Source organism: Dicentrarchus labrax, unplaced genomic scaffold (genome assembly GCF_905237075.1).
Source record: "Dicentrarchus labrax unplaced genomic scaffold, dlabrax2021, whole genome shotgun sequence".
In the NCBI taxonomy this organism is placed as follows: Eukaryota; Metazoa; Chordata; class Actinopteri; family Moronidae; genus Dicentrarchus; species Dicentrarchus labrax.
In genome coordinates this window covers 3,667,137-3,728,970 of record NW_026136710.1, presented here as the reverse complement: position 1 = coordinate 3,728,970, position 61,834 = coordinate 3,667,137, and the positions used below count along the sequence as shown (strand labels likewise).

At 39.0% G+C, this 61,834-nt stretch overlaps 7 protein-coding genes across 7 annotated transcripts; 3 read left to right on the top strand and 4 right to left on the bottom strand.

The window, feature by feature from the left end:
* Positions 1-6,648: 6,648 nt before the first annotated feature.
* crhbp (corticotropin releasing hormone binding protein) lies at positions 6,649-11,652 on the top strand. Its single transcript, XM_051412531.1, has 7 exons — positions 6,649-6,786; positions 6,896-6,989; positions 7,600-7,757; positions 8,387-8,597; positions 9,265-9,410; positions 10,783-10,900; positions 10,985-11,652. Exons 1-7 carry the CDS (start codon positions 6,697-6,699, stop codon positions 11,137-11,139), a joined length of 972 nt encoding a protein of 323 aa, XP_051268491.1. The 5' UTR covers positions 6,649-6,696; the 3' UTR covers positions 11,140-11,652.
* An 8,350-nt stretch (positions 11,653-20,002) lies between these two features.
* On the bottom strand, positions 20,003-23,484 carry s100z (S100 calcium binding protein Z). The gene is made up of 3 exons (XM_051413143.1): positions 23,375-23,484; positions 23,102-23,275; positions 20,003-21,096 (listed from the first exon to the last, which is right to left on the bottom strand). Exons 2-3 carry the CDS (start codon positions 23,240-23,242, stop codon positions 20,941-20,943), a joined length of 297 nt encoding a protein of 98 aa, XP_051269103.1. The 5' UTR covers positions 23,243-23,275; positions 23,375-23,484; the 3' UTR covers positions 20,003-20,940.
* Positions 23,485-32,579: 9,095 nt separating this feature from the next.
* On the top strand, positions 32,580-33,994 carry ch25hl2 (cholesterol 25-hydroxylase like 2). The gene has a single exon (XM_051412570.1). The coding sequence runs from the start codon at positions 32,721-32,723 to the stop codon at positions 33,618-33,620; it is 900 nt and encodes a 299-aa protein (XP_051268530.1). The 5' UTR covers positions 32,580-32,720; the 3' UTR covers positions 33,621-33,994.
* A 2,748-nt stretch (positions 33,995-36,742) lies between these two features.
* On the bottom strand, positions 36,743-39,601 carry LOC127370730 (proteinase-activated receptor 2). The gene is made up of 2 exons (XM_051413070.1): positions 39,192-39,601; positions 36,743-38,526 (listed from the first exon to the last, which is right to left on the bottom strand). Exons 1-2 carry the CDS (start codon positions 39,256-39,258, stop codon positions 37,436-37,438), a joined length of 1,158 nt encoding a protein of 385 aa, XP_051269030.1. The 5' UTR covers positions 39,259-39,601; the 3' UTR covers positions 36,743-37,435.
* A 1,311-nt stretch (positions 39,602-40,912) lies between these two features.
* On the bottom strand, positions 40,913-43,545 carry LOC127370745 (proteinase-activated receptor 2). Its single transcript, XM_051413096.1, has 2 exons — positions 43,343-43,545; positions 40,913-42,929 (listed from the first exon to the last, which is right to left on the bottom strand). Exons 1-2 carry the CDS (start codon positions 43,413-43,415, stop codon positions 41,866-41,868), a joined length of 1,137 nt encoding a protein of 378 aa, XP_051269056.1. The 5' UTR covers positions 43,416-43,545; the 3' UTR covers positions 40,913-41,865.
* Positions 43,546-44,810: 1,265 nt separating this feature from the next.
* Positions 44,811-48,411, bottom strand: LOC127370706 (proteinase-activated receptor 1). Its single transcript, XM_051412989.1, has 2 exons — positions 48,192-48,411; positions 44,811-47,394 (listed from the first exon to the last, which is right to left on the bottom strand). Exons 1-2 carry the CDS (start codon positions 48,271-48,273, stop codon positions 46,151-46,153), a joined length of 1,326 nt encoding a protein of 441 aa, XP_051268949.1. The 5' UTR covers positions 48,274-48,411; the 3' UTR covers positions 44,811-46,150.
* Positions 48,412-56,563: 8,152 nt separating this feature from the next.
* LOC127370654 (proteinase-activated receptor 3) lies at positions 56,564-58,917 on the top strand. Its single transcript, XM_051412892.1, has 2 exons — positions 56,564-56,832; positions 57,483-58,917. The coding sequence occupies exons 1-2, from the start codon at positions 56,769-56,771 to the stop codon at positions 58,496-58,498; spliced, it is 1,080 nt and encodes a 359-aa protein (XP_051268852.1). The 5' UTR covers positions 56,564-56,768; the 3' UTR covers positions 58,499-58,917.
* The last annotated feature ends 2,917 nt before the right edge of the window (positions 58,918-61,834 follow it).

Below are 61,834 nucleotides of genomic sequence, written 5' to 3'. Positions count from 1 at the left end.
CTTCTGCTCAACTTGCAAAAATGTGTAGCTTACCCTGTTATGACATAAGCAGGCCTTTGTTTCCCTAAATCTGAATTATGCATGGCTGAACTGAATCCGTCTTACACACACACACACACACACACACACACACACACACACACACACACACACACACACACAAACACGGTACGGACTGCTTATGTTACACTTTGATGCATGAAGGAGACTTTCACACTTGTTTGTGCATGTATGTGTTTGTCCATGCGTGCATGTGTGTATACATACAGAGTCTGTCTGGGGTCATGAGGCTGAATATAACTTCATGTGACACTCATTTGCAAATATTGTCCTTTTCATTTCCAGCAGGCTTGACTGGCTGCCACTCGGCCTAAAACAACAAAATAATAATTTTGCAAAGCATTTGCATTTTGTGTATGTTTTATGCTAAGCTTTTAAAGGCTTAGCTTTAAACCAACTCTATATACAATATAATTAAACGGTAACATGAATTAGTGAATAAAACAACAAATGAATGACAACAAGGATGAAGGCATGAATATGTAGACTAAAATTAATAGTTATCGAGGTGCCCCTATGCTTACCTTCGTGTTCCTACAGTTGGATGTTTCAGCTTCACTGTGCAGAATGATGTGTATGTACAGAGTCTGAGTTTCTCTGTGCTCACTGAAAATTTGAAATCACAAATAGTTTGGAGGTCAATCCTGGTCCAGCATGTGTGCGTCTCCAGTGCACATGAGTCAGAATAAGTAGATACTTCTTTAAGGATTTTAATTTAATTTAACTCTTTTTTTTGCGGAAACAGACACACATTATCACATTGTCACACATTATTGTTCCAAGCAGATATCTAAATTCATGTCTGGAGGAGGTCTGTGTGTTTGAGTGTAAAGAATTTTTTAAAATGCTGAACTAAGATCAAATAACCTTTTTCTCATCCACCAGAACAGCTAGATGTCAGGACAAAGATTGCTCTTTCTGGCCTCCTGCACGTCTAACACGTTAGCATTGATGGAAGGCAATGGCACCAGAGCTTACGAGTAAACTCAGAATGATATGATCAAACCTGGACCAGTTTTCTGTCTTCTTACCCCTCTCACCTTTCATATTAGTCTGAGCATCATAATGTATCGACAGGAGACCATCCATAAGGCGTGACAGTTTGTTGTGTGATAAGAAATGCAATTTTCTTATTACTGAAACACCTGAAGAATTGAAATTTGACAAAAGATTTAAGTTTTCATTATTTGTGCTGAATGTGAGGGCTGTTTATCAGTGTCATGGGGGAGCAGATACAAGGCAACCTCACAGTCAAGTCACAGCCTCTCAGTCACAGTGTTTGGCTCCCGACCCTGCGAGGCAGCATGTTCAGAATTTATATTGGCATGTGTGGTGCTGTTATCTGTTGTCTGCATTTATTTGTTTCAAATTTTAACAAACTTTTGACAAAAAAGCATTGGAATCTAAAATGTAACATTTTGTTGCTTGTTGTTTTTCCCAATACATTTCTCAGGTTTTAGTCTCAACAAATGTCAGATGGAGGACACGTCAAACAGAAGACATTGGTGAAATGTCAGTGGCACAAAGCTCCAGGCTTTCTGTTTGATCTTATATCAAAAAAGGCAAGGGTTAGATGTAATGTCAACACGTGGAGGGTAGGTGCGTCAAAAAGCTACAGTATAACTGATGAATCAATATTATCTGCTCATCCATCGCTTTGGTCCAGACTGAAATATCTCAGCAATTATTGGATGGATTGCCATTTAAATGTATACAGATACAGTATTCATGATCCCCAGAGGATGGCCTCTGCAGCAAGGACTCATGGGGGGGCCAGCTCCAGCAGGTGAGCTACTGGGTGCCCCAAGTTAAAACCTTTTCAACCGGAGGCATTTTCTCTTTAATTTGCACCACTCTGAGCGAATCAGCGTCCCCTGCTTCATTCCTTTGACTGTATATGCATCTAAAATATCCCTCCCTTATGAACACATGGATAGTTTTGTTTTGAAAATTGTTTCAAAGAGGCCACTGTTTTTAGAGAAATGGTGCTGAAAGAAAATACATAATCTGAAGCTGCCTAATTGAGAGTACAGCCGAGCGTCAGTGGCACTCATGGCCATATGGAGGTATTTTTGTCCAATTTTTGTCCAGGCAGATGTGAATACTTCCTCATGCAATGGTAAAAGCATATTTGAGGAATCTAATTTGCTAAAGTGGACATTAATTATGTGACAGTCCGCTCCACTAAAAGATAATGTACATAACTTCCAGAAAGGACACAATGGGGAGCATCTGATTCAATGGAGCCTAATGAAGCTCCATCACTGGCACTTAATGGCTTCTGCTATTCAACCAGACCTCTCAGGGCTAAATGAAAAGCTACAGAATCTCTCAAGTGACCGACATCTCTGCAGATTCACTCAGGGGCCGAATAAAACTCCCTACGCACATTGCTTCAAAGAGGCAGGAAATACTTTTAATGAGCGTTCAAACGGAAAGGTCTGTATTCAAATGTCAAAATAGCTCAAATTAGGGAGCATAATGAAAAGTGTATGCATAATTTAAAGAATATATGTTGCTCATGTTTGAAATAATACTATAAAACTGCCATATTTGCTGTGAAATAGTTAGGTTCCTGCCAATCTCAGAGAATGGATTAAATAAAATAAGCAAACTGCCTGTTTACAAAAAAGAACATTAAAGCATGCACAGAGCAATTGTTAGGTTTACTTTTTTCTGTTTAGGGCACATTACGCCTCTAACCTGGTGAGTAGTTTCTACATCCTATACTGTTTAGAAACAATAATACATGAGGATGTTCATTATCCATATGCACCTACTGTATGACTGAATGAAACTGTTTTAATTTGGATGCATTTTAGAGTGCCATATAAAACACATTTTCACTTTAAGTATGGAGAGTACCACAGCCAATTCTGTTTCACTGACAGTGCTGCAGTAAATTAAATTACATGTGAGTCATCAGCTTTAATTACAAACTGCATCCAGTGAAATCTCAATGCAAGTAAGACTTAAAGAGCTCTGGAACAACATTTACACAAGCTCAAAATGACTGTCAGCCTCTGAAACTCATGTTGGATATTTGTCCTTTTGACAGTTTTTAAATACTGACTATGCAAAAACACAGAGCCAACAGGGGAGACTCTAGTTCAGATTTCTTAGACAGCATAAATATCTGAGATCAAGCTTTTATTTGGCCAACATGGGGATCCAGAAAGGTCAGTTTGCAAATACCACTTGGAGAAAATAAGCATCTGATTAGGCATTTATATTTCAATTTTAACACAAATAGCAATGTGCTACTTTTGCAAAAATATAAGGTTTTATTATTCTCCTGGGAGTGTTTGTTAAGGAGAGAAAGCTTTGATGATATTTGCCAAATTTAAAGGAATACTAAACTGACAATCCATGTTTTTAGTATCAAACTAAAAGTGTCAAACGAGTGAGCAGAGCACTGATGTCTCGAAACTCCAGTGTGTAACATTTATGAGGATTTATTGGCAGAAATCATTGACATATAAAAGAAAGGCATGTTGTGTCTCCACTTCCTTCCACTGTATAAAAATGAAGCCAAAACATCACCGGATGCAGCCGCTGCCATCTTTCGCTATTCTGAACCAGAGTCAGCTGTCAATCGTGACATGAAATATGCATTTTTGTAGCTTCAAGTAACCAATTAAAACCAAACTTATCAAAAAAATTTAAACTTGAACACACGACAGTGTGATAAGAACCTAAATGACTGAAAGGGTGCGTTGGATACATGTTGCTGTGAGAGGAGTATGCCGTGTGAATGTAGCGGCAGACTCAAGTAAGCTCAAATACACACATGTACAGTAACATATATCTATTTAGCCTATAGTTTTAAATTTGTCACGTCAAGGCCAGTGAAAGAAAGCCTCTGTCGCGTAATAAATGGGGAATTTAATCTAACCTGCAGGACTTTGCTAAAGGACTCATGAGAAGTTCAGACTTCTTTTACACCAAACTTAAAACTTGTGTCTGACTTTCCATTTGCCTCCTGGGTGTAATATTAAAATATTGTAATGTGTTTTCTTAAGCTTTGGTTGGTCAAGTTTATGCAGGTATATACACTGCTGTTTATCTTGGAGACACAAACATGTTGTTTTGTACCACTCACCACCAGGAGTGTGGATAACACAGAGGCCCAGTTTTTCTGCATTAGAATGGATTGACCTTTCCGACAGCCCGAGGCACCCGCAGACCTCGGGGACAGAGCTCAGACAGGTGGACGATGAGTACTCTGTGTCCTTGACTCTCTGTAAAGTCTGCGTATGTAACTTAAAACTTTTCAACAATCAAGTATTTCACTGGTAGTTCATTTAATGTAACTGTTAATTTGTTTTAATGCCCATAAACAAACAAATTATGCTTTACAGATGCTGCAGAAACACAATCACAATATCCCATTTTGCATGATGAGAGAAATTACTGTTGGTGTTGTCCAGGTCATAATCAACGACTGATTATGTGTACAATTTAGCAGGTAGTTTGTTTAGCATTATGGCTTCATTTGGATTTTGCAGCTTACCCTCTCCTGGGTATAAAAGCCTGGGACTATCTTTCAGAAACTGTGTTTGTTTGACGTCCACCCAGGTTTCCCTGGAGTTTTCCCACCCTCCCTGAAATGAGCCAGACTACAGCGCCGAAGGCTCCGGGGTTTGTTAGGATCGTGTCCCACAAGGCAGGCGTGAAGGCAGCTTAGTGAATGTGGGTGTGAGGTGAATGCTGTATAAATCACAGCAGGTTGTCACATGAGTTAGACGTCGCTGCTGTGTGAATACGAACCTCCCATCATCAGACAGTCAAACAGATACAAGGGAATCCCATAGATGAGGAAACTGACCCCGACCCAAACACAAACCTCCATCTGCGCCTCCTCTTCCTCGTCCTGTATCATGTATGTTCTCCACATGGATTTACTCCTGGTGGTGCTGGAGAGAAAGTGTTTTTCAGTTTCTGGCCTTTCCTTCTCTCCTTCTGGCCTTGTTTGTGTGTTCACTAATCGAACAAACCACTGAGAAGTACAGATTATATGCAACGCTGATTTACCGTACTCACTTATTTAAATATCAAAGATTACACATTAAAATGATGTATTAAACTGTGGTTGCTACATAGTTTTAAATTGCTATATTGACTCATTGAAATTTCAGAAATTGAATGGTAGCGTAGGATTTGTGTAGCCAAATGCATTTGCATTAAATGCACTTACATTCAGTGTTACACATCAAAACACATTTTCAAGTGTATTGCCGTTGAATGTATTTCCTTCCTTTCTATAAGAAAACATTAGGTGATTTTAAAGTATTTTAAATCCAGCATTTTGTGGTTGTGTTACCACCACATGTAGCTCAGTGGCATTAGCTGGAATATGTATTGCATCACCCTCGTGCACGAGATAAACAGGGTCTCGCTCACAGAAACAACAAGTAGAGGTCAAAAACTCACCAGGGAACCTTTAATGTATCAGTCAATCATATTCATTTATTTGTAGAGCACCTTTCATACAGGTTAATGCAATTCAAAGACTGACAAACTCATAATAAGACCCTTTTTTAAATGATTTTCTAATCATATACTATATATTTCTATTGATCAGTTTATTCTACACAATCTCTAATCACAAACTAAATCTTACATTTAGTATTTTACCCTATTTAGGTAACTGCCCTGTGTACCTGTTTCTTTGTTTTTTGTATACACTATGCATTCCACTGTGTACTGAGTAAGCCATGCTTATTTAATTCATAGAAATTGTGACAGAATACTAAAAACACTGTGTTTCTTACCAGACTTGCTGTTGTCATTATGGATCTGTGAAGGTGTAAACTTCAATAAATCCACATTTTCTCCTATGGATAATCAATTTGGCTGCACATTTTATATCTTCTGATCACATGATGACATTTGCCTGTTTTCATCAGTCCGGAATAAAATATGAGTTTAGCTCCAAAGTTAATTCTGGACTTTCAGCAGTTGTCAAAACAATTTTACCTAAAGATCCATTCACCAGATGTTCTGGAGCTTTCCATCATATCTCTTAACCTTCATTCAGCTTCGTTCAGTTTAAATTTACATTAAAAAATCTCTTAGTTTTTCCTTACCCAGATAAAAGGTGTAGGGACAGAGGTTGTCTGTAGTGTCCAGATTGTAACAGTTACTTGATTTATGATACAAATGCTTAACATGAGCATGAACATGAGCATGCTCCAATGGATTGAGTCAATAATCTGTACATTTTTACCTGCAAATAACAAAAAAAAAGTGGCAGTTCAGACTTAAAATAGAGTAAATAAGTTTCCATCATGGGTCAGCTGTTTAATGATCAGCAGGACTGAAGCTACCTGAGACAATCTGAGGGAAGATCCTGACGTCTGATTTATGTTTGCTGAGCATCTTTTGGCATCAGCTGCCAGTCTCTCTCTCTCTCTCTCTCTCTCTCTCTCTTTCTCTCTCTCTCTGTCTGTCTCTCAACTGTCCATCCTTGCTCTCGTCACAACCACGCAATTGGTTGGGTAAGGGGAGGGGGGTCCACGGTGGGTGACAGCGACCCTGTCAGCTGGTCGTTACAGTTACTTGGTCCTATAAAACGCGGCGCTGGTCGCAGAGCAGCTCACACTTTCTCCGCTCAGGTGAGACTTGCAGACAGAGATGCGCGTTATGGAGCGCACTTTCCGAGAGCAGCTCTTCTTTCTGGTGTTGTGTCTGTCTGTCCTCAAGGGAGACTCCAGATATATTGAGGTAAGTGTCAGGATGTACTTCAACTTTGTTGTTATTCACTTCTGTGCAGATTTACACATAAGTTCCTGTTAAACTTTGTGCATACTTTTTTTTTTTTTTTTTCCCCCAGAACAACGAGATCTCAAAAGATGAATTATTTTCATTTTTCAACTCGGAGCTGAAGAGAGAAATACCTGAGGAATTAATGTACCGTCGCCCTTTACGTAAGTTATATGAAATCTACATATATAACCTATTTCTTATCAAAAATCTGTTTATGCAGCTTATGTTTGTGTATGAGAGCAAGATAAAAAGCTTTTATGTATCTGTCACATAAACTGTCTTTACTGCAAAATTATAAACTGTCAATTCTGAACAAGAAATGTAATATATTTCTTTTATGTTTTTGATTTTTGAATAATTTTCAGATTTTATTTTATTTATAGCATCTCCACCTTCTGATCATTGTCCTTCATTTATGTATTTTTCAATAACCAGGTTAACATGTTGTGTTGAAAATTTTAAGTTTTAAGTTTAAAATTTGTATCAAGGTACAAAATATGTGATATATTGTGAGATATTGGCTATTTGAGAGAAAATTTAATAGGAAATATCAGGTTTTTCAGTTTTAATTTGTTTTATCGGCATAACAGAACATTTATTTGAGTAACAGAGGAGCAAAATATTAGATAAAGTAGGAACAATAAAGGGAAACAAATGGTAATTACAGTATTAATTAAAATAAAAAAACATCCCATACACTCTGTTTGTAGTGGTTGTGTTGAATGCACATCTATTATAAATCGTATAAATGTATGTGTGATTGTCTCTCAGGTTGTCTGGACATGGTTGCAGTGGAGGGTCAGTTCACCTTCACAGCGGAGCGCCCTCAGCTCAGCTGTGCTGCTTTCTTCATGGCAGAGCCCAACGAGGTGATCAGTGTGGAATATGACAATGTTGACATCGACTGCAAGGCAGGGGACTTCATCACGGTAAACTAACATCTTGTCATCGTTTTCCTCCTCTTACATGTAACAAAACCTTCCTCAGGTGTGAAATGACGTCTAGATCTTGGAAGTGGAGCCAAAATATCAACTTAAAATGATTCCTTTATTTACAGACCTTCAGCTCTAATTGCAACATCCTCCACTCCTGTAAACAGCTTCTTAGGTGCATTATATAATTCTGTATGTATTTAGTAATCACTGGTGATGACATGTGAACACGTTTTTGTTGTTGTAGTACAGCCTGTCTTTGTTTTCATGCCACCAAACTGGGGTCAGTGAACCTGTTAAGCTTAGAAACACTTCCTGATTAGACAAAAAGCTCCTTTAACGTAAGGCAATTGTACATAACCTGCTTACTTTAGGTGAGCTGCCCTCCAATCTCCTCCTCTGTGGTTACTCCCTCCACGCTAAATGTACCACCATAGTCTAAACCTTTTAAGTTCAATGTGTTTCCCACAGCAAGATCAACCACAACGCACTCTTTTTTAAAAATATTTTTTCATTCTACCATTCTATTTTACAATTACTTTAAACAAAACCCTGCAGAAATCATCTTTGACTGAATATGAATAGCCATACTTTCAGCTTCTCCCCTCTTAATGTGTCCCATGAAGGTGTTTGACGGCTGGGTGATGAAAGGAGAGAAATTTCCCAGCTCCCAGGATCACCTGCTGCCTCTGTACGAGCGATATGTGGATTACTGCGACTCAGGATCAGTGAGGAGAAGCGTGCGCTCCTCTCAGAACGTGGCCATGGTCTTCTTCCGCATTCACAACGCTGGCAGCAGCTTCACCCTGACATTCAGGAAACACATCAATCCTTTCCGTAAGTTTGACCGTAAATAAACTATACAATGCACACATGCATGCAAATGTAGCTTTCAGCCCATTTGTGCAGCAATTAATGTGTGAGTCTGGGGTGTTAATACAAGCCTGGCAGGGTGCTTTAGTCATCAATTGCACCAACAGGGAACAGTTTGTCATCACTATGTTTCTGGATCAGGGCCAGGATCACATGGCAAATGATGTCCTACAGTGACATGTGAGGACAAGAAAAAAAAGGGCCAAATTAGTTGATTTCTCTGTTAAACCTGTGCAATGATTTAATCCCTGACAATTTCCATAGTTTTTAAAAGACCACTTCATTTGCTTTCATGGCATTAGACTTGAATTCTATCAAAAGCAACATTTATTTCACTCTATGAAGCGTTAGCGCCTGTACATTTGGTTTCACCAACCAGCTCAAATAATCAGAAATAAAAGGAGCACTTTGTAAATATGAGTTTGGTTCCATCTGCTTTGACAGAACAGGTGCTCAAATATTAAATCACCTTTACATTTTTTAATTGCGTTTTTCTTTCCGTTCAAACTATATCACTACTATCACTATTGTCACTGTGCCTGTGCTTCTGTGTGTTCACCTTGACAATCCATCTAGGAAATCCTTGTTGCCACATCCCTCCCTCCTTTCACCATTTCTTGTCTCCTTGCAGCCTGTAATGTCATCTCCCAGTCACCAGAGGGCAGTTACACAATGGTGATCCCGCAGCAGCACAGGAACTGCAGCTTCTCCATCATATACCCAGTGGAGATCGACGTCTCTGAGTTCACACTGGGACACTTCAACAACTTTCCCAAGGTGAACAACTCCAGTACAATGGAGATTCATTCAAATTTGTGCAGTGCTCAAAACTTACACCTCAGCAATAAGTCTTTCCAGAGACTTCAGCTTCAGTTACATGCTATTACCCACTTAAGAGTGATTTTTGCATTGAACACTATATATCTACATACATATCTACATACTTTGCCTGAAGCTTATGCCTGCTAGCAGATCTTCTGACTTTTAATACACAAGTTCCTTTTGCAAAAAACTTTTAGTCTTTAGAAGTAAACAGCAACAAGCAAATTTCTCCAGTGTGACATCAATAAAGTCTATCTTATCTTATCCTAAGTCCTCATATGGCAGAACAGGTATAAAATCAATATTTTATATTAACAATGGATCAAAGGTGGTAGCTCATACTAAAGAACTCTGCAGTTCCCCTCAGCTCTTTGGAGTATCTTAGCACCTTTCAGCTTGTTCTTTTAGTTTTACAGCCCACACATTTACTTTCTTTTACAGCTCATACCAGTGAAGCTGACAGCCAGCTGTTATGTAGTTAAAAAGCTCTAAATCTAACAGTACACTACCTGCTCACTAACAAACAACAGACAAAGTTAGAGACTATAACTGGTAAACATAATTGAGCATTTAGAAGCTAAAGAGACAGATACTGCCTCCAGGAGTTGGTGGAGACCAAAACAGAGGTACAAGGAGAGTGAATATTGGACCTATATTCACCAGGTGGCCAGAAACTTGATTCCAAATGAATGATAATATTTGTATCTGCTGAATGTGTAAATAGGCAACTGTTAACAACAAGTTTACCATATCAACTTAAAGCTGTCAGTGTTGTAGTTACAGCTAGTTTCTGCTGCCTCCAAGTAGCCAAAAAGCTCCGTCCGAACTGCGATTGGTTTTAAATTCACATGCTTTGTACAGCTCCTCCCCAACACTCTTATGATGTTTAAAGGACATCAGGCAACCTGGTGTTTAGCTCCTGAACTCAAGCACAGGGTGTAATGACCTATCATTTCATTTTTCTGGAGAGCACAGTCATTATTCGAATAAAGGCATAAGATTGCTTGTCAAGAAAGTATAAAGAAGAGGGCTCTAAAAATAAAAAAGACACACAAAATGACATCTTACAGGATACAAACACACAAAACCACTGCGTCTGTAGCCCTCGGTTTTAAAAAAAATATGCATGATCTTTTCTATAATGCCTTTTATTGCCTTGACTTTCGTCATTTCATCATTATATTTTACCTTCAGTGGACTTCGGTGTTTGTATGCTGGCATATCCTACCTTGTCAGTGCACTGTGATAAATTGCATGTCACTCCACTGAATCCTGCTGATGGATAGTATTTGCCACATCTCATAAACCCATGTGTTGATGTCCACAGAGGTCCATGCCTGCTTGTGCAGAATCAGGAGATTTTGTGCAGTTGCTTGGAGGAAATGGCATCGACACGTCAAAGCTGCTGCCCATCACAGACCTCTGCATCTCCTTCACCGGACCCAGTGAGTACACACTGATCTGCTTTCCTTCCACATGATCAAACCCTGCTGGTTGGACTAAGACTTTCCTCTTCTTTCCCCCTGCAGCCCACATGAAGATCGGCTGTGACAACACAGTGGTGAGGATGGTGTCCAGCGGGAGGTTTGTGAGCCGTGTGTCTTTCAGCTACAGGCTATTGGACAGCCAGGAACTGCAGACCATCAAGCTCAACAATGTGGAGGATTTCTGTTTCAATAACTGATCCCAGCTGGATCATAAAGTGACAAATGTATCATTTGACTGCAAACATTTTTAAAATTATTTTACTAAAAGCAAGAGATCCACCTGCTTGGTCCCTCTGATTAGATGAAATGTCTTAAAAATAAGATATATACATTCACAGTTATATTATGATATTTTAAACTCCAGACTTTCCTTACTTTGTTTATTTTTTTATTATTTCTTTCCATCTTTTTTCATTCATTCTGGTTGTTGCTGAATAAAGCTTAATCAAGTGTCCTTTGTGTTTGGTGGAACTGCAATTGTTTTTATTTTTGCTTTGTGTACAATACGTGTATTTATGAAGATGAGACTTATTCTATTGTTATTACGTTGCATATGGGTTCATGGCCAACATTCTTGAAAAGGAATGGTGCTAAAATGAATGTTACCTTCTGTTTATTTTGCTGAATGATACATGATGTGTTCATCGCCATTATGCAGTTAAATTTGTATAAAACCTTTTTGTAATAAAATTATACCGCATGACAAAGCACTCAACTGTGGTTTTGGTTTTTCAATCGTATCATTCTGCGCTCAAAAGCTTTCTGTGATCAGGCTCAATTTAATGCTTTTACTCAAGATGCAAAAAGCGTCTTTTAATTCATAAACTTACATTTAGCTCACATTTATTTCCATGATCTGAGCCATTTGTCTGATAAATATAAGTTATACGTTTATATGCTTTTTCTATACATTTCTATAAAGGGTATTCACCACTCTTTGTGCTCATTGTGTTTACAGACAATTCCTGCAACTGTTCCTGTCTGTTCTGTGCACTGCTCCATTAAATTACTTTCAATTCATTAGTTTCAGTGGAGGAACACATATGGGAGGTGTTTACTGCTCCACCTTTCCAGACAGCACTGTTTCTGTCTGTCCAGTAGTCTGCTAAAGTAGTGTGACAAAACTTTGAAGACGTTCTCTTGTCTAATTTGGAAAGGTTTGAATGATAAAGCCATTGCTTGCTTGTAACTCTAACCTGATCCCATAACCCTCCATCCATGATGAATTAGCCTGTATGCTATGTTATGGTAATGTCATGGCTACAGGGATGGCAATGTTGGTTGGTCCACCACAGTGGTCCAGACTTAAATATATTATATCAACTACTGGATAGAGTGCCATGAAAGTTTGTACAGACATTAATGGGGCCCAGAGGATGAATCCTACTGACATTGGTGTTCCTCTGACTTTACCTTTAGCGCCACCAGCAGTTTTAATTTGTTCATCACCAAATACCTGCAAAATGAACGCCATTCCCATCAGTCCCAGCTGAACTTTGTATTTAGTGCTAACTGGCAAAATGTTAGCATGCTGTAGTGTTGTGTCGTCCATGCACCTTTCACTCTAAAGAATAAATCTTTTGGATGAACAAACTGCACTAAATAACTTTCTGAAATGATCCATTATCAGTCAGTTGTGAGTGAACGTGCATTGCATTTAATGAACAACTACAGTGATACAGTACACTGAAAAGAACTGCCGTGCCCATCACTAGGGCGCTAACACACTGAGGAGGTAAACATGGTACACATTAAACCTACATGTGTCGCCATTGTCAGTGAACATACTAGCATGCTCACATTAGCATTTAGCTCAAAGCGTTGCTATGTCAGGCATAGGGAGTTAGTCCCATATTATGTTTTTGTAGGTATTTCAGGCATTTCATTCACTTTATATGTTAAACAGATAAACAGGACGATGATGATTTCACATTGGAATTATCTCTGTGGCAGTTATTATACAAATAAACATGCATCCTCTATTAAATTTCAATACATTTCAGCTGTTTTGTATCGCTTATAAGCAATCATTCAGAATTCCTCTCACCCATAACTCGGTAAACAACCATGAGACCTTTCAGGCTGTCAGGGGAGTATTTTCCACTTCATTATCCCTTCCGATGGGCGATGATGTCAGTATCTTTGATGACTGTCTCTGCTATATAACCACGCCCCTCACTGTCACTATGGTAAGAACAGCAGGCGATATCTCTAAAAATAATGACTTGAATGGTACAAACCAATGGGGCGACCAGTGATTAAAGGCCTGCAGGTGTTTTATCACTGACAGACACCTGCAGCCACAGCCGGTGATGAACGAGTGTGTGATCATGAACCAAATCAGAAATCAGTGTGTGTGTGTGTGTGTACATCTTGTGGTGACGAGCACAATTAGTGGTCTTTCACTAATTTAAATTAGAATATTCTGTCTAAAAGGACATTTCTATATTTAAACCTGGTGTTTTTCTATATTTATCCTATGTTGATGAATCCCATGTAAAGACAGAAACCAATCTGTTAGTCTGTCTGTTTAAACATTCAGACTATCTGTGGCTCTGAAGACGTAAATCTTTAAAAACCAACAAGTCCGCCGAAATAAAAGAGAAGATAAAAAAGTGTTTTCTATTGTCAGCAGGATGACATAATTTTTCTGTGCCTTCCAAAAGGAGTTTAACGTTGTGACAAATGCTCAAGTTAAGCTTTAGGCATAAAAATGACTGATACAATGACAAGTTCATTAAGGTTAGAGGAGTTTGTCATCATGGTTACAGTAATAAACCCTTAAAGTTCAAGATTGTGGTCATGCAAAAAAATGACTGTTGACTGTCGGTTGGAAACTGTCTCCTCTGTTAACATCCAATATTTTGTTGATCCACTCCGACCTCCTCCCTATGCGATGTCAATCTACGACATTGTTACTTCCTCCTTTGCTCCTGTCATATTTACAGAGACCACTAGAGGTCTTCGTCATTTGAACACATTTCGTTTCGGTGCACTTACTGAAATAAGTGATGCTCTTGGGAGGAAAGCGCCTTAAAAATTGATCACTAATATTTACCTTTATTTTCAAAAGCATCTCCTAAAACAACTGGGAACTGTAGTTTTTAGTGAATGTTACTCAGGAAGAGTAAACAGTACATTTGTTGGGGTCTATTTGCAGCTGCTTTTTTGGTGCACTAGTAAGTATTTAAAGCAGCAGGTTGTGGGATTGAGTCAAAGTAAAATACAACACCCACATTTATCATAATAAAGGAATATGTCACAGAGAACAGCGTGGCTCATTGATGTGTTTTAATAGTTTTTTGAATACAATAAAGCTCAATGGCACAAGGACGAAGATATATCAGGCAAATAGCTGTTAGTAGGGTTGAGTCATTGTTGCATGTGCATATGTTTTATTTAATAAATGTAGATTATATTTCTATTACATTCTCATATTCTTTCTCGGACTATGTTACTATCTCAGGCAGCTTCCTGTGTGTCCCCTCTGTGCTCAGTGATGAAATTAATGAACAAGCCTTATGATGCATTCACTCCTTGATATGAATGATAAGACAATATGGTGTATGTGTACATTTTTAAGGACTATTATATGCAATACATTATACAATATATATGTTTTATATAAAGTGTCAGTAGAGACCTGGTCCCACACTGTGCAGCAGTCACTTCACATACTTTTTGATATTGCGAAACAGTTGAAATGTTTCTCAGAGGAAGTGTGCTTTTGACTGACGGTATGATTGAACTCAACAGATTGAGAAAATCAAGTGTGACATTTGAATTTGGCCTTTCTGAGAGACAAAATCATCAATACTTTGTCAATCACTCAGCAGGGGCTCAGAGGGAATACAGACACTCGATATTTTGTGTGCTGTGCCTCTCATGTTCATGATATGATTCTTAAGCGTGGCTTTAATAATATACAGTACGTGTGTATATTTTTTTTAAAAAGTCATTCTTAATATGTCTTAATATTTTACTTTTCCTTCACAATTATTTCTGTAAATTACTTACTTGCTGTTTTTTTTTATTGCAGATACATTCTAATAGCCTCCGTTTTCAGTCATGCTAGGTCTAGAAATGACAATGGAATATTGAACAGACATTCATGGTGCAAAGAGGATGAATCTTTGGCTATTCCAAAGTTTTCCTCTAGTGTCACCATGAGTTTAAATGTGTCTATTAGATGCATTGCCATGAAATTTGTTACAGACATTCATGTCCCGCTCAGGACGAATTATAATCACTTTGGCGATCCATATTCACCTAATTATTTCAATCAGATCTTAATATTTCCACTTGGATCAGATTAAAATGAAAGGAATACCATACTATATTTTACTGACCTGTTATCTATAAAATAGAGACTATTACAAAATCAGATGAAACAATCATTGTTACAGTTTGTGCCCAAATGTAAGTAATTTAAAAAAGAAAAAGTTATAAATATTATCAAACCACTAGAGTTCATTTTATCGTCAGGGTCTGCAGCAGCAAACAGACATCATACATGTGAGTATGGTATAAATCCCAGGAGACATTATAAATGATGAAAGCCCACCTACATCTTTTTCCGGTGCGGGAGACTTCAGGCCGTATGTTCCCCAACAGGGGCTCCAGGTCTGCATTTTTTGTTGTCGTCATCCCCTTAGGGATGACCACACCACTTTCCAGGCTAAAGAAAGCTGCTGTGGAAAATCTGGCTCCTCACGTGCTGTGCTTCATAATAGGATCATCCTCCATCTGTTACTAAGCAGCACTAAAGATGTTCAGACATATAATGATAAATCATAAAGTGTTTCATCGTGGTCGTGGTGTTTCTTAAATGTCTTATTCAACAACTGTTCTTAATGCCTAAAACTACCTTCAAGGATCTGACTTTTCTTCCTTTTGAAATTAAGAACTAATATGATGAATGACATCATGGAAATGGAAAACCCCTACAAGTTCCTGAACTAAATTAATTAGTAAATAAACAAATTAAATTCTTATTTATTGCCTAGCAGATCATTCATGGATCTTAGAGTAAGTGGACTTTATACATACTGGAAAGGATGTACATTATTAAAACATAAGTATATATAACTACTATAGATTTATGATTTCTACCCTTAATCTTAATATTTTTCACTGACTGACTTTGTACTTAGTGTGTTAATGATATGCAAATAGTACAACTTGACTACACTCAGGTGCACTTACTGTGCCATTTTAAGACCACCATTAGGTTATAAGTAATTGTATTTAAATATACTTTTTTGCCCTTAATATCTTCAATATAACTTCCATTTACTAAAGAAGATACTAATCCAGGGAATATATTTACACATTTAAAGTATTTATAATATATTAAATGTATTCTAGTTGTTGTCTGAAGCATTTTAGGAGAAATATCTGAAATATAAAAGTACATGGTAAAAGAATTCCCATAATTTGTACAGTATAGTTTACACTTTAAATGGTTGTTCAACATAGCCCTTAACATTAAAATATATGTTAAGTAATTCTAATTATATATAATTTGAATGTCAAAAACTAGCACACTTTAAGTAGGCTACATAACTCATGAGTGCAAATGGTAGTATATTTGTGAAACTACTATCTTTTACAAGGGTAGTGCGTTGCCTCCCGAGTTAAAATAAAGTTGTTGTCTCCCATTTTGCTCAAGTATCCTCTAAACATCTTTATAATTATCCCTGTGAGATTCATCAGTGAGGTCCTGGATGCTATTAGCCCTGCGTGGCTAACAACTGTCCCCTCTGTCTGCACCCACAGCTATTTTAAGATGTCCAGTGTCCTGTTCTCCTTATGAAAACTGACCCTCTTCCTCTCAACACTGCTGTACAACTGAGTAAAGTCTCCTTTTGTTATACTTGTCCTGTTTCTGTTGTTTGCTTTTGGATCCTGATTCCTGTTTTTCATCACACCCTTGCACTTGAATCTTTATTCTCTTAAGGGAATAAATGTTAAATGTTAAAAACAACATGTTTTCCTGTTTCACTCCAGCTTTTTTGCAGACTTTTCCATTTCTTTTTCATCTCAATGCTTCTGATTTGATTTCTCTTGGATTTTCTTGAAATTTATTTTATATGACATGTCAAATTCATCTTGTCTATCTTTATTATTTCATTTCTTTTATACTGTTGTTCTAATGCTGCCTTCGGAAGGTGAAATTCCGGTGAGATCTGCAATGTCAGACACATAAACCACAAGAACAGTGCAGCCAGATGCACACACACTATAAATACTGAGCCAGCTTGAATGTTTCTTGTCAACACTTGCAGCTGTGTAACCCTTCTTCATTGTACAAGGTCCATATCACATTTGATCTTCACTCAATTTTTCCTCATCATCAGCTGAGGCTAAGAAAACGCTGAAACCATCTCACACACACATACACACACACCCACACCCACACACACAGGTCGCTCCTAACGAGGAGTTATGACACAAACAGTGACGCACAAAGTGACGAAACAGGAGAACGGACAGCATGTGGGAGATAAGGGCTTGAGGCATATTTTAAAGACATTCGTCGCAGGTAGCTGCTTCGTTTGGACGAGTGACACTTGAAGTGAGGAGAAACTGTCCCTGAAAATAAAACATGCTACATACGTGCTACCTAGAAAGAGGCTGTTTTCTTGTGCCTCCTCTCTTCCTCCGTCATGCTTTTCTTTTCTGGGCATTTCTGTAAAATTCACTTCAGGATGTTAACATCAGCTCTACATGTTCTTTCAGGCATTGTGTGTTGTTTTTGTGGCATGTTTTAGCCACAAATTCAAGATAATTTCTTTGGACTTTATCAGTATTTTCCTTGCTTTTTGCTCTCCCAGACTTTCTCCAATTTTTTCCCTCTCGCTATCCTGTCCTCTTTCTCTCTAAGGTGTCAAAATTACATGGACATTATCTTTTTTAAAGCAGTTTTCCCCCCTTTTTCTCTCTGGCCAGCAGAGTTTCTGGTCTCCTCAGTTATGAAAGAGACTTGTGGCATTACATTTTATGCACAATAACAGATTCATTATTATATTTAATTTCTGATATAGCCTTTAACATTTTGTTTCCGCCAAAGACAATTTCTTTCAAGTTGTGCTGCAGTCTAGACTGAAACGTACCTAAGAGTGAACTTCAGGTGAGAGCATTTTTGTCTTAAACATTTCTTAATTGCCAGTAATTATCTCCCACAGTAACAGGACTTTCATGATAGTACCAATACAAGAAGCTATTAAATATGCTCACGACTCAAACTTTACAATCCATAGGAAAATTCTCCTCTGTTGGAAGCCAGTTCCTGAACATGATGTTTAGTCACAGGAAATGAAGAGACAATTACATGAACATTTTGAAGAGTGTGTGTTGAAGTGGAGGATATTTATAAGTGTGAGAATATAAATATCCACATTTAAAGACGATCGAATGACACTTGTGATTGATTGCAACCTTTTAAAAATTGAACAAAAAACATAATTACTGCATGGCATCTTCCCACGGGAGATAGGGTGATTATCCTGCTCGATTACAGCCAATCACAGACAAATTGCATTGTAACGGTGAGGGTTTGTGCAAGCACCATCTGCGCGCATAAAAGCATCACACTTGCCACTGTATTTTGTTTCAGTAATTTTCCTCCACGTCACAGCTGAGAATGTCATTGCAAGTGAACTGTCTGTTTGGGTATTTCGGGAAAAGGGACGCACAGAGGAAAACCCTTAGAAAATGCAGCTTGAGTTTACACTTTTGTCCTCCCCAAGGTGAGAATATTAGCATTTCTGCTTGAGGGGAAGATGTGTCCATGTGATTGGCTGATGCTGCTGGACCCAGGTGGTCTGTGCGTATTGGGATCGCCATGCGTCATCAAGACATGGTACACAGTCATTTCCCAAAAGCACAGCCTCTCTCGCCTTTGTCAGATGTCCAGTAAGTGAAAGCTGATTGAAAGAAGACTTGCCCTCGCACATACTTGCACATGCACAGTGGTGGAAAGTAACTAAGTACATTTAAGCAACTACAAGGACAATTAGGAGAGGTATTTCCAGTTTATGCTGCTTTATGTGTCTACTCCACTATATTTCAGAGGGAAGTGTTGTATTAAGTACAATTTCTCTGCTGCATTTATTTTGACTGTTACTCCTTATTCTACTCCTAAGTCCACGCACTCAAGTCCCAAGTCAACATAGCTTTTATACTCACACAAATGTATCTTTGGTATCATTTTTTCCAACTGGCACTCAGCATCGTGACATTATTCTTCACGATTCTCTTCTGTTGGATTGGTTCAAACTAAGTGGGTCTGGGCAATTAAGTGTTAACTTGTTGGGAATGAATAGTGTTAACATTAGTTGATTCAAGTAATTTAACTGATTCATGGCACAATTTGTAAGTAGCACACTTTTTATATCTGAGCTTGGGGGAAGATATCAAGTATTTTCAAGTCAAATGCTCAAGTCCAAGGAAAGTCACAAGTCATTGGTGTTAAAGTCCAATAGAGTTGTTAAAGTCTTTTTTGAGTCTAAAAATCCAATTCCACACCTCCTCCACTTCTCTGGTTCAACCAAAGAGACTTTTCACTTCTAAACTCAGATGGTTTTGTTTCATTGAGTTCCAAAGAGGTAAAAATATCCAATATTTCACAAAAAAGGCAAAGTTTAGAGAAAAGTAAAAAAAAAAAAAAAGAAGTTAATATAAATTTGTGCAGTAGAACTTTTTCTTCTTTCCTTTCCCATTGATCATCACACAATCTCTGATTTATTTACTGACCCCATGGAGGTGCCCAACCCCTATATTGGCGACTAATCCACCTGAAGGAGCTGCAACAGTAAAATGCTATAATGCATAATAATGTCACTGATATCATGTATCAGTCACAGGCAGAACAAGCATTTTTACTTTTGATAAAGTACGTTTTGCTGATAATACTTCTGTTTATTTAAGTTACAATATTGTATTAGTACTTAAGTAAAGGATCAGAATACTCCTTCCACCACTGCACATGCACACATACCCAAACATACATCACAAACATCAGTACTTGCACCCGATGAATAATGATCCAGGCAGAAGTTGTGTGTTCCAGTTTCCAGAGGATAGACTTTATTCACTGTAGGTTCATTTAGTTTTTACATGATGTCACCCAGTAGATTTATTTTTGCCATATAAGTTGTTATATTAGAAGACAATGCTCAAAGTCAAATAGTGTTCAAAACAGATTGGTGGTCAGACTTTTTAAAATGTTTCTACACGTCTATCTTTCTCATGCAACACATAATACATTTAGAAGCATTAAATGTTACAGACATTGTACAGTAAAATCCTTATCACTGAACCATAACTTGAACCTTATTCACCGTGATCCTGTGCATTTTTCCATGACGCCAGCTTTCCGCCAACACGAGGGAGAAAGGGTTCGTCCTTGGGGAACATAGACAGCAAGACTGACAAGGGACAAACATGTTTAAATGCACAATCAACCTGTAACAAAGAAAGACAATTATGCAATAATAAACTTTTGACATTTATAATGGAGCAGGGAGCGTCTCAGCTGGGACGTCTACTGGGACAAAAAAATGACAACAAAGGATTTAAGACAAATTCTTAAATGACAAAGTGTCTTTTTAAAGGTTAATTGTCGGTAATGATCATGCTGTCTTTTATAGACAAAACTAGGAGAGTGGAGCTTTTACTTTTAATGCACCCAAGTTAAACACAGCACCAAACACAATACAAAAAACGACAATTAAGACAATTAGGGAAAAGGGTACTTTGTATTTTCTACTCAGTCATTGTTTAACAGCTCCAGGCTGAAAATTGGTGAGACATCTTTTTGTTTTAAAACCTGCGACAATAAGACAAAGTATGTACGAACACTACATTCACAATGCTATACGGCGGGAAACGCTAATACAAAGGATTCAACTGATGGGACGTTTACTGCATTGCTTTTAATGTGATGACATTTTTAAACATTTTCAAACTGCTGATAAAGATTTACAGTTGGTTTTCTACTTGTTTTTCTTCTTCTGCTCTTGGAAGAAGTCATTGCAGGCAACGGTCAGGGCGGCCACCAACACAACAAACTCATTGAAATCCACCTCGTTGTCTTTGTTAGAGTCCAGGTCGTTCATGATTTTCTCCACCAGCATCGGATCCTTCTGAGACTGAAAGCAAAGTGGAGACGAAACGAATATTCAGTCTCTTAGCCTCTTGATGAGTTCATGTCTTACTTGGACTTGTAATCCAATAGTATTGACACTTCAGATCTCTGTTTGAGCAATTAAAAACAGCTTCAGCATTACATTTATTTCATGATATGGGAAATATCAGTCTGTCCATGCATGTAGGCCGAGCAACACGCAAGTTGTTTGATTGATATTGGAGGTTAATATTGACTCAAGGCAAAAGCTGCCATCCGTGTCCAGTGGAGAGCAGAGTGATGTTGCTGCTAAATGACCCATGAGCTGCAGCCGATCACACACGACATTTATTGCTTTGCTCATTTCCTCCAGGTTTGAGAAACAAGACATGGCTTTCCTTTTCAGCCCTCTAACCTCCGAGGCAACGGTGATCTTTATGTGGTGGCACTTATTAAAGGCAGCATTCTGGGAAAGGTTGAAATTAAAATCCAATCCACACTAAGGGCAAACTGAGATGGGGTTTATTTTATTAGGGAAATATATGGCTGCAGTTTTATCTGCAATGGATTTTAATGGTCAAAGAGACTCAAAGCTGCAGTTTTCTCATCAATGAACAAATTCATAAGAAATGTTTTATTTCCTTTTAAAATCTGAATTCCAGTAAAACACTGTTTACAGTCAAATTGTGATATATATATATATAATAAAAAACACAATAAAAATACCCTAGGTAAATTAGTAAAAATAGGAAAACGATGAAAACAAATTTGACTGTTTCAGTTGGGATAATATAAAATCCCACATACAGTATTTCCCCAGTATTAACATAAGAATAAAAAAATAATTTTTTGAGAAGTTTGTGTTTATTTAGCAACACCGATGTCCTGTGAAAACCATTTATCTCCAAAAAATTTCATTTAACATGCAACACAATATGGTTTATTTAGATTTAAAAGTTTATTTAAAGTTTAAATAAAATTGATTGAATAAAATAAACAAGTAGTTGTAAAATAAACCAGTTAAAGAGCTAAAGAACTAAACTGAACGCATCTGTTTAATATCACACACCCATGTCAAAATAAAACAATATAGTAATGGATCAAGGTTTGGTTTCCAAGTTTTCTGTCAGAGGAAACTGAGGGCGAATGTTATGCTGTGGCTGCGTCTATTCTCAGAGGTGACTATAGCCCAGGGGGATGTGATGACATCATGGGAGAGTCTATATTTGGAGGCGATATGGGCCACTGATGATGATGATGTGTGAGCACCTGAGGCTTCCCATCCACATGAGGGAGGGCAAGAAGGGAAAAGAAAGAAGAAAAAATATATATGAAGACATCAGAGCTTTGACTCTCAGGCTCCAGCCGTTTTCTTGACGCGTTGGTCTCAATCATTTGGAATCGCAGGCTTGTACAAACCGCTATCACACAGACTCAGGGGCTGGGGCTTATCTCAAATGACCTTATCTATCTCCTCCTCCACATCCTTTATTTCCCACAGTGCTATGATGTGAGAGCCACAAGCAGTTACACTTTGACAGCCAGATAGCAATCAATGAGAAAACAATTTCCTCAAACAAGGTCAGAATGCTCCTTCTTAAATCATTTGAAAACCTGGTTGGATCTAATTGAACTTATAAGCGGGTCAGTAACAGCAAAGCATCATGCAAAGGGGTAAAGATCCTTAATAAGTGTGTTACTGTGATTACTATTGGTCACTATAGATCAATTGAGGAAATACAGGGAGATGTAAAGGTCACAGTTTAGTGCACAAACACAGTCAGCCCTTTGCTCTGATCATTCTGTATAAAAAACATTGGTTCCTTCCTATTTACTAAAAATATGTTCCCATTAACAAATGTGGGTGCTCAAATTGAGGATGGTCAATTCTCTCTTCAATTTGACAAAAAAAAAAAACTAGCAAGCAGTTCATCTAAAAGCTCTTATTTATGATTTAAGAACTTCAATTCAAATATAAAAAATATTAAATAAACAAAAACTTAATCATAATATGGAAATGTCTACTTTACCGTGAGGAAGTCGGTGAGCTCACTGTTCAGGAGTTCCTTTAACTCGCCCTTGTTGAGTTTGTATTTATCTCCATCATTTCCAGAGTAGTTGTAGAAAACTGTTATCAGCGCATCCATTGCACCCTCGAGTTGGCTCGGCATTCTGCTGGACAGATGATGACGTCTTGTAGCTTCCTGGAAATTAATTTGTTTTCCGATTTACACATTTAATATAATAAAACCAAAGTATTTACATGAGAGCGAGAAATGTGTCTAAAGCAGAGGTGTTCTTACCTGGTTAGAGTCCCGTACAGATGTGATGAGAGACGCTGCGGCACAGCTTGTTTATGAGGAAATGAGGAGACGCTAAATGGGCCAACCTCTATCTGTGTGGCGATAATTAATTCCACAGGTGAGACGCCCATGGTAACTGTCTTTGTTTCCAGGTTTTTAATCAAGGCCGTTAAGTGAAAAACAAAACATGTGCCACTGTTAACCCTGGAGCCCCCATGGGTATTCATCAAACCCTGAGCCATGCATGGGCCTTTACACACGTCTGCACCACTTACATCCCTGAAGTGACTCCAGCACTCTGTATTTCATCGAAAGAGGATGGGTTCAGACCTGTCAGAGCAACCTACATCTTAAAGTCAGAATGCAAACTGTTTCACGTGTCCCTAACAATGTTTAAGGCACATTTTATTAATCTACATCTATATTTTAATGACTCAAACCTTCAAAACATTTTTAAATGCAGTTTATTTATGTGTATGACGCATGAAAACATTGTGACACTATATATATAATATGTGAGTGATACATGCTTATTGACCTGTGCTTCAATGCGTACTGTCCTTGTGGACATACAGAAGCCATGTCCTGCTGGGTAATGAGAGTGAGCACAAGGTGAATATTAGCTGAAAAAATAATTTGATGTATTTTGCTCAGGGGACACTACGAGTTTCCATTTTGGCTTTCCTTTCACATGAGTGGACAGAAAACATTCATTGACATGTTTTCTTCATCTACACTTATACATACTACATTTATTTCATTTTTCACTACATGTCAATGCTTTTTATTCCACTACATGTATCGGACATATGCAAAAACTATGATAATATCTTAAAAGTTCTTGTAAGTCAGAAAGTATTATTGACAAGCGCGTCACACCAAACAGTCTGATTGTGAAAGCACTGAAAACTGTAGTGCACACATTAAATACATACAGTAAATGAAACCATCCAACAGTACACAAAACACAGTTCTACCACAGTCAAATACAAGGAACTGTCATTTTGTGTAGATTCTTGCTGCCCCTGTATACAAAAGTGTTAGTGTTTCTACAGGCTCTTTTCAATGATTTCAAGGGGAATCCGACCTGGTGGCAGGTGGTGGTGGCATTAAGAATAACTTTATAGAAATAGCCGATCTTCTTGCTGATGGTCTTCTATGTTTATGTAGGTCATATAGAGGCATCGGCATTAACCTGAGAAGTAAAGGATATGAATACTTCTGCTGCTCATCTGGTTCAGTATTTAGTTCTCGGTCAGTAAGCACACGGGTTAAGCTCTTCACTTTTTTAGAAACTATTGCCTTCTTTAATGAATCCTTTGCCAATCAACCACTAATTAACTGAACTTGGTCATTTAGATTTGGGCTGAGCTTTCGAATGCTTAAAATGTACCTCCAAATAAAATACACTCGATTTAAAGTTTACCCAGTGGAAGGTCAAAATAACACCAATGCAGTACTGGGTTAACTTGACCCAGAAGAATATTGTTAGGATTACTAACACGTATTTCACGTGTTAGTAATCCTAACAATATTATATTATGAATGCCAAGGAACCCGCAGCAAGCAGACATGAAGATTAAAAGAGATGATTATAGAGAAAACACAAAATACTGGAGATGTGGCATTTTCCATCTGAGTGACTCTTCCCACAGGCCAACGAGGGAATGAAAAGACTATTGTGCAATACTATACAAAAAAGCACACGTTCAATATGACTCTATGTAAGAAAAAGTTAATTGGAGATCCGTTTACTGTAGCCTTGACTCAGCCTGTGACTATTATAATGTCCCCTGTTGATCTGGAGGATCTTTTTACTATAAAATACCAGAAAACAACCCTGATTATGTCATAGTGATGTCATCGGGGTTATCTCTGCTTGGCCTTGAGACTTGATATGTGTGACAAAAAGCCTGTGTGGAGTTTGAAGGATGTGGCTGTATACAGGGACAGATTAATGAAAGATGCTATCAAGTTGTGAGAATTGCAGAATCCAATGTTTTTTTGGAGCTTGACCCACACCAGAGGTTGGGTTGTTTCACCACTTTTAAATATATCTCTCCAAAGTCACTCACATAGGGGAAGATAATTCAAGAAGGCAGCAAAGTAAATCTCTGGAGTACCCCTGAAAGAAGTTTGAATCACAATGTGTTCTTATCTTCATAAAATATCTTCCTTCCTAGCATGACAAAAACCTACTGCACGTATGATGCAGTACAGCAGTTTCAGTGCTGAAGCTTTATCTTGACAGAATATACAACACAAATGTTTCAAGCAAAATACAGAAGTGAAGAGAGTTGTTTATTTTACATGTATGAAATTCAAATATATTATCATTGTGGGAATTCTCCACTATAATTTAATGTCCTGCATTCAAGATTTTCCTTAAAAATGTACTATTGTGATGTTTTTGGGGTTAATATTACTTATTTTACTAGTTTAGCTAAAGAAGTTGGAGAAATATGAAATACGTCAGACATGGTATGAAATAAGTAACTAGTAACTAAAGCTGTCAAATAAATGTAGTGGAGTACAATGGATGATATTTGCCTCTGAGATGTAGTGTAGTTTTTTTTGTTTTTTTTTTAAAGTATTATTTTTTTTGGCCTTTATGCCTTTATTTGACAGAGATAGCTTGGAGACAGAAGAAGGGGATGACATGCAGCAAAGGGGCGCAGGTCGGAGTCAAACCCGGGCTGCTGTGTATATGGGTCACCAGCTCTACCGACTGAGCTAACCGGGCACCCAAGATGAAGTGTAGTTGAAGTATAAAGCTGTATAAACTGGAAATACTGCGTACAGTACTGAGTGTCGGTACAGTACATTGCACTACTGCATGTGGGAAGTGCTATGGAAGTGGTTGGGTGGATTCTGGGTCTAGAAAGACCAATACTTTGCATCCTTAAACTCTGTGTAGTTAGGAAAAATAATGCACTTTGGTCGGACTGGGAAATCTTGTGCTTTTGGTTAAAGGTTAATACAACAAAGATGTTGTTTCTCATGCATCCTTTTATTTTTAATAAGTTTCTTTATTTAACCAAGACCACAATCAGTCCTGAGCCTTAACTCAGAGCTGTGACAATGTCCAAACATAAACATGAGTGTAATAAAAAGAGAGAGCAGATACTGTATAGCAAGAACATATGCTGTGTGAGAAACGTCTGTTGTCACAAGCATTGCATTTCCCGTTTATGTTGATTTTAAGGTGGTTTTACATTTCTTTGTTGTTCCAGATTCGTCGTATATAAAGGTCATTTGTTGTAAGCAGGGTTATCCAACCTGGTACATCTGCGTACTTTCCGTTATGTATACTTTATTTCAACATTTTGTTGACAAAATGATTTCCTAACATTTCCTGTGAAATACACCAGACTTGTAGAGACTTGCTTTTTCTTGCCAGCAGGTTATCTCTCAGTTTCACCTTGTGATTTGAAATCGTCATGTTCTCATTGTAGGGGTTTATTTTTAGCAGCGGCAGCTCTCATCCTTTGTCATTTTGTGTCCGGACGTGATTGTCCCTCCTCCTCTGTCACTGTGTCATAACTGACAGTGGAGAATAACACTCCATTCAGCCCTCAGCCCCCAAAGACAACACCTGAGGGATGTGGGCCAGCAACTTTTCTTCCACTAGCAGACACTGTCATGGAGAAAATAAGTTTCCATTTGTTAAGGTGATGAAACAGTTTCCCCTCACGGCTGCTAATAGTAAATGTTGTTGATGACAGAGACCCGTGAAACCCTTAACACAAACTGACATCACATCAAACACTGAAATCGTGGCAAGAGAAATTAATTTGATAAAATCCATAAAGCGCTCTGTTATTAGAGATATAATTCAGTGAAGTTCTGGAACAATCGGCTCAAGGAAATCAGGTCGGCTGAGTCAGTCTCTTCTTAAAACATACTTTTATCGAAGAGCCTATCCTGATTTTACTGGAATTTTAATTTACTCTCTTCTAATTTCCTAAATCTTTTTCCTGTTTTACCTGGTTTAAATTCTCTTTAAACATTTTTTTACAACTTGTGTTTTATTCAATTGTTTGTGAATCTTTTTGTAACATTGGTTTTAAAAGTGCTTTATAAATAATGACTATTATTACACAGTAAAACAAAAAGATAGTTTAACTCCAAAAAATTGTTGAAATGGATTCATCGAAAATTTTATGTAACACAAACTCAAACTATGGGTAAAAACATTCTTCATTTATTACACTTGAGTAGGTATTTTTTTATTTGACAGTACAGATAAAAATGACAAAATTAAGTCAGTGTCACTTAAAATTACTAAAGCTATTGATCAAGAATTTTTTAAGTTAGAGAATTAGTTTTACTTTAAAAATGTTTTTCAATGTAATCAGTTTCAGTTTTTGAGTTAAATGTATTTACTTGCTACTATTGTTATATTTATATCAGCACATGATTTGATTTCAGCTTAATAATTGTTATCTTCACATCAAAAATTTATAATTTATCAGGTAGAAAATAAACTGTGATTTTATATTAAAACAAATGTTTAAATATAACCACATCCAACTATTGTTGGATGTCTATTACATTTATATCAGTTATACATATCTACCCTCTGGACAGCAACACTGAATAGATAATACATCTGAGGCAAAACTGGGAAAAAATCACAACAGCTACTTTACATGAGGCAGCCTGTGTCTTTTATAAGGGATTTTTAAAGCCCTGCTCATGGTCTTTAAGGAGATAAAAAAGCCTTCCTCCCACATACATGACACATGATGAATCATTTTAAGTCTCCTTGTGTACCCGCAGGTCCTCTGCAGCGTCTTCAAGGTCACGACAAAGACAAAGGAGATCATGCTTCCATTCTGTTTGCGCCTAAGCTTTCTTCTATAAGATATAGAAAGATATTTTTAATGAATGTTATTGTAGTGTAAATGTAAAAGTATGAATCAGCTACTGGACTACAAGTTCATTTAATTTCCACATCTCGTCAGTTTATTTGTGTTGTGTGATGTTTGTCAAAATGTACTTGATAGTAAGTATGTATTTTGTATCTGTTCTTTCTCTGCATGGGATCAATAAAGTTTATCTTATTTTATTTTTACAAGCATGAATACTTACTGTGAATGAATACTAATATATTCTGACCTTGCAGTGACTGTTCAGTGTGCATAAGGAAACTGTTTTATTTTTATAAGCCATGCTTTGGTCCGTATCTAAAAAAAATATTGGATTGGTTGTCATCAAATTTTGTATGGACATTCATAGTTCCCACACAATTAATTCTGCTGACTTTTCCTCTAACGCCTATATATTTAATATTTCTATGACTCAAACAAAAAGCATTTGTGTTTCAGGATGAATTATCACATTAGTGTTCCTCTGACTTTTTATAGAGCATCATAATCAGTTTAAAATGTGTATTTTTCCAATAATGTAATTCTTTGTGTTTACTGCTAATTAGCATTTGTTAGCATTCTAATATGCTAAACAAACATTGTAAATATTATACAGTACCTACTAATCATTAGTATGCATTGCTAATGTTAGTCAAAGCTCACTGTACCTAAGTGCATGTGATTAGGATGGGAGATGTTGAAGAGAGAGAGAGAGAGAGAGAGAGAGAGAGAGAGAACTCAAACCTTCTGACGTCTCACTCTGACTCTGTATTCTCAGGTTTGTCTGCTCCTCTGTTCTGCACCAGGCTGACTGCAGGCTCTGTCTTCCGCTCCTGCAGAGGCTGTTTGAGTGGATGTAGACCTGCACCAGTTGATAAGTCCTGACATGAATTTCCTCCTGTTCCTTTCATACCTTCCGCAGTGTTGGAGACATACAGCCTCAAGCAGCCTTTACACAGAGAAAGAAATGTAGGCTGCTCAGAATGGCTGGGTGGATTCTGGGTCTCAAAGTTTCTTGAACAATTCAACAAAATCAAATAGCAGCTCATCAGACGCCGACAAAGGCTCATTGCTGGTTAATAAATCGTTAACGGCTGCATTTATATAGCACTTTCATCCAAATGGACTTTGGTATATAACAGTGGAGCATGAATGGTAACAGAAACCTAAAGTAAAGTCCAGTTGTTGTTGATCTCAACTCTTCTTCTTGAGATACAGTATTTACACATAAACTGATATCAGGTCTGCTCAGCCTTTTGTCCAGGTTTTATTCATTGTGCTGTCTTCCTGTTTATATATTATTGTCTTGCAAAGCAGCAATATTCAGGCATCAAAACATTCCCAAGAAAACCTGCTTTTGTGGTGGATTCGGTGAAGTCTTTCCAGTTGTCCAGTGTGAATTCTTCACTATATTAAGCTATATCAAGCAGCATCTGATCACTGAGCAGCTCCACTGGAGCAGCTGGGGTAACCACAGTGGTGGTGATGAAGGAGGAGTTAGCCTAGCGTTTCACTTTTCTCTTCCATATTTACTGTGTGTGTTAAGTTAGCTGTTTGTTGAAAGAAGGAAATCCCTGTGGCAGAGACTGTGCATGGCCTTGTTTCTTACGACAGGGATGGACACCTGAACATCTTGGTGATATGCTGCCCCCAATTTGTCTGGAGTATGAATTCGACAGGTGGGAAATTCTTACATATAGCTCCTTTAAAGTAAAATGTAGCATTTGGTCAAAGACACTGCACAGTTTCTCTGCACCAGAGTTCAATGGATGTGTCCTCTCTCTCGGGAGTGAAAGAAGTAGTCTCACACTTTGTCATCGTCTCCTCAGACACCTACATGTAGTGGTGTATGTTAGTGATGTGGTGAAGTACTGAGTGAGAAGTGGATTCTCATTTATTTTACACAACACCTGTCTGGCAAGTGGTAACACAGAACCAAAAATGGTTTGCGATCCTCCATATAGCAGAGACAGTGGATCATTGAGGCCTAATAGTTATTTTTGGCTTTACACGGAGGCCAGATTTCACCGATAATAGTTATTTTTGACTTCTGTGACTTTCAGTTTTTCCTCTGGGTTTGACTTGATATCAAAGTCCCACAGGAAACATCGAGCCTGAGGCCGATGTAATAAGTGTCCCCAGACAGCGTGCAGCATTCACTACAGTCTCACTGTTTGTTGTCAATGAATTATTGACCTCTGGATTTTCTCTAACCTGACTGCGCCAGATGTTTGTTTTCTATTAAGACAAGCCTTCAGTGCAGTTCTTCCTCACCTCTTTGAATGAATCCTTAAAATAACATTTTTGTTTTCCAGCAAACAGTCACTTCTCCCACACACTTACCGTTAAACCATGCCCGTAGCTCATGCTGTAGCTGCCAGTAGTTCCTCATAGGATTTTGATTGGTCCGGTGGCACATAGCTTGAAGCCTGGCAAGATGGATTCTCGCGTGATCTTGTGATTTCGTGATCTTGCGAGTCCAGTTGCCTTGCAAGGTTAGATTAGTTTTCTCATGCATTTTGAATTACTGCCCCTTTGGCTAACGTTAGCTGAGTTATCTGGAAGCTGTGCTTATTGCTGTAGTGTATGGTCCATGTATGTCTCACATATGCTTATAGATGTGATGTACATGCACAAGTCACCATACTTATATACTCATATCATATACCTCATCAAACTGCACCTAGAAGACAATAAGAATTGTTTAAAACAAAGTCTTAACATAACATAATAGTCTGAATTTAACCGAATATTATTTCTGGAGCTGATGGGGGAAGTAAGTAAAGAGTGAGCAATCCTGCTGTCTTCTCATCTCTGTTGAAAGTTGCATATGTGCAGTACCGTTCAAGCAGGATATACAGATTGGGCAGCACAGCTAATCATAATGTACCAATCAGGCAAGACAGCTAATCATAATATGTTAATGTGCTACATCGTCTGTAAATGCAAGACCCCAAGCCGATCTGGTAGGCCGAGCACATGTGGTACCTACACTGTAAAGCGTTACATCCCAACACGAAAGTTACATATTGTGAGAACAGGCTTACACGGAGCAGAATGGGAATGACAGAGGCACCCTTCACCTCATTACAAGTCAGTGTAGCATCACATTTTTCTATTCTGAAGCTATTTAAGCTGTTAGCTGTTATTTTGAGGTGGAAAAGTCACAAAGGTTGCTTTAAGTTGCTCTCAGTGTAATTACACACAGAACAATTTAGAGGAAGATACAAATTAAGACACAGTTGATAAACAAGGACAGCAAAGCTGAACAGAGGGAAACATATAACTATTGTGTGCAACGTAGGTGAAAAATATGAAAAATAGGTATATATTTATATTTAATCCAGTTCTGTTCATTCACAGTTTTATTGCCATATGTAACTGTGTTTTTGGTGAAGACTTGATTTTTACTGCCCTCTATTGGCTGATCAGTGGTATCAGAAAGTGTGCAGATCATATGGCAAGTCTGTTCAGAGAGCATGCTGTGCACTTTAAGCTGTGCTGTTATAGACAGGATTTATGTATTTGGGAAAGCCCACACTGTTTACACTTCCTATTTCTATAATAAAGTTCAGTTATAACGTGTATCACACTGAAGTGTGTTTGTTCTCCATGAAAAACACAACTGTATATATAGAGAATAGAATATATATAGAACCGAATGTTATGTTGACACATAATGATAATAGGAAGTTAAATTGTGTAACGTTTGACTTTGTATCACATGATATTTATTGAAAAACCTCCGCTTTGTACAAAATGATTGTGTCACACCATAGAAACAAGAACTGGGGTCACTGCTCCAGTTCAGTCTTCAACGAATGAAGTCTTCAATGAAATCTTTTTTTCTATGAATGAACTCAAACTGAGCAATAAGCCTACTACAATCCAGCATCTGAAAGGAAGTGCTTTTCAATTCATGTCTCATTTGACAGCTTTTCTATGATTGATTGCTTTTTAGGGCTCATGTTGTGTATGTGTGTGTGCATGCATGCTGATTATTAACATACAGCAGTGAATGTGTAACTTGCTTTAACGGTAATGTTTTCATAAAGGTTGCTTTGATTACATTAAAGTTAATTGTGAAATGCATAACCCCTTTTTCAAATTCACAAGTAAGCGGAAGCTTTCTCTCCATGATTTGGGGCAAAGATTGGAGCTGTTGTGGCCCGGCTCCTGAGTTCTGGCTGCAGTCCTTGTGCCCATGAAAAAGGGCCTTTACAGAGGGCCTTCTTTTAAAACACAGGGGGTGGGGTGGTGGAGGGGTGGAGGTGGGGCTTGAACATACATAAGAGGCTAAGACGGCCCGCCAGTCCAATTTGGCACAACTTCACCAGACAATTTGCTGTTGCTTACCCTGTACGAGGAAGCTGATTGGATCTTTCCATTCATTTAGACTCTCGATCCCCTTTTCTTTTATAGAAAATAATCATCTCAGATCTGCCTTCTATTGGAAGACAAACACAGTGTTAGTGATGAGCACAGGAAGGTTACTCAGAGCTGAGGCTTTATCCTGGATGTCTGATGAGGACAACGTGACTGGAGGCCAGTCCCACGGTTCGGTCCTGCAGCCTTTCTGGGACTACCTGTACCAGAACCACCACGACCTCCTGAGAAGCCCTCCCTTCCCCGTGGTCCTCTCCGTCTCCACTTACTTCTTCCTGGTTGGTCTCTACACCGTGCTGGACCTGCTTGCTCCCACCTGGCCATGCATAAACCGCTACAGGCTTCATCCTGACAGACCCGTCACTTGGCCTAACATCTGGACTACCCTGGGACTCACCATCTACAACAATGTGCTTTACATCTTTCCTGCTACAGTCGCCCAGTGGCTGTGGAGGCCGCCCACCCCATTGCCCCACGAGGCACCCACTTTCTGGAGCTTCTTCCTGGGCATCATGGGCTGCATGGTGGTCTTTGATTTCCAGTATTACCTGTGGCACCTGCTGCACCATCAGGTACCATGGTTGTACCGCACGTTCCATGCTGTGCACCACCAATACAACCAGACTTTTAGCCTTGTCACCCAGTACTTGTCTGGCTGGGAGTTATTCAGCTTGGGTTTTTGGGCTACAATAGACCCCATCCTGCTTCAGTGCCATTGCCTCACAGCATGGGGCTTCATGGTCTTCAACGTCTATGTGTCCATTGAGCAGCACTGCGGCTATGACTTTCCATGGGCGCTACATAACCTGGTGCCCTTTGGCCTCTGGGGAGGTGCACCCAAGCATGATGCTCACCACCAGAGGCCCGGCACTAACTTTGCCCCATTCTTCTCTCACTGGGACTGGCTGGGGGGCACCCACACTGTGCCAACTCCCTCCAGCCACGCTACAGCGGGAGAGCCAGACAAGATGAAAGGTAGAAAAGACTAAAGAGCTTGAGTTAATCTCTCACTGACTCTGTCTCTCTTTTACTCAAATGGCCTCTTTTGTACCTGCTCTTATTCCAACACACTTGTTTTTTCTCTCTTCCCTCCTACAGACCAGTTTCTCTCCTTCCCTGTCTGTCTGCCTTTCCTGTCTTTTTGAATATCTTTCACTGCTCGCTAATAGTCAAGAGTTTTGATTATCTAACATTTCTTTGATTATCTAACATTAAGTTGTTGAGAAGAATGATCTTTTATGTCTATTTTGTGTACAGTTGTGTTAATGTATTGTCATGCATTCTCAGGTCAGTTCCCATACATGTGTAACATGTTTTGAGCCACCTTGAAAAATAAGAGCAAATAATAAAACTACTTACTTGATGGTTGTTTCTTTATGTGTCACTAAAGAGACCTTATTGAGTATTTGCTGATGGTAGATGGTGTGATCTGTCAGAGTGATTAGCACGTACATTCTTCCTCTCTCCCTCCTCAGCACTGACCCTCTCACTCTCACGCATGAATAGCGGTCTTTTAGCTGCATCCCAGTATGATGCGTGGGCGCAATACTAATCTATCATCCTCTCTTTCAGACGAAATGTTCTTACTGGGAGAGTTCTTAATTCAACTCTCCAAAACAAATATATTTGTGACACAAAGTCTTCAACTGTGAAAATAAAAATGTGATATTTAAGGAAGTCTTTGTGTTCACAGAAGCAGGGGTTATTCTGAAATCTCTTACTATGTTAGGACACATTTTTTTGTTAATAAATCAAAATATAAAATCATGCTGCTTTTTCAAGCCAGAATTTCCTCTAATAATGTATAAATCAACTAATATTAACTGAAAATGTTTTGGTTTTTTCACTTATATGTGGTGTTACTTGCATTTCAACGAACAAACCAACAGAGGTCACTTTTCCTCCAAACACAAATCAGAGCAGCAAGGCTACAAATTACACACCAAAGAAAGACTGCAGCTTTTACAAGACTTACTCTGACAGATTGATTTAACAAAAGATACACACTTTTTCTGCAGTAGTATATTGAGAGACAGCACACAGGAAGTACAGTGTATCATAGTACTGTGGTGTTGGTTTAGCCACAGTTGTTGTGACTTGTCTCTCTTAGCTAACCAAACAGGCAGTCAGAACTGGTTTGGTGTGTTTCTGGTTTATGAGGGAATTGGCTGTTGCAACAAGTCATGCTCATTTTAGAAATACTGTGTTCAGTTGCCTCGAGCGTATTTGTCTGTGTGTCTTTGTTATAAGTATTCTAGTGCTAGGTAATTAAATTAAATAAACAGACCATGTCTGGTAATTTTTATCTTTAATGTTAATGTAATATTCTCACTGTTAGTTATTTTTATATCTTAAATGATTTCAATCTCAAATGAATAAAAATAAGTTTAACTTAAGCTATTTACATCAGAGTTTTCTGGTGAGGTTTGAATGACTGTGATTTGTTCTGCAACAAACTCCACACTAACTTTTCTACTTTTTCATATTCTTACACTTCATAAACGTCAGCCTTGTGATTACAGAACTGTTGCAACTTACGAGAACCTTAAAGCATACCATACATTTTGCAATGTGGAAATATGCAACACAAACCACCACGTATACATGTGAGTGCAAGTGCAGAAGTAACTCCACTGGTATAATTACCAGCCATGTGCATTTTATAAACAATGAATTATAAAACACTGCTTAAAGTTAAATAGGATTAACTGAATTTAAAGCAACATTTAATGGAATAATGTATTGCTTTCTCATCTGTGTATGCTAACTATGCCAGCAGAACACCTTCTTTAAATCCCAACATGCAGTTTTTTTCCATTTCAGTTTTTGTATGGGTTAAACAAACAAGACATAACACTGAAACTGTGTGTTGTATTGAGCTCTTTGGAGTGCAGGTGGGAAGGTATCAGGGTTAAAACTTCTTGTCCTACCGACACTGTGATGAGACATATAATTTTGTTGAGAAAATGTTCCTATAAGTTTGCTATAATGAATAGAACTCAGAATCTGAGTAAACTTGCTTAATGTGCACCATTAACTAGTGTGCTTTACATTCCTGTATAATCATTCATGGTCATGTGCAATTGGAAATGTCGCTCCCTGTATAAGTCATGATCTATCAAATCCGATTTCACAACCTTTTATTTCACAACCTTTTCACATGTTTCCGTGTTGACTTTTATGACTTCATTAACCGATGTTGAGGTTCAGTTAATAACAGTTATTCTGTCTAAAAATGAGCCCTGGCCACACGGTGTTCTAATGATTGAAAGGAGCTGTGTAAATGTAAAATGGCCTGGGAGTGGCTCTGTTCCCAACATGTGAAAAGAATGTGTTTTACTCAGAAGTGCTGACAAAAGGTAAGACGACACTCCACAACAATCATTTACCTCTTTATACGACCTGCAGCTCTGCCTTAACCGGTCATTCAGTCTGTGTGTGTACCTGGGGGAGGGTGACGACTCTATGGGTGGGGCTACTGCTTGAAACACATCAGTTGACTTCTTCTTATCTATAGATAAAAGATCAGGGGCACTCACTGTGGCTCACAATGCCCCTTTGTCAACAGTATATTATCTTTTAGAAGAAAATGTGTTAGATTTTAATGAGCTTAAAGTTTATCAAATACCAAGAGAGAAAGCCGGATTTGGGTTATCGAATGGGAACGTCATTGCTGTCAATCAATAAATATAAATAAATGAGAAATCCTGTGTTTCAGTTACAGGTGGAACGAAACTAGCGTGAGCACAACCTGATTAGGTCATCCTCACAGCAGGCCTCGTCATGCTCTTAAACATTCTTTAACATCTTGTACTCTGACCCACTTTCTTTCCCGCCTTTACGTCAGAAAACAGTATGATTAACAAGCAGGTAAACATACATGCTTTTGTTTCATCAGAACTATCGTAGTCCGCATACTTTCACATAAACACCACCACAACACATTCCATGAATTCCTAACATTTCCACAAGGCGAAGAGAATGATCCATGACAGTGAGTCTCGTCAACATCCGTCCCCACCAGTGTGATGAAAACAAGGCCAGTGACTCACCCGCAGCTGGAAATTAATTGGTTAAGCAATATTAAAAAAAGAGTTTCACAGAAACTGCATCCTGTTGTATTATCATTTATTTAAGAGACTATATAACATTTCCAACTTTTTCCTCATCAAACTCAACAGGTAGAATAAAAAAGATAAAACTTGCTGGCGGCAGGAGTGTGCCAAATAGGCAAGACAAAAAACAACAAAACAGGAGTGAATATTATATACACCTTTTCTATCGTTGATTTGAGCTACATTGACACCTTCATCAAAGTCATAACTTGACATGCTTTCAGGTTCCATTCCCCAGAACACGTCAAGTTGATTCTGTCTTATTACAGGTGACATTTGCTTTAAATGGTATTCAGTGCAGAACTTAGTCAAAATATTACAGAAAAAAACGGATTTTGTGCAACCAAGAGGATTAAGTATCAGTCTTTAACATACCCCCTCTCTATTTATACAGAAAAAACTAAAATATCTACTCGTGTTTCACATTTTAACAGTTCATAATGAAATCATATACATTTAAAGAGTACAGTCATCTTCACATTTAAAGTTCATCTTTGGCTATCTGATGTGTTGAGGTTACCTGGTTGCACCTGAGGGGCCTCAAGTCCATTGTTATGATGGACGTAACTACAGAGTCCCAGTGCAACGAGGTCTGTGAGCTGCCGTGTTTTCAGTACACCAGAGGTCAAACGCAGACAAGCATGACACGTGACTTCCCTTCAGCCTTTCTTTGCTCTCCTTTCCTCTGACTAACAGCTGCTGCTCTGCGTGTTCCCGCTCTCCGACACGTACGACTTGCTCTTCCTGGAGTATTTCATGGAACTGAATGAGACCCTCATCCTCTCCACAGTCCTGCTGCTCCTGCACAGCAGAGTGTTCTTCACGTGGTTTCTGAAGTCCTCTGACACAAAGTAGTAGATGAACGGGTCCAGGCAGCTGTTGAGGCTTGCCAGGCATAACGTGGAGAGGTAAAAGCTGTAACCATTATTGATCACTCCATCCTTGAGTAGAGAGTAATGCACCACCAGCATGATGTTACTGGGGAGGAAACACACCAGGAATGTAACCAGGACGGTCACAATCAACGCCACGGCTTTCTGGCGGTTCTTTGATGCCGTGCTGTCCTCCATGCTGTTCCCCAGAGCCCTGAGTAGCAGAACATAGGCCACAACGATAATGATACAAGGGACGAGGAACACAACCATACCCATGAAGATGAAGTAGAAGTAAGGGAACTTGACAGAGGGGAACGGGTTGAGGGCGTCCTCTATGACGTTGACATCGTGGCAGGTGGTTATGTTGGGGTCTTTGAGTTTGGCGGTGTGGTTATACAGGTACAGAGGCGTGGTGGTGAGCCAGACGAACAGCCAGATGGCCACACAGACGCCAATGGCCACTTTGTTGTTCTTCCTCTGCTGGGACAGAGGGTGAGCCACGACCCAGTACCTCTGCACGCTGAGGCAGGTAATGAAAAGAACCGAGCAGTACATGTTCCCATAGAAGAAGCTCATGAGGACTTTGCACAGCGGCTCTCCGTAGATCCAGTTGTTGCCGTTGAAATGGTAGGAGATTTTCAGGGGCATCCAGATGACGAACAGCAGGTCGGCCAGAGCCAGGTTGGCCATGTAGATGGACGACGGGTGCTTCTTCTTGGTCCTGAAGAGAAACACCCAGATGGCCATGCCGTTGGCGGGGAGTCCCACCGCAAACACGATGATGTACAAGATCGGGATGAAGACTGTGGTGAGATTACTTCTCAGAGTGTCAGCTGTTGCCTTGTCCACAACAACTTGTTCTGAGTTTTCAGGGTCCTTAAACCCGGTGAACCCACGGCCTTTACCTAAAAAGGATATGATAAAATTTAATACACATCAGGGCTATTTTGATCATCAATTAATCATTTCAGTCATTTATTAAACATAAATGTTCCCTGATCCAGATTCTCTGAAGTGAGGTTTTTGCTGCTTCGTATAATTATAACTGCGTATCTTTGAGTTTAGGACAGAACAAGTTATTCAAAAATGTCCCTTTGGGCTCTGGGATGGGCATTTTTCATTGATTTCTGACACTTTTTAGGCTAAAAGAATGAAGATAAATTATAGACAGATTAATATTTAATTAAAACAATCATTAGTTTTAGCCTAAATACAAATAACAGCATCACCAATAAAAACAAAAACAGCAAATAAGCCTTTTTCCTGATCTCACAGGTTAGATATGATATCCCCTTATGCAATACCTGTATAAAAGTTACTGATGATAAACGTTTTTAAAAGCTTAGATAGGCCTACATTTCCCAGCATTCCTGTCTGTTTGGGAGCTGGACACAGCCCAAGGTTAAAAGTATATATTTTTTTTAACTCCAACTCTAATTATGGTAAAAACTATTCAGCTCAATACACTATTACCGGAGTGTGTTTATGTTAACGGGCTCTCCGGGGATGAGACTAATGGTGTCTCTCCGTACCGGGGGACCTGGCTCAACGGAGGAAGTCCCGAGCTTACCTGCGGCATGTGAGGCCGAAAAACAGCAGGAAACCAACAGGAGCGACAGCAACGGAGTAAAATCCATGTCTCTGTACTTTAGACGCACTTCAGCCGAGTTTCTCTGGTAGTTTCTCCTTCGAACAGCTCCTTAAACGTCGGAGAGCAGCCTCAACCCTGGAGGACACACCCCGAGACTACCTGTCCGTACGCTGCGACGTCATCTCTGACCCGCCCACCTGGTCGAGATCAATTTTCCATCAGAGTGTTTCTATGGCGCCCAGTGAATTCAGAAAGAGGACAAACAAACAAACAAGCACTCCAAACAGACAAATAAACACAGTCAGACAGACAGACAGACAGTCAGAGAAGTTAGTCTTAAGGTTTTAGATTTTAATACTTTAGCAGGGCTCCTCAACGTTTTTCAGGCCAAGGACCCCTTATCTGAAGGGACCCTATATAAGATTCTTATTGTATAAGACTGTGTTGCATATTAAACTGGGCCTACAATAACGTGTAAGGTGGCCTAGTGCCATGTATGAACATAGGCTGCCATGTTAACATGCAGTTATTTCAATAATAATTGTTACATATATGTGGAATTTATCTGTGCGAATAATGTGCTGGATTCATGTCAATGTGTATTTTCAGACATATTTAAACTTTTGAAATAAAATAAAAATAAAATTCTATCAAACAAAAAGTCATGCTGAGGATACGCTAGGGGAAACTTTGAAAATAATTCGGCTTAAACAAAGTGTTCTGAATATAGATCATGTTGATGTCTGTGGTTAGAAAGAGGAAACGTGTACTTAAAGGAAATAATGTGCACACTGATGTGTTCCATGTGATGTTGTTACAGGCTTGAACTGAAGATCTCTTACTATAGTTCAGTTGCTGATTTTGGGTACATTTCACCTCCACACTGCAGCTAATGATTATTTTATCGAGTAAAACAATTTAAAATGTCCATCACAATTTCCTCAAGCCCAAGGTGACTATATATATATATATATATATATATATTTATTTATTTATTTTTTTTTCAGTTCACTCAAGAAAAGCAGCAAATTCTCACATTTGAGAAGCTGAAACCATGAAATAATTTTTTGCTTTAGAAAACATGCAAAGTTTTCAACACACAGCATGGCACTGTGGGTATAAGGAAATGGACGTTTACCACATCAGTGTTCGCAGACTGTGACTGTGTGTCCTAAGTTTGAACAGACAGTCTTTGTTCATATGACTGTTGGTATTTCTTTGGAAATAGTGTAAAAACACACCCTGCCCGTCAATATTAAGAACTTATCTCTCTCGCTCCATCTCTCACTGTATCAAAACAACTTTTATCAGGTAAGATGATGACTGACACAAAAGCCAGCCAATGCAAACGTGAACCTGAGTGATATTTCTACTCCAGTAACCCTGGAAAATGTATCTTTTCAAGTTATTAAAGTATGGGATGTTATATAAACTGGTTAATTTTGTAAGATTCATTATGTTTCACACTAATTTGTGCAACCTTTTTTGTTGAGCTTCAAACTGCACATTTAATATGTTGAAAAATACTCTTTCTTTCGTTGAAAAGTTGAATACATCCAACCTGATAACATCGATTGGGATTTAAAAACAAATTTTTGTGAAACAAAAGCAATGACAACAATTTAGAAGATCTTTCACAGTTTCTATTGTCACTGGAAGAGGTAAGATATCTTTTAAAAAGGACATTTCCATACACAAAATAATTTACTGTATATCTTTAATTTGGGATGAAACCATGTTCTACTCTGGCTTAGAACATATGGAATTTTGGAAAAGGTCCAATGCAAAGTTTATTTTGAAAATAAGGAACACCGAGTTTGACCTTTCCGGCCGGCTGCCCGACAGTGAAGTCAGAGAAAATGTCAGTAAGCAAATACGTTACTGCAGGGCTGACCCAGTTAAATTAAAGACAAATACCACATACAGTGTAATTTAATACCAGTATTGCAATCATACCATCTGAACGCCCAAAAAGAAACAAACAGCCCAATCCTTTATCACAACAATCCCACTTTTAGTTTATAGGTGTATATTATTGTAAACTAGGGCTTTTTATTACCCTTTCAGATGAGTTCAGTTGCTTTTTGAGACTTTTAAAGACCTGCAGATAGTAGCCCAGGGTAAAAATAGAGTTAGTTGGCTTACTTTTTATTGACAAACTTTAAAATGTATTTCTACAAGTAAAACTTATTACTCTAAAAACACATACAGGATATACACACACACACACACACACACACACACACACACACACACACACACACACAACGTAAAGCATATATCATGGATCATACAACATGCTGAATGTTTCCCATTTTCCGTCTCAAAACCATCTGGCACATCAAAACGCTGACAAAGATTTCATCTCAGTAAAATGACAGCGTGGAATAAAAGATCACACTCAAATAACTAAAGGTATTGATATTGATATTGATATTGATATTCCAATGGAACCAAACAAAGCAAAGTGCATTAACTAAAAGTTGTGTTATCATATAAAAAATAAAAATTAATTTACAAAAATAAAAACGAAGTAACTTAAAGACAGCTCGAAGCATGCAGGCCGTCATCACCAAAGAAGACTCTCCTTCCATTTTATGTTATACCTGAGGGAAGTTTATTAAAAATAATTAGCTTAAAAACCAGCAACGCGCTAGCAGTCAGTGCTCTTGGTGTTCCCGGACTCAGACGTGTACGTGTTGCTCTTCTTGGAGAACTTCAGAGCGCTGAAGGAGACCCTCATCCTCTCCACTGTCCTCTCGCTCCTGCAGAGGAACGTGTTCTTCACATGCTCCCTAAAGTCCTCAGAGATGTAGTAGTAGATGAAAGGGTCGAAGCAGCTGTTGAGACTCGCCAAGCACAGGGTGGTGATGTAGAATCCGTACAGGTTGTTGTGAGCCTCGGCCAACAGGAGAATGTAGTGCACCAGCAACATGATGTTACTGGGGGTGAAGCACACTAAAAACATAATCAGCACGGTGACGATCAAGACCACGGCCTTTCGCCGCCTCTTGGCGATGGCTGGGTCCGCCATACTGTTCCTGAGAGCCCTGAGCATGAGAATGTAGGATATGATGCACACGACGGAGGGAACGACAAATCCCAGTATTCCCATTGTCAGGAAGTAGCCAGCTGCCATTTTCTTCTGACTCGGCCTGGTGACGTCGTGGCAGGTGGCAATATTGAGGTTCGTCACACGGACCTGTTGATCGTACAGGTAGAGAGGGACTGTGATGAGCCAGACCCCAACCCAGATTGCGATGGAGATGGCAATAGCTGTACGGTTGCCTCTCTGGCGATGGGCGAGCGGCTGGACCACGGCCCAGTAACGCTGTACACTTATACAGGCGATAAAGGCGATGGAGCAGTACATGTTCCCGTAGAAAAAGGCCACCAGCACTTTGCACAGTGGCTCTCCGTAGATCCAGTTGTTGCCATTCAAGTGGTACGCAATTTTTAAGGGGACCCAGATGACGAAGAGCAGGTCAGCCAGAGCCAGGTTGGCCATGTAGATGGATGCCGGGTGCTTTTGCTTGGTCCTGAAGAGGAATACCCACACTGCCAGGGCGTTGGCAGGCAGCCCCACAACAAACACAATGATGTAGATGATCGGGAGGAAGACGGTTGTAAGACGACTGTTCAGGACTTCTGTGGCTGGAGACTTGACCCACACCCCATCTTTGGTCTCTGTACCAGTAAAGCCTCTGGTATCTATGTCTAGTCACGATACGAAAACATATGAAAAGCAGAAGTACAACAGGTTTATATGCAGGAACATACTATAATTTACCTACATTGGAAACTCAAATATCAGTTCGACTTAGTTCCTGTCAGCTGTGAGCACTTCGACCTGTTTAGGACATGTAATTAAGTCTTTGAGCATGAGTCACCTGCATTACACCGAACCCACTTTACATATAACTTTATTATTCAGTGCTATCAAGTCAATTCTGATGCTAATCCAGCCTATAAAGGTAATCTAGACCAAAACCATCAAACAAACAGGGCTTATATACGACCTGTGTAGGTTAATAAAGCACTTTTTTGATCCCACTTCTATCGGAGTTGAATATTTTGTCCGTTGAGACAATACGAACCACACAGATGGAAATAAACAGGGGGAAGCTTACCTTCCTTGCACAGGCAGAACTGCACGAAGCACAAAAGGAGGAACAGGTGAGACCAGCGCGTCCTCAGAGCCATGGCTGCAATCTGGTCGAGGTCTGTGTGCGCTTTCTGTCGGCGGGTGTGGCCGCGTTGCTCCTCTTCGTCTCTGTCTCAATAACCTTACACCTCAAGACTGCTCCGGCGTTTACACCTGCGTGATGTCACCGCGTCAGGTGACCGCGTGAAACCTATGGAGACGCGAGAGCCACGCCTCAGGTGGACGTTACGTTGTGATATCTGCACTCTAGGAACAGGAAGCGTGGGCACCGCTGAAACTCCACAAACACTTACTCCAGACCTCCAGGAGTGTGTGTTTCTGATAGTAAAGTTGTTTTTCAGATTACATTACAGATTTCATACTGTGTGTTATTTTTAATGTGTCTGATAAAGTGTTCCTTTATGGGTTGAGAAAATTCTCCTATGTAACATACAAAGACTACCGACTGTGGCCCCTGTGGCCCCGAGGAATTAACTACTGTAAGAAACAACCATCATAGCAAAATGGAAACGTATTAGTTAATGTCATCTGAAACAAAAAAAAATATTGTTGATTGATGATTCTTTTCTTCTTATTTTCACAGAGCAGGGCTGTTTTTCTTTTTAGAGATACGTGGTTCTCACAGAACAGTGATGATCTTATAGAATATGATGCATTACTGTAGATTAAACTACACAACAGTATGTAAAGTAGTTAAAATGAGCTTTAAACATCTACAGCACACACACTTTAATGCAGCAGTAACATTAATCCAAAAACATCAGATATAGAGATTATAGTAAATCACTGACAGCACAACACACTTTAGATACATTCTGATAATACTTACATACTTTTATTAAAGTAAGAATGACTGCAGGACTTTTATTTGTAGTGCAGTATTAGTACTTTTACATTAGATCTGAATACATCATCCACCACTGATAATATATAATATAGGTTATCAGCATTGGGAAAGGCCCTTTTGATCAGTCTGATGCTAAAAGATGTTTTTAATAGCAAGTTAAGTTTCATAAATTAGGCTAATATATATTAATATATAGCTTAACTTTAACCGTCCCCCCATACCTTGTGAATTTAGGAGGAATGCAGAACAGAAACTACTTCACACCAATACTAAAATATACACAAGCATGAGTGTGGGTGATATGCTACATCTGTACATGTCCTCCATTGTTAGTTCTGTTTGTTTAGCCGGCGATGGTTAAAACACTCTTCAGTGATCGTATGGGCTTTGCTGTCATAGTGGGCTGCTTAAAAGCTTGATCTTTTGTAACTGTAATGTGAAAAGTAACTAAAGCTGTCAAGAAAGATGTAGTGGAGTGTAAGTATAAAGTTGCATAAAACGGAAATATTCAAGTAAAGAAGTACAGTACTCAAAAGAGTAAATCAATCACATTCCACCACTGAGAAATAAACTACGGGACAGTCAGTTGTTTTGAGAGAGTATTTATTCAGTCGATAGTTGCTTTACACTATCACATAATTCTCTCCTAAGACCAATACACAGTGAAAGAGAGGTGGCTGAGGTGAGGTCCTTCAGGTTACCTTTTATTAACAGTACAGTAGCGCCGCCTGCTGGAGGAGAAAAGAACCTGGACAATGGTGTAGAATGACAACGTCATATACAAAAGGTACTTCACATTTCCAACCAGCAGAGAGCAGCATGAAACAAACTATGACAATGTGGGACATTTGGTCAGCCCATTACTGCTGTTTCTTGGTTATCTTTTTAACACTATCACAACAATATATGATGACATATTTATTCACAGAACAAAAGTGGTAAAAAATAAAAAAAGTTGTGAATAAATAAAACCATACCAAGTAAAATATGATTGACAGCTTTAAGTGCTTTGAAATAAGCTTTTCAGCAAAGCTATTACACAGGAAAAATATACAAAATACAAAACAGCAAATAGTTTCCTTCCATTAAATGCAGCTTATAAACTCATGTAACACATACAGTGCAAAAATAAAAGCTTTTCATAGTTTGAAATATTCAGCTGAATTGTTCTAGAAAGCACATCCTTATCTAATGTTAACTTCCTTCCGTACATTGTTTTTTTTTTTTTTTTTTTTACTTCATTCATCTCTTGACAGGGACGTCTGTAGGGGCAGATCTAGAGGGGTGGCATGAAAAACATGGCTGGCCATGGTCAAATGTAACAAATTAATTTAGATTCATTTTAAAAATAATGTGTTAAAGAATTGAAATGAATTTAATGATCTGTTATGACCATATTTTAAACTGTAAGCTTAAAGTCAATGAAAAAAAAAGAAATGTATTTGTTAAAATGTCTGAAGATTTGAAAATAAAATGTTTTTGTTTATTTCTAATTCCACTCTAGATATTTCTATTCGATGTTTTACTAATGTGCCACAAAAATCTCATGTTTTTTAGTTAAAATATCTTAATTTGGGGGCTTTTCCAAGCAAATACTGATATATGCAATAGTTTGCGGGTTAAAACAGCATATTTCTGCCACCCTCTGGCCCCCCTATAAATATTCTTTAGATCCACCCCTGCATGTCTATCATTGCACATTAGTTGTTATAAAAGGTTTTTCAACTAATTTCTGTTGGAATGATAGGTTCAGTTGTCCTCCATTCATCCTTATCATGATGGAAAATGACAGAGGGCCAAACCTACAGACCGACTCTATGATCTTTATTTGCTGTTACTTGGACTTCATAATAAAATATTTCTACCGGTTTGGTAACTGTAATATCACAGATAAGAGTCAGGTACTCTCTGATTGATGAATCAGTATCAGACCAGCAGTTTTTTGTATTGGCTGTTAAGACTTTGCTGGAAGGAGTCCATTTTGGTGACTGATGTGTTTATATGGGAGCTTTCTGTATGGCTGGACTTCAGAATTTTTCTCCTGCTGGATCTGCAAGAACTAGATGACGAATGACTGCTGCTTTCCTCTGTAATCTTCTGACATCTCAGAGCACTGGCTAGTTGTCTTTGGCACTGGGATGATCCAAAGTAGTAGAGCAGAGGATCCAGGACGCAGTTCAGACTTCCTAAACACATAAACACCAGATAGGCAGCATAGGAGCCATCAGGAGCATCCCTGGTCTTCTCGAGTCCCTCATTGAACTGCAGGTAGTGGGCTAGAAGTAGACAGTTTGTGGGCGTGAAACACATAACAAACATCACCAGCACCGTAAAAGCCATCACCACTGCTCTTGTTCTTCTGCGTGAGCGCCCGGGAACCCCACGTGGGACCCTGCTCAGAGTCCCGATCACCCAAGTGTAAGACACCACAGTGATGAGCAGAGGCAGGAAGAAGAGGGCGCAGCAGAGGGTGATGAAGTAGATCTTGTAGTGCCTGATTAGCTCATGTGCGGGCTGGACATCATGGCAGGTAGTGATGTTCAGCTGTGTAAGTGTGTAAGTCTGTTCGGAGAGGACGAGGGGCACCGAACCAGCTAAAGACAGTATCCACATGGTCACGCAGGCTATGATTGAGTTCCGTGGCTTCCTCCAAGCCAGGGAGTCGATGGGGTAGACTACAGCAAGAAGACGGTCCACACTGATGCAAGCTATGAGGAGAACAGAGCAATACATGTTCCAGTAGAACGCTGCGGTGACCACACGGCACATGAGCGGGCCGAATATCCAGTTGTTGCCACCAAAGTGGTAGGTGATCTTGAAGGGCAGCAGCACGGCAAAGAGCAGGTCAGCACCGGCCAGGTTCAGCATGTAGATCGCTGCCGGCTTCTTAGGCCGGATCCTCCGAGTGAAGGCTATGACCGCACCAATGTTGATCGGCACGCTGATGATGCAGACCAGCAAGTAGAAGGAAGGTATGAGGATGGTGGACATAGAGCCCGTTAGAAACAGCAGAGCCTCTTCTGTGATTTCCGGCCGTCTGGAGTTGGTTGCATTAAACCCCTGACCTCTTGTATGATTAAATTGGGGATCATCTGTATTGTCGTTAAAGAATATTGGTTCATCTGTCACTGAACTGTGAAAAAAGGTAAAAGTCCTCGCTTTCACTCTGACTGGAGAAAGAAAAAGAAAAAAAGAGTCAGGTCCAAGAAACAGAATTGAAAGATTGCTTAATCAAGGTATTACAGGTGTTTTTAATCAGAATGTTTTATATTATAAAGCAGGCGATTAATTAATCAACAGAAATTTTTAATTATTATTTGTTGTTTTGGATCTTTTCAGGTAATATTTTTGAATAAAAATGGCAATAATTTTCTGGTTCCAGATTTCTTAAATGTGAATTTTTGCTGTTTTTCTTGTGTCTTCTATTATATTAAATTGAATACCAGAGGGAAAACAGCAACTGAATATAAATAAATAACAGACTACTCGATAAATGTAAAATATCCCCCCAAAATCCCCTCAAGGACCCCCAGGAGTCCTTTGATAATGAAAACAATCGCAATTTGCAGCCTTTTTACAGCAGAATATTCTATATTATCGTGATGCAGCTAAGGTTATTTTTTTTATCGATTAGTTTGACGATTATTCCTCAAGTAATCGTTTGGTCTAAAAAAGTACAAAACCAAAAGTTGTTCAGTATACTCTCATCTGTGACAAAGAAAAGCACCAAATAAGTCGGAACCAGAGAATGTTTGACATTGTTTTACTAATTATTTATTGAAATATGAAAGTTTATTACTAAAATAGTTGCTGATTAAGCTTTCTTTTTATCTTTTCAGCGCCAAATGAGCCTAAATTATATTATAAACGTCCTTACATCATTTATCAATGTACAACCTTACATATCTGTAGGAGGTTACCTATAAAACCCCTGTTTAACACAGTAAAGTGAACTGAAGTCTTTTACCTCGAGTCTTATTGTCTGCAGCCGAGGCAGCCAGAGCGCACACCAGCACCAACAGCAAAGTTTTTGGACACATTGGAAACATTTTTCTTCCGAAAAGTAAAAACAGGAGAGATAAAACCCCTCAGTATTAATCCGCGTTTATGTTCTCTGTGTGTGTCGAGCCTTTCCCAGGTTTATTTCTGTCGCTGATCAGCATCCAGTGAATGTTAAACTGTTTAGTGTTTCCGCCCACAGTCCAGTCAGTCCGAAACGACCCCGTCCACCAATCAAACAGCAGCCTCCAACAAGGGCAAATTCCTTCAGTCTGATGTCACCTTTCCCGTTACCCAGCAGCAGCTAGATCGGACCGATTACTAGGCCACAACTTGAATCCATTTCTATTGTCTAATTTTATCACAAGGGAGATTTTATTCAGCAATTAAATTAAGTAAAGATGTGTTTATTATATTAGAATTATTTCAGTCTTTCACAATAAAAGCATAAAAGCACGAGATCAAAAAGAGAAAGAGAAAAAGAGAACCAATAAAACAACAAAACATCAGTTCAGAAACGTGAGTAAATTAGTGAGCCTTGAACTGAAAAATGTATCTGAGCAATGCTTTATAGGTGATAACTGAAATTATATATTTATGTATTACTCCTCTGGCAGCCAATGAAGAGAGGCCAATACTGGAATAAGTGGTCTCTGCACTACAGCTCCTTGGAAAAGGCAGGGCACAAAAACATGTAAATCCATCAGCACTTCCAATATGTCTGACATAAGAAACATTTCTTATTTGGAAGGACATTATCCATTTAAAAAAAAGCAGGTTGGCTACATCAAGAAGAAGACTGTGTGCCAAAGTGCAAATCAAACCCACTGCAGCTATTGTTTGTCCCAGCCTCCCTTAAGCTGCACTAAATCAACATGAAATAAACACTTCTTACTAATTCTTACAGTTACTTCTTAAACCACATGTCAGAGTCGGATGGAAAGTCAAGTGTCTCTTTGTTTTAAGATGTTTTTTAAGATGTCATGTTGGCTTTGTGATGTTTCCAATTTTACATATGTCATAAAAACACATTATAGTATGTAATGTAATGTCACCAAGAAAACTGAGAGCGAAGAAGCTTCATATTTATAATAGGTTTTCATAGTGCAATTGTCAGTGCTCTTTCTGAATGTGGGAAGACTGAGTTGAAGTGGAGCGTGAATGTTTTGGTAGTCTCTAACTGTTTTCTGGGACTTTTTCGGGGGGGGGTACATCCACCAGTGCATGTTCAGGGGAAGCAGGCACACAGATTGTGTATAAACAACATTATCCCTGGAGAGAGTAAACGTGCTTCCTCTGTTTATATCATTCAGATACATATCACATCAGATAGACGGTGAATTACATAACTGCAGTGACATTGCATATTTTAGAATGTGCTATCATTTGGATCATATTTTCTTTTTTCAAATACATTAAAAGATTTATTTGCAAAGTGTCTCATGATGTTCTCAGCATACGACAGCAACCGGCTGTCTTTTTTCCTAGTTTTCTCTTTGTTTACATGCTTGTGTAAATTAACTGTTCAGACGCAAATAGCCTCCCTTTCCAGGAGATCACATGATATTTATTTACTGTTTTGTACAAGGCAAAAATGTCCCCACTGATTCTGGAGGAGATTAAGGTTAAACAAGCTGAAGTCACTTGAACATGGACCTTCATGTGTGGTCTGTGGTTATAAAGCACTGACATGAGGATGGAGGATAATTCAAGATTCAAGAAGCTTTATTTATCCTGAGGGAAATTACTGTGCAACAGTTTCAATACAAAGGTGGTAAAGAAAACAAAAAAGGGAAAGTGTGCTTGTTAGAAAGAAAGAGAAATGTGCTGATTACTTGCTGTGACTGAGATGACTACAGTGTCTGACAGGGGGAGAGGATGGGGGCAGGATATAGGGTGGGAGTCGTGTGACTCATTCATCCCCAGCTTTATACCCACTGGGACTCCGTATCTGAGCTCACAGACAGTCTGACTAAAGACCCATTTCCTCTCCCAAAATATTATTCACAATGACCTGTTTCCTATTTCCTTCATTAACTTAACAGTTTTGTTTTATAAAGCAGCTAAACTTTATTTGAGGTATGAGTTCCTTTTGGTCCTTCTTTTGCTGCTGTTTCTTGACGTGTTTCTTTATAGAATATTTTTTGAGAAATATCCTTTCTTACTTCCTTTGATTAATAGCACGCTCGTATGTATCTGTTAAACATGGAGCTTTAGCCAGGAGATGGTTAGCTTATCTTGCGACAAAGACTGGAAACAGGGGGAAACTGTCAAAAGTAGAAAAACAAAGCACCTCTACAGCTCACTAATTAACACATAATATCCTTCCTGGAGTCCTGTCATCGCTGTGTGGTTGCCAGGACAACAAGCAGAGATGAGGAAGCTAACCCCTCCAAAAACTTATTGTTTTTATACTTCAGATTTTGTGCAGATTAGAGAGCTTTGGTGATGCTGGTAGATGGATTTTGCCACCTTTGATCAGAGTCAGTTCATCTGTTTCTCAACTGTTTCTAGTCTTTATCCTTTATGATAATCAACCACTGGCAGTGGCTTTACATTTAATCTACAGACATGAGAGTGGTATCAATCTTCTCATCTAACTCTCTGCAAGAAAGCAAATTGTCATGCAACTTTATCAAATTTGACGTGCAATAACTGGCCCCTTGGGGGCACCAGAAACAAGCTGCGAACACAGCATTGACTATTATTAACTTTTAAGAGGAAATGTTGAACTTTTGCACCATGGTCACATATGAAGCTACAATATAATTAATTTGGACATGTGTTACTGCCACCTGATGAATTTATGTCCAATATTCACTCTCTATTTGCTCTGTTTTGTCTCCACCAACTGCTGAGGAAAATATTTGGCTCTTCAGCTGCTAAATGTTCCACTATGTTCACAAGCAAGTCATCTGTCTGGTGTTTGGTGCTGGGCAGGAAGCATACAGTTGGTTTATCAGAGCTTCTTTGCTGCCTGATACAGCCAAAAACAACACCATGAGAGCAGTGAGAGTGAACCAAAACAATAAAGCTGTGGGCCATAAAACCAAAACAATGAGCAGAAGACACCATAAAAGGCTGCAGAGCTGAGGGAAAAATGATCTGCAAAGCGACTCCTTTGCCATCCATGGTTAATATATAAATATTTATTATAGCCACTTCAAATTTTGTGATTAGAGTGCAGCTGGACATGGTGTCCACTTTGAAGGTCTTGGGCGTTACTGAACAAACATAAGCTAATTCCTTCTTATGGGAGGAGGCAGGATGCAGACTGTGGGAGATTAGGTCCAGAGCAAAGTCAGTGGCACAGTTCCAGGCCAGTGTTTCTTAAGTTTAATTCCTGTTGTTTTCTGTATGCACTTTAGCACATTTTTATCAGTCTCTTGGCATTGTCCAGTCAGGAGTTCAACAATAGGGTGTTAAACTGTGGGGGAAAGGAAGAGACAAAACAAATGAACCTTGAGACAAGTGTGGAGGATATTATGCTGTGTTCTCAGTCAAAGTTTAAAAAGTGTCTCAGCTGGTAAACAGCAATAGCAAAATGTTGGGTTGATATAAACTGACTGGTCAGAATTATAACATCCTTTATTTGTTGTTTCAATGAATTCTTTAGAAGAAATGAAGACACCAAAGATGTGCACAAATGGAGAGAGAGAGACAGAGAGAGAGACCGGGGTGAGAGAGACAGAGACAGAGGGAGAGAGAGAGAGAGAGAGAGAGAGAGAGAGAGAGAGAGAGAGAGAGAGAGAGAGAGAGAGAGAGAGGCATGGGGACTCGTCTGAATATCTTCCCACACACAGATTCTCAGATTTTACCATCTGGTGTTTCAGATCTACCAACTGTACAGCTGTGAAAATTCAAACCAGCTGAACATCATTGTGTTTGTGTGTGTGTGTGTGTGTTTGTGTGTGTGTGTGTGTGTGTGTGTGTGTGTGTGTGTGTACGTGTACGTGTAGGTGTAGGACAGAATAAAAACACTTCTGAAAGAGGAACTTTGTCTATTCTGGTCCATGTGACAGAGAAAGGTGTCTGATCATAAATAGTATATAAAAATGAAATTCAACAGTAACCTTCTCTTTTTGATGAAATCTCTTTTTTAAACCACTTCTTCAACAGCGCGTCTCAACATTTAGCATGCAGAGGAAGTTTAAATTGCAGCTGCAGTCAAAGAGCTAATAATATATCAGTGGATGGGAGACACAGGGGAGGAATTCAGTCTTCAAATCTTTTTGTGAAAGTAGCAGATCTAATATTAATAAAAACGAATTTGAGGGTTGGGGAGTGCGAACAGAAAAAGTGCAGGTTGTTATCTTCTTTTGTGGATCGGGGAGAAAGAATGAGATATATACAACACTATACCACTACAAAGAACAAAGGTAAGAACCAACATACTATGAGTATAACCTGACGTAGGTTCCCTTTTCTGAGAAAATGCAACGTGTGCATCAGTGAGTCATTTTAACACTTTGTATCAGAGTTGACACTGTGGTTACAGCAAGGTGATGGTCAGAGATTGTGTAGTGTGCAGATGGTGCAGAGCTGATATTGGCCATAGACATAGCCTGTTCACACAAGTAAGTGCAGATGCAGCGGAAGGGACTCAAACAGGTACCAAATTAGCTCTAAAAATACAAGGGCGTTTAACAGAGCAAACGATGAAAGTGGTCAATGCAGAGGCTCACACAGCACAAAGGTAAGTCTATCCAGCTAAGCAATGCACGAAATGCAAAAAGGTTGAATCACTTTGCAAAAGGCATGCAAAATGAAAATTCCCAGCACAAACAAAACCCCTACAGAGAACTATGCATGCCACAGGAGCGGACAATGCAGAGGTACTGGAAGAAAACACTGACAAAAGCAATGAACAAGCTTCCCCAGAAATTGAAACAGGCTCATCACAACATAAGGTAAAGTTCAAAACTGACACTGGTGTCGTTCCAGAAAACATGTTTGAACCACTGTTTGTGGAAACTGCCACAAAAGCAGCTCCGCACAGGCCCACCACACATGGAGGAGGAACACTGAAGAGGCATCTGCCAATTGGAATGTAAATATAAGGCCAACTCATTGATGCTAAAATTCATTGTTGACACCGATCCCATCTTAGGACAAGGAGGTAGTTTGGATGTGAATCTGGATCAAATTAGGGCTGGATGAGACTGAAAGAAGTGAGAAACCAGACACTGACCCACAGAGCGTACTGAGAGTTTCCCAGGGCAGTTTCTAGGACAGTTTAACCTCAGTGTTGACCCTGATGTGACCCACATAGCACTAGAAGCTGACCCACACGGGCAAACTGAGAGTTTTTCTAGACCCCAGAGACCTCAACAAGGCTATCCAAATACCTCACTACCCACTACCCACTCTAGAGGATGCCACCACAAAACCTACCGGAGCTCAATACTTCTAAGATCCTGGGTCAAGCCATTTGGCCATAAAATTGAGCACGTTCAGCACCATTCAGCAGATACATGTTCCTAAGATTAAATTAAATTTTTGATTTGGGGTTAAGTAAAACAATCTTCCACTGTAGACAGAATCTCGTTGACAAAAGCACATTCTGTTTTGTAGAGTCACTGTAAAGTCATCTGTTCTGTTTTATGCTGAAGATGATTAATTTCCCTGCGTGACAAAGGTCAAGAATATTTGTTAAAGTGTGTCAGAACTGTTTGAAGTAAAAGGAAAAGCAAGGAGTGCTGAGTTCCATGCAAACTTATTTTCTCTAGGAGGAGAAAAACATTCTTTTATTTATAATGTTAAATTTTGGGAAGTGATCGTCTGTCCCATATCTCACACTCCCTAGTTAAAACTTGCTCTCTTAGCCAAAGACAGTCTTTGGCATGGAGCCATAGACAAGCATACCAGTCACAAAACCACAGTGACACATCAGGATTATGACAAAGTGCTGTGCAATAATTATCACTTTCCTTCCCGTCACCAAATTAAACAATGCATCAGTGCGGGATGGTTGCAACCTTTACATAGCACCTATTGACCTCTGTCTGCCGTTACTTTTAGTTTAGTTTTTTAGTAACATTGTCTCCTGCTGGAGAGTTTACTGAACAAAACTATAAAATCAAAACAAGCTGAAAAATAACTGCAAAGTTGGGAGATAATATATGGGTTCATCAGAAAGCCTTTCACATTTCACACAGACATTTGACATCAGACTTTTTAAAGCCCCTCCCCCTTCCATTCACTCTTTCTTCTTGTTCCTACAGTTGGATGTTTGATCTCCACTTTGCAGAATGATGTACGTGCAGAGTTTGACACTAGAAGCATGTTTTTACATTCATCATGCTGAAAGTGGAAAGTTTCTCTATGCTCAATAAAAATTGTATTTTCAAGGGGCGAGGCCTATAAGTATGATTTGTGACACCATCAAGTATGAACCTGTCGTGGCGTCAAAGTCAACCCTGGTCCAATACGCAACTTATACAAGTGTGATGTAGAAACTTGAAGCCTGCAGTGCACATACACTGAGAACAAACTTTACACTGACATGTTGTGTCCAGCAGGAAAACTTGAAATGAACAAAATTGGCATATTCATAGATTCTGGATTCTAATGAGGTAGAGGTAGTAGATGCCTTTTTAAGGATTAAAATGTGGAAATTATTCTTAATAATTGTCTTTCATACATGTGCCTTGAGGGAGGGTTGAACTACTTTAACACTTTCTTTCACATGGCAATACTGTGGCAAATTCTTGGGTACTATGCACAATAGAACGATAAGAAAGAAAAATTATGATGATATTAAGTTGATGGAATGGAAATGAAATAGTCTTATTATAAAGAAGAATATTGCCCTCTTGTGGGAAAATGGGTATTTCTTTCAAACAGTTACAGTTAACTTACTTTTTTAACCTCACAGACACACACCAGCATGCAAATCATGTTTAGTGTTTTTATCACTAACCTGGGAGAGTTATGGGAGATTGAATGAATCTTTACAGAGACACAGTCACCTTTAATGTGTCACAGGCTTACAGTCTGTGTGTGAATCATGGGCCAAAGTGCAAATCAGGCTGGTAGGACCTGTAGTCTTGTATATATTTCAAAATAAGACACCTCAAGTATTTTGGCATATGAAGTGACTGCATGACTGCTAATGCTACAGGAAACAGGCGTGTGCTGCAGATGCGTTGATGTCCTTTGAAGACGTCAAACAGAAAGGAAGGATGTATTCCTCTCTAAAAGGCCTGAAACAGATGTCTGATGTATAACAGTGAATGAACGTTGCTCTCATTTTCGGGTTTTTGTGTGTTTATGAATCCATCTTAAAAAGTATCAATTTATCGGCAAAATGAAAACGTTTTTAATTGGTAAAAGATTACTTGTGTTGAACTTGTGATCCAGGCTGACTCTTCAACTAGTTTTGCTTACAGGAAACACAACCTCTTTGACATCATGCGGCTTCTCATCAAATATGGAAACAACAAACATGTTTATATTTTGCTTGTTTTCATGGGGAACATGACATGCAGTGCGCTGCAGATGCATTCATCTGGTCTCAGTCTGAGTCCTCTGTGATGTTTTTATTGGCAATGACGTCACCAGAGCGGAATGGATCTCACATAACTGCAGATATCTGTTTGTGGTGAATGTGAGGTCAAACAGCTGCTGGTGCTTAGAACCTCACTGACAAACAGAGTAGTTAAAAAAAGGACATAGGTCACATCTGTGATCAGCTGGATTTCAAATAATAACATGGTTACTGGAATGTGCAAATAAAAACGCTGCTGATGTCCTGAAGGTTATATCACTCAAGCAGACAACATTTCCTGTAAATATGAAAGATTTAAAAAAAGCAGAAAACCTGAATTGGCCTTATCATAAAGGACATCTACTCCCACAGCTGTAGGGAAATGTATGTGTATGTATGAACTAAAATATGGCAGGTCTCTAATGACACATCTCTATTTTAAAAAGACAAAAAAGAGTTGAAGTGAAGACTAAACAAAATTGTTCATGTTTGGACAAGCTTATCATCTTTGGACAGGCATTTCCTGGTGGTGTGGCCTCTTTCCGTCTATTACCTCGCTACACCCCCTCCAGACATTACATTCTTGTGCCAAAAAGTTTCCAAAATGTGGCATCAGGCAGACATGTATGAAAACTTAGATTTGTACATTTCCATCTGATGTAACATAGAGCAATATATCATTCACTATAGTGTCAGTGAATCATCTGAACAAGTGGTACAGTTCAGAATAGATTAAAATGTTACGAAAAGCTTTAACACAACCAATAGATTGTGGAAAATATACATAAACAATGGCATAAATAAAATGGTAATCAGGTTGTGGGTGGAGGTGTTACTTCACACTTGCACACAAAGTGCATGTTAAAAAAGAAACCAAAGGACATCCACATTCTTTTCAACTGGGTAGGTTTGGGGAGGTGTTTGTGACTTGAGTACACCCACAGGGCAGCAGCAGACAGACGTGACACTGAAGGACGATGAAAAATTTGAAACTGAGCTGACGGTACCGGAGAGAAGAGAGATTTTCCTGTGGGTGCTGTTCAGTGAAAAGAAAACATGTGGAAACTTTTTTTTTTCATTACTTTTGTTCTCTGTTTCAGTGGTACGCTTCAAAAAAAAGGTAAGAGATTCACTTCAAAGTTCAGTTTCAGAAAAAATCTTCTGTGTTAGATGAGTAGATTTATTTGATCATATTTACTTTATATATACTTTTTTAAACTTACAATGAACTTATTGTGATAATGTTAACTATGTTATTTAATATTCATTGCATGTGTTAACTGTATATTAAATGCTGATAGCTCTCAGTGAAATAAATAACTTTTCTCCGGTTGGGTTGATCTCTAAGTTAACATGGACTCAATGGAAACAACAGGCTACAACTTGCACAGTGTGACAGTCACTGATTCACTGTAACACAGTCTACTGAGACACAAGATGGTTTATTATTAGGATTGCAGCTGAAACAATTGGTGTATTGTTTAGTGAACGGACAGAAATATAACTGGCAGCTGTTTTGATATTTTTTTGTCTTGTGTAACTGAACATCTTTGGGTTTGTTGGTTCGACAAAACAAGTGATCTGAAGATGTCACCTTGGATTTAGTTTTTTTGGGGGGGATTTCTTCTAGTTTTAGGAAGCCATTTTTTGCAATTTATGCTCTAAACTGTTAATCAGAATCAGTTTTATTGGCACACAAGGAGTTTTGCAGTGGTGGAATATAACTTTACAAGTACATTCACTGATGCTTCTATTTCTACTACATTTCAGTGGTTCCTGTGCCCAGAACATTTAAAGGGGTCCCAGAGGACAATTTCCTAAATGGGACACAAGCTCCCATTTCATCTCAGTCCCCTCCAAGACTGCTGTTACTAAGCAACAGCACAGTAGGGTACCTCCGCAGTCCCCTGACCACTCGGGTCATCCCCATTATTTATATGTTGGTCGCTACTGTCGGGATCCCAGCCAACGTGGCCATCTTGTGCATGCTGGCCAATAAAATTAGGAAGGTGTCCTCTGCCATCCTCTACTGCAGCCTGGCTCTCTCCGACCTCCTCCTCCTCCTCTCCCTCTTCTTCAAGGCTCACTACCATCTCCATGGAAACAACTGGGTGCTCGGAGAGGCTGCGTGCCGAGTGGTCACAGCCTGTTTCTATGGCAACCTCTACTGCTCGGCCCAGACGCTGGCCTGCATCAGCATCAAGCGCTACCTGGCTGTAGTGCACCCGTTCATGTACAAAAGTCTCCCCAAGAGGATGTGCACTGCCAGAGTCAGCGTGGCGGTCTGGGGGGCGTTTGTTGCCGCCGTCCTCCCCGAGCTCATCGTCCAGCAGAGCTATTTCCTCTCTGATTTGGGCAGTATCAGTTGCCATGACGTATTGCCTCTGGACGAGCAATCCCACATCTTCCTGCTCTACTACAACCTGTTTCTAACTATCTTCGGCCTCCTGGTGCCGCTGGTGGTCACGGTTGTGTGCTACAGCCGTATCGTCTGTGAGCTCAATCGATCAAACCTGGACTGGGCGATGTACATCAAGGCCAGCTCACTGGTGTTTGTCATCTTTCTGGTGTGTTTTACTCCTGCTGGAATCCTGCACTTCCTCCATTATGTGCAACTGTTTGCAAATGGAACCGAGAGTTTGTATTTGTACTTTAAAGTGGCGGTGTGTTTGTGCTGCCTCCATGCCTGTCTGGACCCCTTTCTCTTTCTCATCATGTCCAAGTCTGCAGGCTCCAGGCTTTACTTCAGGCCCTTTAAAGGCACTAGCCTGAGCATAACTGTTTAGAAGAGATTCAGATTGTACCAAAAATGGGTTTGATTTTGCAACTGAATTAGAGGGAGGTGATTAGAGGGAGGTTTTCTCTGTGGCTGGAATCCAAAGAGAAAGCAAAAAGACATTAAATGTAAATATTTTTTTATTTGTATATACTGTCCGATGAGAGAGAACGTGTGTCCAAACTTTTGACTGGTACTGTGGCTGTACAGTTTTCTTGTGTGTGTGTCCGTGACAAATAAAGGAAATAAATGACAGTTTGTAAATATATGAATGTATATATTTATGTGTTTAAAATATGAAAGTAAAGTAATGTTGATATTAATGTTTTCATTCTGTAGAGTTTGGAGGAAAAAAATAACATGAAAGCCACTGGTGTATCCCTGTTATCACATATGATGTCTGCTGATTAAAACAGAAACTATTTCGAAGCTGTTTAGTGTTTGATGTCTGTATCATCTTTCCACCTTGAGTCCCCCAAAAAGAACATTAACTAACTCCACCACATCCCTTCTGTGTCACTGAATTGGTATTTCCTGTGCAGCCTGTGACAGCTATAGGGTGACACACCGCCACACCACTGACTGGAAAAAAATTTGACTTTATCTGTCTGGAAACAAATATAATGTCTGTGGCTAAAATCTAAATATACCAATTGTATGATTTTGTTAACATTGCACTGTGTTTAAGGAAACAGAATACTTTTTAAGCAAGCATTAAGTGTTGATGATGCCTTTCCATTCACAAGGACATTCTTTGTATTTCGAATGAATAGCCTTTTATGTTTAACATACAGGATGTTCTGAAAAAGGCCTGCAGGAAGTGCGATGGCTATTGTAAGGACTCCACACTGAAATACTTGACTATGAACGTCTGTGGTCAGTGAAAAGTTGGATTATCATAATTTGACACAGACGTTCATAGTCCCCTCAGGCTGAGCTGTAATAGCTTTGGCGATTCTTAAAAGTCCTTCACATGTATGAGAATCTATTGGCAGGGATGGAATATAAAATATTTGTATGTTTTCATGAAAATAAGAATCGTTGGGTTTTCGTTAGCTTAGAATGAGACGTTTCTATCTACAGATGCCTCACGTCCTCTTCCATGGAATCCACCATGTTGACCTGCCATGTTTCTACAGTAGCCTAGAACGGACAATCCAAACATTGGCTATAGATAGGGCCTTTCTTGTGTTTTTTGCGAGTTTCATGGCCATCGTAGTTTCTCCTACATGTTTGGATGGCGAGTGATTCACACAAACACACACTACACACTGGTCCTTTAAATTTTCTATCATTATCAGGTCTATTATTAATTTGTTTGCTATGGTTGTTTTTTCACCAAATACCTGAAAAACACATTCCCATCAGCCTCAGCTGTACACTGTGTTAACTTCTAAAAAGCAAATGTGAGCATGCCAACATGCTAAAGTAAGGGTGGGGAACATAATATTGAAGTTTGAAGGTCTGGGAAAGTCACTTTATCACACACAGATCTCTCAGAACCAGTTAGTCGGGGCTGTGTTGGGCTTGAACCCAAGAGCACAAATTGGCAAACTACAACAGCTCGGGGTGGTTAAGGCACAGGCTGTCTATCTATAATACAGTGAGGTGTGTAATATGTAAAACAACAGAGCTCCTGAGTATCCTAAAGACTCTCTTTGTAGGGTTAGGAGAAGTCAGGTCCAAACAGCCGGTGTTACTGAGTTCTACTTGATGAGGTTTAACACGAACATGTTGTTTTAGGTTCTACAGTGCCAGGAAGTAGAATAAGTTTATCTACCGTTGCACATTAAAACAATACGTATTTTAATAAGTCACCACCATAATTAAAAAAAAAAAAGAAATGTGGAAGTGTAAACTAGTAGGAAATACGCTACTGGACTCTAATTGTGTGAAAAAATGTCTTCCTTCTTGTTTTGTTTCTAACTAACTAGACTACCAAGCAAATAGACAATGAAAGTATTAACATTATCTGGTCAATACCAACACTGATGCTTTCTGATGATCATCTGGCCCCAGTCTGTAGTTTGAATGGGCCAGAAACACCACTGATATCAAATAAACTAAACTAAGACTTCTTCTTGAGTGGCCTCAAAACAAACTGACAAAACTCTGTACAGCGTGCAGTCAGAAAGTTCCATAACAGTCTTTGAATAAGTTTAAAAACCTGACTGACACACTTCCCTGTTTCACTTTGTATAAATGGTGCCATCTACTGGTGCAAGTGGATGCAGCCATATTTGGACACAGATTATGATAAATAAAAAAACCCCACAGCTGTTCAAATGAAACTCTTTATTCAATATGTAGACACCAGAGGAATCCACCTTTACGCTGCATTCACTTGAGCCTTTTGTTATCAAAATAAATCATATCAAGGACAGTTAATAGTTTTTACACACACTTCCATATATTGTTTGACAGCAGAGGTTTTCAAATCTCAAACACTGGCAATGTCAATCCTGCTTCAGTGACTTTAATGATTAATCTGACTGGAAAACCTTTTCCAAAAATCTGATTTGATCACCCCTGCTGGAGAACACCTTGTACAGTCATCTCACCCCTGGCATGCCCTTTCACAATGACCTAGAAGTCAACTCAGTATAATCAACACCTGTCCACAACAAATCTGACAACACACGAGAATGATACATTCACCTTTGACCCGGGAATCACATGTCTGTTTCCCCCCCACTGCGGAGGAACAGCAAAGACACCAAAATGGAAAAAAGCACACACAACAGAAGGACTTCAGTAACAAACATGCAGGATTTCTTTTTGGAAACAGTGATGTATAGTGAGTTTGTTCAGCACAGGTGGAGACGAGCAGACAGAAATAAAGCATCAAACACACTCATCAGGACACCAGATTCACATAAGTTGCATTTCATTTGAAAGAATGTAATCGGAAAAGGAAATAGCTGCATGTAGGAGGTCATGTACCAGACCAATTTGTTTTCCAGAGTAAGAAATATACGCAAGAGAACATCACATACTCTATGTTGACAATAAATATCATCATCATAAAACTGATTGGAGAACAACTGAATGAAACAGCACTGTACTTTTGAGTTAATTGACTTTTCTGTGTGATTGAACAAACCCAGAAAAGAAAATGTTTCAGGGTTTTAATCTTATAAATCATCTAATACATCTTCACATCAAAGCACTGACATTGTCGCAGCAAGAGTTCCATTCATTAGAGGTTTTAAAGGGTCTGTTCACCCCAATCACAAAACAACACATCTTCTTATTTAGCTCAAGTGGTACTTAGCCATGCAGATAGTTTTCGTTTTATTTTTATATTTTTTCTCGGTGCAGTGGAGGTGAATGGAATATGTTTGTG

What these genes read in the sequence shown, in the direction of transcription:
- LOC127370706 (XM_051412989.1), bottom strand. Translation starts at nt 48,273, where the DNA reads ATGTTTCCAATGTGTCCAAAAACTTTGCTGTTGGTGCTGGTGTGCGCT. An exon ending in TGCAGACAATAAGACTCGAG is followed by an intron (nt 47,395 to 48,191) that starts GTAAAAGACTTC and finishes TTCTTTCTCCAG; the next exon opens with TCAGAGTGAAAGCGAGGACT.
- LOC127370654 (XM_051412892.1), top strand. Translation starts at nt 56,769, where the DNA reads ATGTGGAAACTTTTTTTTTTCATTACTTTTGTTCTCTGTTTCAGTGGT. An exon ending in TGGTACGCTTCAAAAAAAAG is followed by an intron (nt 56,833 to 57,482) that starts GTAAGAGATTCA and finishes ACTACATTTCAG; the next exon opens with TGGTTCCTGTGCCCAGAACA.
- LOC127370745 (XM_051413096.1), bottom strand. Translation starts at nt 43,415, where the DNA reads ATGGCTCTGAGGACGCGCTGGTCTCACCTGTTCCTCCTTTTGTGCTTC. An exon ending in GTTCTGCCTGTGCAAGGAAG is followed by an intron (nt 42,930 to 43,342) that starts GTAAGCTTCCCC and finishes TATCGTGACTAG; the next exon opens with ACATAGATACCAGAGGCTTT.
- LOC127370730 (XM_051413070.1), bottom strand. Translation starts at nt 39,258, where the DNA reads ATGGATTTTACTCCGTTGCTGTCGCTCCTGTTGGTTTCCTGCTGTTTT. An exon ending in TTCGGCCTCACATGCCGCAG is followed by an intron (nt 38,527 to 39,191) that starts GTAAGCTCGGGA and finishes TATCCTTTTTAG; the next exon opens with GTAAAGGCCGTGGGTTCACC.
- ch25hl2 (XM_051412570.1), top strand. Translation starts at nt 32,721, where the DNA reads ATGAGCACAGGAAGGTTACTCAGAGCTGAGGCTTTATCCTGGATGTCT.
- crhbp (XM_051412531.1), top strand. Translation starts at nt 6,697, where the DNA reads ATGCGCGTTATGGAGCGCACTTTCCGAGAGCAGCTCTTCTTTCTGGTG. An exon ending in AATGTACCGTCGCCCTTTAC is followed by an intron (nt 6,990 to 7,599) that starts GTAAGTTATATG and finishes ATTGTCTCTCAG; the next exon opens with GTTGTCTGGACATGGTTGCA. An exon ending in GAAACACATCAATCCTTTCC is followed by an intron (nt 8,598 to 9,264) that starts GTAAGTTTGACC and finishes GTCTCCTTGCAG; the next exon opens with CCTGTAATGTCATCTCCCAG.
- s100z (XM_051413143.1), bottom strand. Translation starts at nt 23,242, where the DNA reads ATGCCGAGCCAACTCGAGGGTGCAATGGATGCGCTGATAACAGTTTTC. An exon ending in AGCTCACCGACTTCCTCACG is followed by an intron (nt 21,097 to 23,101) that starts GTAAAGTAGACA and finishes CTTTGCTTTCAG; the next exon opens with TCTCAGAAGGATCCGATGCT.